At 62.9% G+C, this 55,323-nt stretch overlaps 2 protein-coding genes across 11 annotated transcripts; one reads left to right on the top strand and one right to left on the bottom strand.

Annotated features, from left to right (window-relative positions):
• Positions 1-10,810: 10,810 nt before the first annotated feature.
• STOML1 (stomatin like 1) lies at positions 10,811-16,397 on the bottom strand. 4 transcript variants are annotated; one of them, XM_089309545.1, is made up of 7 exons: positions 15,922-16,397; positions 14,357-14,463; positions 13,976-14,125; positions 13,595-13,798; positions 12,408-12,582; positions 11,843-12,055; positions 10,811-11,456 (listed from the first exon to the last, which is right to left on the bottom strand). In XM_089309545.1, the coding sequence occupies exons 1-7, from the start codon at positions 16,292-16,294 to the stop codon at positions 11,263-11,265; spliced, it is 1,416 nt and encodes a 471-aa protein (XP_089165671.1). In that variant the 5' UTR covers positions 16,295-16,397; the 3' UTR covers positions 10,811-11,262. The 4 variants fall into 4 exon arrangements, with proteins under 4 accessions (XP_089165671.1, XP_089165669.1, XP_069909524.1 ...); XM_089309543.1 differs by having other exon boundaries at positions 11,843-12,052; positions 15,922-16,363; XM_070053423.2 differs by lacking the exon at positions 15,922-16,397 and adding an exon at positions 15,075-15,291 and having other exon boundaries at positions 11,843-12,052.
• Positions 16,398-16,543: 146 nt separating this feature from the next.
• Positions 16,544-51,425, top strand: PML (PML nuclear body scaffold). 7 transcript variants are annotated; one of them, XM_070053415.2, is made up of 9 exons: positions 16,544-16,746; positions 18,085-18,548; positions 36,458-37,038; positions 37,905-37,975; positions 41,839-41,952; positions 42,239-42,494; positions 43,558-43,613; positions 49,199-49,349; positions 49,914-51,425. In XM_070053415.2, exons 1-9 carry the CDS (start codon positions 16,618-16,620, stop codon positions 50,672-50,674), a joined length of 2,583 nt encoding a protein of 860 aa, XP_069909516.2. In that variant the 5' UTR covers positions 16,544-16,617; the 3' UTR covers positions 50,675-51,425. The 7 variants fall into 7 exon arrangements, with proteins under 7 accessions (XP_069909516.2, XP_069909517.2, XP_069909520.2 ...); XM_070053419.2 differs by having other exon boundaries at positions 16,546-16,746; positions 49,919-51,425; XM_070053417.2 differs by lacking the exon at positions 49,914-51,425 and adding an exon at positions 49,793-49,912 and having other exon boundaries at positions 16,546-16,746.
• The last annotated feature ends 3,898 nt before the right edge of the window (positions 51,426-55,323 follow it).

Genomic DNA, 55,323 nt, shown 5'->3' with positions numbered 1-55,323 from the left:
CCCATGCAGCCCCTCCCTCCGCCATCCACCTGCCCCCTTGCTGCTGCGTGAGCTACAGAATGGCACACGCTAGGTGGGCGTTCTGTCCCTGGGGGCCTCCCCTGGTGGGTCCTCCTTCCAGGAGGTGGGGGAACAGCATGGAGCAAAGGCAGGTGGTTGGGGCGGGGGAGCCTGGGCTGCCGCGTTCCCTCTCCTGCACCTGCCTTGGTGTCCCGGGTCCTGGGCGGGGGGGGGGGGAGGATGGGCCCTCACTCGCAAGCCCTCAGGGTGCCTTGGCACCCACCTGCCTCCCACCAGCTCCCTCGCTCCCCACAGGGCAACCCTGGTGGGAGAGGGTAACCGGGGCTCGGGGCGGGGCCGGTTCCACTCAGCGTGCTCCACACTGCCCATTGGAGTGATCCCTGGGCCTCTCGCCAGCCCAGGCCGCAGCCCCTTCACCCAGCACCCAATGGAGGGGGATGGGGGACCTGGGTCAGGTGCTGCCCTTGCTGCTGTCCACCTGGGCCAGGGCCAGATGGGCTGAGTGACAGCTGGAGCTCAAGCCTGGGGCCGGGGGTCCCCATTCTGCCGCTGCCTTGCCCCGAGGTGCCCCAGGAGTGGACAGGGGTCAGACACGTGCTCAGAGCACCCTATGGGGTGGGGTCCAGGACCCAGCTGCTGGGTGGGAAAACCAAGGCCGTAGGTTGAGTTAGAGGTGGCTACAGGGCTGGGCCGGGAAACAGGACAGGGTGACGCCCGTCACAAGCCTGCTCACCTGACGTGCAGGTCCAGGGCCCGCATGCTGGCAGGACCCTCTAGGACGGGATCTCCGGGAAGGGGCCGAGGAGGCTTCCACCCAGAGAGGGGGTGACAGCCACACTGTGGGGGAGCCAGCAGACCCATCTCAGTGCGGCTCGCAGTGTGGCCTGGCCCCGAAGCCCTCTCCAGGAGGAGCAAGGGTGAGGATTGGAGCGGGATGGGATGGGGGCTCTCTCAGACTCTCCCTGCCTGCCCCCTGTCCCTCTGGCTCCAGGCGGGAGAGGGCCAGCCCAGCAGAAAACACCAGGAATGCGGGGCAGCACTGACTCCTGGGTATCTAAGAGGCAGAAACGTGGGGCCAGTGTGTGGTGCAGCGGGTGAAGCTTCCACGGGCAACACCGGCAACACCAGCATACCATATGGGCACCAATTCCAGTCCCGGCTGTCCCACTTCCAATCCAGCTCCCTGCTAATGCACCTGGGAAAGCGACGGAAGATGGCCCAAGTGCTTGGGCCCCTGCACCCATGTGGGAGACCCGAGGAAGCTCCTGGCTCCCGGCTTCAGATCAGCACAGCAATGGCCATCTGCAGAGTGAAGCAGTGGATGGAAGACCTCTCTCTCCCTCTCTCTCTCTCTCTCTCTCTCTCTCTCTCCGTCTCTCTCTGTGTCTCTGTAACCCACATGGGATGCCAGTGCCGCAGGTGGCGGCTTAACCTACTACGCCACAGTGCCGGTCCCCAGAGCTGTTATTTCTAAGAAAGCCGGAGTGTGGGTTCTTCCAGACTGAAGGAAAGTGTCATTTCTGTGTGATTTTAACTTTCCCGGAACAGAGGGGTTGGGGATGGGGGAGAAACACCCTGACAAAGCCTCACCTGGCGTTGCTGGCTGTCCCAGATAGTCACCAGCTCAGGGACCCCCCCGCCCAGTCCCTCATGACAGCCTGGCCCCTGCACCCCAGATCTGATCCAGGGCAAAACTGGAATCCTACAGCCAGGTGCAGCTGTGTGCCCACTTCGTGGGGGTCTCCGTGCCCCTCTGAGGGAGCAGAGAGAGAGGAAGACAGGGACGGGGCACGGGTAGGGGGTGGGAGTGTGCAGTGGCTTGCAAAACACACACACACAAAGGCCAAGGGTCAGGGGCCGGCTGCGTGCCGGGAACTTGCGGTTAGCCGGCTGGTAATTGGCTTTTCCTCTTTGAGAAGCTGTGGAGCCTGCTTCGTTTTGTTTTCGGAGGTCACAGTTCTCTGCTCCCTGCAGGGCTCAGAAACATCTAAGTAAATAAGCAAACCCAGGAAGAGGCAAATCCCACGGTGCACGTCCCCCAGGCTCCCGACCCTGCAGAAGGGAGCTGGCCTCTCTGCCTGTCACTGCACGTGGCGGCCACCAGGGGGAGCAGGAGGGGTGTTGTTCCAGGAGAAGCCCCTGTTCCTGCCTTCGTGGCACCAGCGGCCCCCAGCCCACCCTGGGTTTCAGATTCACAGCCCTAGCCTCCTGGCCTTCCTCTGTGGGCTCTCGGGGGCTGCCTTGCACACAGCAGGATTCGCCCTTTCTGTGTGGATGGTTGGATGCGTTCCTCGGTCAAACTGCACGCAGCCGCAGTACACCCCACCCCCACGCACCTCCCCGGATCTCCCAGAGGGCAGGTTCATCTGCGAGTAGCCCTCTTTCACTTAGTGTTGTGGATTATTTATTTGAAAGGCAGAGTTACAGAGAGAGAGAGAGAGAGGTCTTCCATGCGCTGGTTCACTCCCCAGATGGCAGCAGTGGTCAGGGCTGGGCCAGGCCAAAGCCAGGAGTCAGGAGCTTCTCTGAGTCTCCCACGCGGGTGCAGGGGCCCAAGGACTTGGACCCTCTTCTACTGCTCTCCCAGGCCATAGCAAAGAGCTGGATCAGAAGAGGAGCAAGGCCGGTGCCGCGGCTCACTAGGCTAATCCTCTGCCTAGCGGCGCCGGCACACCAGGTTCTAGTCCCAGTCGGGGCGCCGGATTCTGTCCCGGTTGCCCCTCTTCCAGGCCAGCTCTCTGCTGTGGCCTGGGAGTGCAGTGGAGGATGGCCCAAGTGCTTGGGCCCTGCACCCCATGGGAGACCAGGAGAAGCACCTGGCTCCTGGCTTCGGATCAGCGCGGTGTGCTGGCCGCGGCGGCCATTGGAGGGTGAACCAACGGCAAAGGAAGACCTTTCTCTCTGTCTCTCTCTCTCACTGTCCACTCTGCCTGTCAAAAAAAAAAAAAGTGGAGCAGCTGGGTCTCGAACCGGTGCCCATGTGGGATGCTGGCGCTGCGGGCCGGGGCTTTACCCCGCTGCGCCACAGTGCCGGCCCCGGAGACGTTCTAACTGCCCTGGTTTCTTCCAGGAACCGTAAGGTCCTGAAAAGTGTGCTGTTTGAGTTCCAAAATACTTGGGGATTCTTCCAGACGGGTTTAGGGTTTGATGCTTTTCTGATGAGGACACACTTTGCATGGTTTCAAGGATTCTTCAATTCGTGAGGATTTGATTCGGGGCCCAGAGCGCAGCTTGCTGGGTGAAGCTGCACACACCCTGGACAAGGAAGGAGACTGCTGTTGCTGGGTGGGGCGAGCAGGCCGGCGGGATAGCCCGGACCCGCCTGTCTGAGCCCGGGGCGCTCCCGGCAAAGCCCTGCCCCGTCCCTGGAAGTCTGACCCAGGCCAACGGCCTCCACCCTGGCACCGACTCTGGGATTTCTTTCTTTTTTATTAAAGACTTATTTATGTAAAAAGCTGTTACAGAGACAGGTGGGGAGAGAGACAGAGAGCGATCTTCCATCTGCTGGCTCACTCACAGAGGGCCAGGAGGGGCCAGGAGGCTGAGGGCTGGAGGCTGAGGGCCGGAGGCTGAGGGCTGGAGGCTGAGGACCAGGAGGCTGTGGGGCCGGGAGGCTGAGGGTGGGAGGCTGAGGGGCTGGAGGCTGAGGGCCAGAGGCTAAGGACCAGGAGGCTGAGGGCCGGGAGCTGAGCGCCAGGAGGCTGAGGGACCTGAGACTGAGGGTCAGAGGCTGAGGGCCGGGAGGCTGAGGACAGGGAGGCTGAGGGCTGGAGGCTGAGGACAGGGAGGCTGAGGGCTGGAGGCTGAGGACCAGGAGGCTGTGGGGCCGGGAGGCTGAGGGTGGGAGGCTGAGGGGCTGGAGGCTGAGGGCGGGAGGCTGAGGGAGGCTGAGGGCCAGAGGCTGAGGGCTGGAGGCTGAGGACAGGGAGGCTGACGACAGGGAGGCTGAGGGCTGGAGGCTGAGGGCCAGAGGCTGAGGGCGGGGAGGCTGAGGGCTGGAGGCTGAGGGCTGGGAGGCTGAGGCCTGGAGGCTGAGGGCTGGAGGCTGAGGACTGGGAGGCTGAGGCCTGGAGGCTGAGGGCTGGAGGCTGAGGGCCAGAGGCTGAGGGCGGGGAGGCTGAGGGCCAGAGGCTGAGGACAGGGAGGGCAGGGCTGGGAGGCTGAGGGCTAGAGGCTGAGGGCTGGAGGCTGAGGACTGGGAGGCTGAGGCCTGGAGGCTGAGGGCTGGAGGCTGAGGGCGGGGAGGCTGAGGGCTGGAGGCTGAGGGCGGGGAGGCTGAGGGCTGGAGGCTGAGGACTGGGAGGCTGAGGCCTGGAGGCTGAGGGCTGGAAGCTGAGGGCGGGGAGGCTGAGGGCTGGAGGCTGAGGACTGGGAGGCTGAGGCCTGGAGGCTGAGGGCTGGAGGCTGAGCGCGGGGAGGCTGAGGGCTGGAGGCTGAGGACTGGGAGGCTGAGGACCAGGACGCTGAGGGCTGGAGGCTGAGGGCTGGGAGGCTGAGGGCTGGAGGCTGAGGGCTGGAGGCTGAGGACTGGGAGGCTGAGGACCAGGACGCTGAGGGCTGGAGGCTGAGGACTGGGAGGCTGAGGGCTGGAGGCTGAGGGCCAGAGGCTGAGGGCAGGAGGCTGAGGGCCGGAGGCTGAGGGCGGGGAGGGCTGAGGGCCGGAGGCTGAGAGATTGGAGGCTGAAACTCCAGGCTGGTGGCTCAGGGAGCAGGAGGCTAGGCTGCGGGGGTGGGGGGAGGGGTCCAGATGCATCAGCCCCCCGGGGCTCAGTGTCGCGGCACAGCCAGCAAACCCTCCACATCCCATATCGGTGTGCTCACTAGGGTCGGTCTGCTTCCAGTCCAGCTCCCCACTCGTGTCCTGGGAGCCAGTGGAGGATGGCCCGCAGACAGCCCCCGCCACCCGCCCACGAGGCCTGGATGGAGTTCCCGGCTCAGCCCCGTCTGTTGTGGCCATTGGAAGAGTGAACCCGCTTTCTCCTGATCTGTCACTCTCCCTTTCAATTAAACAAATAAGTGCACCCCTCTCTCCCTCCCTCTCTCTCTCTCCCCCCTCCCTCTCTCTCCCCTCCCTCTCTCTCTCCCTCTCTCTCTCTCTCCCCCCTCCCTGTCTCTCTCCCTCCCTCTCTCTCTCTCCCTCTCTCTCTCTGTCTCTCTCTCTGTCTCTCTCTCTGTCTCTCTCTCTCTCTCTCTTTCTCTATCTGGAATCAGCTTGTTGCTGGCACAAGCAGCGACTGGACCGGGTCCGCATGGCCCGTGCTGAGTGGTCGCTCCGCACTGCGGCGTCTGTCCGAGTCCCGGCCTCACTCCCATTCCAGCCTCTCGCTGACGTGGACCCGGGGGGGCGGGAGGTGCAGACTGAAGAAATGGGTCCTTGCACCCACATGGGAGACCTGCATGGAGCTCCCGGTCCTGGTTTCAGCCTGGCCCGGCCTGGCTGCTGCCGGCTTTTGAGGGGTGAACCAACAGATGGAAGACACCCACCCCCGTAGATTTGCCTTTCAAATAAATAAGCAATTTTTTTTCTAGAAAAAGCAATTTATTGAGAAAAACAGGGGCTTTTGACACCGGGATGCCGACCAAAGCAGCAAATCCGTGTAATCGCTAGCTAGCTCTCCCTCTGCTCTCCCTCCCTCCCTTCCTTCTTCCCTCCCTTTCTGAAAGGCAGAGAGACAGACAGACAGATCTCCCAGCCGCTGGCCCACTTCCCAGATGCCCACAACAGCCAGGGCTGGGCCAGGCCCAGACCAGAAGCCAAGAGCTCCATGCAGGTCTCCCGTGTGGGTAGCAGGGGCCCGGCCACTGAAGCCACCCCCTGCTGTCCCAGGCCACGGAAGCCACCCTCTGCTGCCCCCGAGTGAACACTGGCGGGAAGCTGGGGCTGGGAGTAGAGCCAGGAGCCAGGGGCAAACCCGAGTCCTGGGGTTCGGGACGTGGGACGTGGGCGTCCGTACCCCGACCCTGGACGCCTGTCCTGTGGCTCGCTGCCATCTTGGTCCTGCTAACGCCCAGCCCATCAGCATAAACTCGGGTGGGGATGGGCCCATGGGGGCCTGTTGTGAGGGAGCAAAGACACGCCTTCCACGCAGGAAACCCGTGGAGGCGTCTGGAATTCTGTGCCAGGAGCCAGGAACAAAGAAGGACACAGAGTCCTCCACCTGCGCAGGGTGACAGCCAGCAGACCCACCGTGACTGAGGAACGCTCCCACTCCCAGCTCTGCCCGGGCCACAGCTCTGCCGCCCCCAGCCCCGAGCGCGTGGGCGGCGAGCCCGGGCCGGGAGCCGAGCCATGACCGGGGAATCCTGCAGACAGACGCACCGCGGCCACTCAGACTCGCTGCCCGCTGACCGCCCCTCGCTGTGGCACCATCGTGCAGCCTCGGCTCCCACGCCTGTGGTTTCCCTTAAGCGCACGCGCCGACTCGCTGCCCAGAGCCGCGCAGAGCAGCCCGCGTGTGACCCCTGGCAGCTGAGTGAACGCTGGCGTTTGGCCACAGGCAGCCGCTTGGTTGCAGGTCGCTCTGGGTCTCCGTGGGACGCTGGCTTTCTGCACACCTCTTCACAACGCCCGGTGACCACTGTAACACCAAACACTCCAACCCCACAGCGCAGAAGCCAGCTGGGGGTGGGGGCGGGGCCGCACTGGGGGAGGGGGCGGGGCCGCACTGGGGAGGGGGCGGGGCCTCACTGGGGGTGGGGTGGGGCCTCACTGGGGTGGGGGCGGGGCCGCACTGGGGGAGGGGGAGGGGCGGGGCCTCACTGGGGGTGGGGGCTGGGGCGCACTGGGGGTGGGGTGGGGCCTCACTGGGGAGGGGGCAGGGCCTCACTGGGGGTGGGGGCTGGGCCGCACTGGGGGTGGGGTGGGGCCGCCCTGGGGGTGGGGTGGGGCCTCACTGGGGAGGGGGCGGGGCCGCCCTGGGGGAGGGGGCGGGGCCGCCCTGGGGGTGGGGGCGGGGCCGCACTGGGGAGGGGGCGGGCGGCAGAACTCCTTGATGCCCTCCTCACTGCTCCTTGCGCTCCCGCGGGCGGGCAGCTTCTGGCCACTTCTCCTCCAGGTGAGGTGCCCCAAGGGGTGTGCCCAGGGCCATGGGCGTCTCAGGGGCTCGTCTGTCAATGTGCAAACCCCGGGAGCAGTCTCGGCTCCAAAAGGCAGAAGGCCGCCGGGCAGTTCACTCGGTGATGCTGATGCTTCATCGCGAGTCCGCGCTGCGGGTCGCTCGCCGGCTTTCCGGTCACTCAGGGCTGTGTCCGGGGCACCTCATCGCGCGGATGACGTCGGGATCTGGCTGACGGCGAGGGCTAGGCCGGAAGCAAGTGGCTCGTGGCCCGGTAATGACCATGGCACAGCTCCCACCCCGCGTGCGCTGTCTCTGACGTGGGAATTCCCTGCGCTTTCCTGTTTTGCTGAGACCTGCGGAGGAGGTCCCATCCCGGGCGGTCCTCCCACAGCCTTGGCTGGAGCGCCCGCAGCTGCTTGCCCACACCGGTCAGCTCCCCCTCCCCAGGTTTCCAGCCACTCCCACTTGGGCTTAAACAGGCTACGGGGGGGGGGGGGGGGGGGGCAGCCCAGGCAGCGCCCGCCGGGCAAGGCCTCCCTTCCCTCTCTGCCTCCAGGACAGCCATTCCCTTTGTTACCACTAGGTGGCGCCACAAGTCCAGGCCTGGCTGAGTTCCCTTCGGGTCTGGGAGTCTGAGACCCCTGGGTGCCCTCCCCGGGCTGCTGCCAGACCCATTCCCCGTCAGGAGTGACCTCGGCCCCTGCAGGGTGGCCCATGGCTCTACTGTCCACACCGTGGCAGGCTCCGTGGTGTGGGAGCCCCAGGACTCTCCTGGGCCACTTCTCTCACCCCAGTGCCAAGGATGGGGTGGGTGTGAGAGCCCCTCACACTCGTGAATCAAGGACGCTGCTTCTGGGGCCAGTGCTGTGGCCTAGCGGGTGAAGCCCCTGCCTGCAGCGCCGGCATCCCACATGGGCGCTGCTTCCAGTCCCGGCTGCTCCACTTCCCATCCAGCTCCCTGCTGTGGCCTGGGAAAGCAGTGGAAGATGGCCCAAGTGCTTGGGCCCTGCACCCACGTGGGAGACCCAGAAGAAGCTCCTGGCTCCTGGCCCAGCCCCAGTCATTGCAGCCATTTTTGGGAGTGAAGCAGCGGATGGAAGATCTCTGTCTCTTTCTGTAACCCTGCCTTTCAAATACATCGACATTCTTTTAAAAAATTATTCTTGGGAAACACGCGTGATGCGAGATCCAGGCACAGACTCAAGCACTTTCATTAAAACAAAAGTTGTTCATTCAGTTTTCCATGAACACTTTGAAGTACTCGTGTGTATTTTATTTTCCTGTATTTGGACACTTTAAGGTGGGGGGGGCATCAAGTTTCTGGCTGAGGAGCGACACTGTTCAGCACACTCACATCCCCCACGGGAGTACCCGGGTTCGAGTCCCAGCCCACTGTGGACTCGAGCTTCCTGCCCGTGCACACTCTGGGAGGCAGCAGGTGAGGGCGCAAGTCCTTGGGTCCCCGCCAGCCATGTGAGAGACCAGGATGGAGTTCTGGGCTCTCAGCCTTGACCTGGCCCAGCGTTGGCTGTTGCAGGGATGAGGAGAGTGAATCAACAGACAGCACTGTCTCTCAAAGAAATTAAACAAATGCATCTATTTTATAAAAACTTCCTGAAAAGCAGCCAAGACACTCCCAGCAAGGGACACCTGCTGGGGGAAGGTGTGGGAGCCACAGAAAAGGTCAGGAGAATGAGGGGCAATGTCCATAGTGTGTGTGCCTTTGGGGCCGGTGCTGGGGCACAGGTTAATCCTCCACCTGTGGCGCCGGCATCCCATATGGGCACCAGTTCTAATCCCAGCTGCTCCTCTTCCGATCCAGCTCTCTGCTGTGGCCTGGGAAAGCACTGCAGGATGGCCCAAGAGCTTGGGCCCCTGCACCCATGTGGGAGACCTGGAAGAGGCTCCTGGCTTCAGATGGGCCCAGCTCTGGCCATTGCGCCCATTTGGGGAGGGAACCAGCGGATGGAAGACCTCTCTCCCCTTCTACTGTCTGCATCTCTGTCAAATAAATAAAATCTTTAAAAAAAAAAGTGTGCCTTTCCAATAGTTTTAAATTTTTGAAACATGAAGATATTTGCTACTCAAATGCTTTAAAACCTCAAAATAATGCATTTATATTATTTACCAAATCATTTTTGAAGATGCATTTATTTGAAAGGCAGAGGGACAGAATGAGAGCGAGCGAGAGAGCGATCTTCCATCCGCTGGTTCACTCCCCAAAGAGCTACAATAGCCAGGGCTGGGCCAGGCGGACGCCAGGAGCGGGAACCCCATCCTGGTCTCCCACACGCATGGCAGGGATCCAGGCACCTGGGCCATCACCTCACGCCTCTCAGGCGCATCAGCAGGGAGCTGGAGCACGGGGACTGGAGCCAGGGCTCTCACAGCAGCGGCTTAACCTCCTGTGCCCCAACCCCTGCCCTGAACACGGTTATCTGTAGGGAATCTCCAGTCTAGTACAAGCACACATGTAGCACACAATGATGATGAGTACTTCTTTTTTCTAAGAAAAGTTTTATTATTTGAGAGGCAGAGAGAGACAGAGATGTTCCACCTGCTGGCTCACTCCCCAAGCCAGGAGCCAGGAGCTCCATCCAGGTCTCCTACGTGGGTGGCAGGGACCCAAGTACTTGGGCCACCCTCCGCTCCCTCCTGGGGGGTACACATCAGCAGGGAGCTGGAATTGGGAGCACAGTAACCAGAACGCGAATGGGATGAGGCGTCCCAAGCACGTGTGTGTGTGTGTGTGTGTGTGTGTTCTTGTATTGATGTCTTTTGAGAGTTGGTTTATTGAAAGGCAAGCTGTCCCGTCCCCCCAACATTTCTGGTCCACTCCCCAGCCCAGAGGTGCCTGGCTGCCCACTGCTGGACCTGGCACGGCCTCCTGAGTGCCTTTCCTGCACAGCTGGGGCTCAGGCCCCCCGCCCCTACAGCTGCCTTCTGAGTGACAGGTGCATGGCCCTCCCTCCATGGGACTCAAGGTGGCCACGCTGCTCCATAGTGGGGGCGGCTGGCGGAGGCCTTGCTCTCCACCCACAGCCCCAGCATGCTTTGCTCTTCCCAGCCCCATGCACAAAGTGCCCTCTCCCCCAGGTCGTGACCTCAGCGCCAGCTCTCACTGGGGGCACCTGGGGCTCTCCCAGAGCCGGGTGTGGAGCAGCCTGGAGGGGATCCTGGGCTGAAGCCTGGTGCTCGCGGTGGCCAGCAGCGAGGTCTCTGGGCAGAGGGCACCCAGGAGGGCTGCGGCAGGTGCAGCAGCCCGGGAGCCGGGGGACCTTGATGACGGCAGCAGGGCCTGCGCCGGGCTGGGGAGAGGCACCCGGGCCGCGGCCTGGCCAGGGGCAGGGCCTACAGAAGGGTCAGGGCTTTTCCAGCCCCGCAGGGACAGAGGGGGAGGACCCCGTGGGGAGCCTGGCACCGGCTGCTCCTCAGAGGGGTGACTCTCTTCGTGGCTGTGGAGTTCCCCCCAGGTCTCTCCAGGAGGGAGGCGTCACGTCTCAGACGGCAGCTGTCCCACGTCCCTGTGCTGGCCCGAGCCCGGCCGTGGTGCCGGCCCAGGCACAGCTGCAGGTGACGCTGGCTCCTTGCCCCCGAGTCCTGTCCTAAACGTGAGCCGGGTCCTGTGGGAGCCCAGCTCCGGCCTGATCCTGCCCCGCTGACGCCAGCGGACCCCTGGCCTGCCCCAGGCCCCACGGCCTGCTCTTTCTACCTCCTCCTCCTCTCCCATGCACTGTCAACACCACATTTATTTGTCTGAGGCTTCCAAGAACACAGGGCCCTTCCACATGCTTCCCTGGCCAGCCTGTCCAGCATGCAAGGCTGGGGACAGGGCCAGGAGCCTCAGGGCCAACCCACCGGCCGGGGCCTGACCGCAGGGGCTCTCCCCGGCCCCCAGCACCCCTCAGAGCACAGGGCCTGACCCATGTGTCCGTGCAGCCTGCCTGTCCAGTCCGATGCAGGCTCTCCCCTGGGCCCTGCAGCCAGCTCAGGGCTGGGCACTGGCGAAAGCTGGTCCCAAGAACCACCGTCGGTGAGAAGCAGGGGCTCCACCCAAGGGCCCCACCCTCGGGCTCCCTGATGCTTCTTGGGCCTCGCTTCTCCCGTGCAGAGGCTGCCGCTGCCTCCAAGAGGCCCCCGCTTGCTGCCAGCCCAGCCTGGGCCACGGGTGTCCGCCACGGTGCTACTTCAGGGCCCTGAGCACCGCCTCCAGCTTCATGGCCACGGCCAGGTCGCCTTTCACCTTCAGCCGCCCGCTCATGTAGGCGCCCAGGGGCCTCAGCTCCCTGCACAGCAGGGCCCGCAGGTCGGCCTCCGCCATCTCCACCACCACGTCCGGCGCGCAGTCGGGCACACCACGCCCCACCTTCCCTGGGCCTGCGGGGGAGGACGGGGCCTGAGTAGGGACGGCGCTGGGAGCAGGGGGACCAGCAGTCCCATGGCACCAAGGGACAGCACCGCTCTAACACCCCGGGGCTCGCGTTCTGTTGGCTGCGTGACCGCTTGGTGTCGTGGTCGGCCTATCTGGAAAGTGGGCGGGAAGACAATCCTCCCCACTACAGGTTCCCGGGAAGCAGCGGGTGCGAGGCCGGGCGCGTCGCGGGCTCTCGGTATGGGAGGCCCAGCCTGTGAGCGCCCCACGGACCACAGGGAGACCGAGGCTCGGGAGCGGGGTCTGAGCCCGGCTGCCCTGGATTCACCCCAAACTGCGGGCAGGGGCTGGGTCCCCACGTGGTGGTGGGGGCAGGGGAGGGCAGCTGTACCTGCGCTGAGGTCCAGGAAGTAGGCGCTCTGGGTGCCGCCGGGCAGGCCGATGTTGAACTGGTAGCAGGCACCGACCTGGCTGACCAGGGCCTCGGACAGGAAGGGCTGCAGGGCAGTCAGCAGCCCCTCGGCCACAGGCTCCTTCGGGCTGGGCCCGGCTGCAGCCTGCGGGGCAGGCGGCTCCACCTCGCTCACCATCTCCAGGGTGTCTGCTGGGGAGCCAGGCAGGGAACGCTGGGTCACGCGTGGTCAAGGCCAGCGTCCCTGTGGCCTCTGGACCTTTGGGGGCAGCCTCCTCTTCCACCCCCTTCAGGCCTGTTCGACTTCTTCCTCCTCCGCTGCCCGGCTTTTCTGCCTGAACCCCCAAACCCCACGGCTGGGCTATCCCGGCCCTGGAGATAAGGCTCCTTCCAGCTACGCCGTGGGGACTGTCGCTGCCTCCCACGGGGCCGCCAAAGGCCTCTGTGTGCGGCCTCAGCTCCCGCCGGCTCCTCCCTGCAGAGTGGCCCCTGCTGGACCTCAGGGTGCCAGCAGTGCCTCCCCTCCCCTGCCCCACCTCCTCACCTGGCCCCGGGGGCGGGGCACCTCCCCCCAGGAGGTGCAGGGCCAGCTGCTGCAGGGTGCTGTCCAGGCTGGGCGCGGCCGGGCCGTCCTGGGGCGGCTGCAGCACGGACTCCAGCGCCAGCTCCACACGGTCCACCTCCAGGCCCCAGGCCCTGGTCACGTCATTCATCTCCAGCTGCGGGGTGCGTGGGGAGAAGGGAGCCACTCAGCCGCGCTCTCCTCAGCACCTGGGGCCGCACCTGCCCGTGAGACACTCCCGCCAGGGCCCAGGTGGAGGGCAGCGGCGACCCAGCCGTGGCAGCACTGGGGTGCTGAGCACCCAGCAGAGGGGTAATGCCGGCAGGAGCGGGGACGCTCCAGAGAGCAGGATGGCCCCACGGGAGAGCCCGGATGGCCAGTGAGCCTTGAGCCATGTGGCTGGTGGCCTGGGGAATGCGCTCGGCCGTCTCTGCTCTTCTGAGGCCCCAGGGAGGGGACACGGCCAGCTGGCACCGCAGCGAGGCCTTCCAGGTGGCCGCGCAGCCCTGGGGGCGTGGGGACCAAGGAGGACAAACTGGGGGTGAGGGGCTGTGCAGCTGGGATGCGCTCAGCTCAGCAGGGCTCTAGGAGGCAGGGGGAGCGAGGGCACAGGTGGGAAGAGACCCCGGGCCCCCGCGGGCAGAAGTGCAGCAGGGCCGGGCAGTGACCGCGGGGGAGTCCAATGCTGCCTCCACACACATGGAGAGGAGGCAGAACCTTTGCTCTGCGTGGGGCAGCGGGTTAAGTCCCTGCTCGGGACGCAGAGTGCCTGGGTTCAAGTCCTGGCTCCTCCACTTCCTGCTCATGCACACGCTGGGAGGCAGCAGGTGAGGGTTCAGGTCTTGGGCCCTGCCACCTGCACGGGAGACCTGGACGGAGTTCCTGGCCTCCCGGCTGCAGAGCCCTGGCTGTTGTGGACGTCTGGGGAGTGAGCCGGAGGGTGGATGATGAAACCAAGGAGACGGAACAGAGAGACGCCCGTGCTGGCTGTGAGCACGGGGACCCCAGCGGGACCGGGGCTGGCAGAGGCCCCGCCTGCCCGTGAGAGCCGGGGGCCCTCGGCAGCCAGAGGCAGCGCCTGGGGATTCCCGCCCGGCCAGCCGCCCGCCTCGGCCCCACCCTGACTGCTCACAGGAGCCACGCTCCCGCAACACGCGGGCACGGCCTACCAGGAGCTGGTCGCTGATCTTAAGCTTCTCCGTCTGGATCTCGCGCAGCGGCCGCTTGAGCAGGGCCTTGGTCATGGCGCTCTGGGCCGTCAGCCGCGTGGCCGCGTTCAGGTCCCTCACCGTCATCACCGACAGCACCGGGTCCCAGATGCGGAACTGCACGTCGGCCCCCACGGACAGCACGGCCCCGTCCTGGGAGGCCAGCTGTGGGGGGAGGCCACATGGGAGGTGACACTGGAGGGGACGGGCCGCTGGGACCGCCCTGCGTGACCCCCGCCCCCTCGCCTGGCGGCCCGCTCCTCTGGGGAGCACCCTCCTCCCGCCGCGCCCATGGGCCCCCCACCCAGGACGCATGGCCCACGCCGCCACGGAGCCCCTGACCTTGCAGGGCGGGACGCTGAAGGCGCGGGTCCGCAGGTCCACCCTCTGGAAGGAGTCGATGAACGGCAGGAGCAGGACCATGCCCGGCCCCTGGGGCGTCCGGATGCGGCCCAGCCTGAACACCACCATGCGCTCGTAGGTGGGCACAATCTGCAGGGCGGCCGCGCACGGCGTGGGAGGGGTCAGCCCAGGGCCGGCCAAGGACGCCCTCCCAGCCCTCGCCTCCGTCCGCCAGGCCCTCTCACTCCAGACCCGGGGACCTGGGAGGGTTCGTCTCCTCCTCTGCCTTGCGCCCGGTGCGCCTCCGTGTCCTCACGTGGAGGCGCGGATGGACACCCTGGCCTCGCTGGGGGAGGGGCGGAGGGCGGGGCCGGGCCTCACCTTCAGGGCGAACCAGCCGGAGATGGGGAAGGTGAGCAGCAGCAGCAGGAAGCCCAGGAAACTGACCAGGCCGTGGCAGAGGCAGGAGGGCCAGCTCTGGGGTGCGTCTGGGGCCGAGGGAAGAGGCGGTCACGGAGCGCTCGGCCAAGGGCACCCCAGCCCGGCCCCTCCGCCCAGCCCCAGCCCCAGGCCGGCAGCCCTCGCAAGGCCTCCCCTCGCCCAGTGCGCATCGCTGTCCACCTGCGCACAGCGGGCTCAGAGCCAGGGCGCCTGGCCGCAGCACCGCCTCTTGGACCTACAACCTCGGGGCCGCCTGTCCCTTCCTGGTCCTCGCTCTATTCTAATGCCCTGAGGGCCATTTCAGTTCCATCCCAGAAGCCCAAGCTCGGGGAGTCAGGGGTCTCGGCCCAGCCCTGGCCTCCGGCACGAGGTCACTTCCTGCCCTTTCCCCTCCCAGGCAGCCGCTGTTCTTTGGGGTCTGCACGGCAGCCAGGACAGGCGTCCTCACACGGGGGCCGTGGTCAGCACAGGACGGCCCGGGAGGCGCCGCGCTACCCCCGCCCCAGGGCTGTGGTCAGGCTGAGCGGCGGACACCCGGCCCCTGGGGCCCGGGGAGCCGCAAAGGGCTCTGCAGCAAGACGGGCCCAGGTAAGAGCCGAAGCTCTGGGAGCAGCAGGGGTCGCTCCTTCGGGGGGCTGGGGCGTGGGCGGCCACTCACCAGCCCCCGGCCCCACGCCGCCCCGCTCCGGGGACCAGCAGCCCTTCTGCGAGCCCAGAAAGCCGAAGCTCGACTGCTGGAAGCGGTCAAAGTCCCCGAGCGGCAGCGCCCGGTACCCAGACCTGCCGAGCATGGCTCCTGACAGGGGGGCGCGGCCAGCGCCGCTGACCGCCTGCCCCAACCCTCAGGCCCCGCCCCCGCGGCCGCCGCTTCCGGCTTCCCTTGCGCGGCCCCGGCCGTGGCCGGAGAGGAGGCAGCCCGGGCTGCTCCCGCCGTCGCACGGCGCCACCCAGCGCTGGGAGGACCGCACTGCGGCCGGGCCGTGGGGGTGTGGCCTGCTCCTGCTCCTGCTCCTGGCTGGTACTTGGCCTTAGATGGACGCTCCTCGAGGTGTCCACACAGCCCGGCTGGCTCGGGGTGGGTGGTGGCGTAGACAAGTCCCGGCTGGAGGAGCTGCTATAGAACCCCAGAATTGGCCGGCGCCGCAGCTCACTAGGCTAATCCTCCACCTTGCGGCGCCGGCACACCGGGTTCTAGTCCCGGTCGGGGCGCCGGATTCTGTCCTGGTTGCCCCTCTTCCAGGCCAGCTCTCTGCTGTGGCCCGGGAGTGCAGTGGAGGATGGCCCAAGTGCTTGGGCCCTGCACCCCAAGGGAGACCAGGATAATGCCATCGGATCAGCGCGGTGTTGATCACCTCCTAGGTGGCCCCAGCCTCCCCTCCCCCCTAAGGAAGACACCCTAGGAGAATCCTCTCTCGCCCAGTCTGAAAACTTGGCAGGAATTTCACACTCAGCAGAAGAGGATAGGGGGAGGAAGATCTGGACCCCATGCCCTTCCAAGCACTGACCGCTCAGCGTCTCCCCAGCCGCCCCTGGCCCAGCAGGTGCACTGCCTCCATCAGGCTGTGTGACCTTGCTGTCCCCGGTCCGAGCGGCTAGGAGCCGTCTCTGATTCCGTCTGCAGAGGGGCCTGTCGGTCCCGACCGATGCCTGCCCCCGAGAGCTTGCTGCCTTGCTGCCCGCGCCTCTCTGTCTCACGCCTGAGTCCTTCCTGGCAGAAGAACTCTGTCCCAGCCGCGTCCGCTCCGGGATGTCAGCTACAGGGGCGTGGGATGAATCAACAGGGGGTAGAGATGCATCCCGGACGCCAAAGGCGGGAGAGCTGGGGGCGACAGTGCTGCAACGAGAGGAAATGCAGGCCGGGACCCCATAAACCGACATCAAAGGGCGTTCCGAGCTCTCCAAGCCCTGAGTCTCCAGTGACCAGCCCCCTCTCCAGCCCAGCCGGGGCTGCAGCCTGGGGTCTCCGAGGACATGGTCAGCTCCTGGGTGGCCTGTGTCCCCAATACCCCTGCTGGGGCTGGGCCAGAGCTGCAGGAGCTGTGATCAAAGTGGAAAGTCCCCCAGCCCCATCGCGACCCCTCCCCGCGCCCCAAGTCACTTCCTCCCGAGAGGCGGGCCCTGGCCGGCGCCTCCCCTTTGGCCTGACTCAGCCTCTCGTGCCTTCCCCGATGCGGACGGAGAATCGAAAGTGAACCGGACCCATGCAGCAGGATCCCGCGCCCGCCGGGTCCCCGGGCTCCCAGCGCGACGCCGGCCCGACCCGCACCCCCACCATGGCGTCCCCGGAGTTGCGCTCCGAAGGTGCCCCACGTAGCCCCAGCCCCGCAGAGGTACTGCTCTCACATGGCGGGGGAGGGGGTCGCTGGGAGGTGGGGGAGGAGGGGGGATAGGTAGGAAGAGGGCAGTGCAACGGGAGACTTGGCCAAGTACCTCAAAGAGTGCACCAGGACAAAGGACCAGGCACCAAAAGAGGTGCCCGGCCTCTCGCCTGGGGCCCGCGTGGGAAAGGGAGGGGACGAGCAGCCCCAAGTTCCCAAGTTGGAGGTGGAAGTCGGCGGCCCGGTGGGCGCCCGGAACAGGTGAATGGGCAGGGGCCGCGCGGCCTCTGTGGTCTCTTTCCGGAAGCCTCCAGGTGACCTGCTGGGAACCCCCTTCCCGCCTGCGCCCCACCTCCCCCACACACCCACAGGCACTGTGCGGTTGGCTGGCTCTGGGAACGCTCGGAAGCACGGCCTTGCGTTATTACAGCCAAGAATCTGTGGCTTAGCAGTGCTAGTTAGCACTAAGTTAGCACCGTTAGCACCGACTAGTTAGCACTGCCTAGTGCCAGGTGATAGATGAAGTACTTCCGGGGCTGCACTTTTTTTATATATATATGTTGTGGCAAGAGAGACATCAGGAAGAAGTGACCAGTGACTCCCTCCTAAGTGAGCGCATTTCGCCCTCGGCCACCCTGCCCCCCAAGTCCAGCTTTGTCGTCACCCTGGAAACTGTGCCCTGCACGCGGTAGCGCCTGGCTCCCGGGTCACCTCTAACCCACTTTCCCACTGTGAACGTGCCCGTCTGGGCTGTTTCTGTAAGCGGGCCCGAGTCGGGGTTTCTCTGCGTGTCTGGCGTAGTTTGTTCAGCGTGATGTCTTCAAGCTTCAGGCATCCAGAGTTCGTTCTGTCCCGGGGCTGCGTGAGGGACAGTCCCTTCACGTGCAGAACGCATTGCACTGCCCAGCTCTGGGTCGAGCGAGGCCTGGGTTCGCGCACCCGGCTGCTGGGAACGGTGCTGCTGTGTGCACACCCTGGGGTCCCAGGGGGCTGGTGGGCCTCTGTTTTCAGAGTTTGATAGTTAGGGATGGGAATTAGGGGAGCTAAGGTGGCTCAGTGCTTAGCAGCTTTGGGGGGGAACCCCCTATCTGTGTAGAAGGGGGTACCTGGCTCACCTACCATCCAGACTGAGCTCCGTGGAGGTCGAGGTGTGTCCTGGGTCACCGCTGGGTCTCAATGAGCACATGCTGAATAGATGGGGTACTTGGGTCGTGCGTGGAACAGTGACGGGGTGGCAGGGGATGGTCCGGTCCCCCCCCCCAGCCACAGGGACGGATGGGCGGCTGCAGAGTGGGGACTCCTGGGACTTTTCCAGGCCTTACCTCCTCCCTGTTGTCCTCCCTCCCCCAGCAAGCCGAGGAGGAAGACTTCCAGTTCCTGCAGTGCCAGGGCTGCCACACCCAAGCCAAGTGCCCCAAGCTGCTGCCTTGCCTGCACACGCTGTGCTCGGGGTGCCTGGAGGCGCCGGGCCTGCACTGCCCCATCTGCCAGGGGCCCCGGGCCCTAGACGGGGCGCCCGTCCTGGACAACATCTTCTTCGAGAGTCTGCAGCGGCGCCTGGCCGTGCACCAGCAGGTGGTGGACATGCAGGCCGCCTGCACGCGCTGCAAGGAGCCCGCCGACTTCTGGTGCTTCGAGTGCGAGCAGCTCCTGTGTTCCAGGTGCTTCGAGGCGCACCAGTGGTTCCTGAAGCACGAGGCGCGGCCGCTGGCCGAGCTGCGCAGCCAGTCGGTGCTGGAGTTCCTGGAGAGCACGCGCAAGTCCAACAACATCTTCTGCTCCAACCCCAACCACCGCAGCCCGATGCTGACCAGGTGAGGGGCCCCGGCCGGGCGTGGGTGCTGGGTGGGGGCATGCCGGAGCTGCTGGGGGCCCGGGGTCTGCAGATCGGGGGATCCGTGGTGGTGACCCCAGTGGGAGACACCTGTCACCAGACCGCCAGAGGCGCTGGATTCCAGGAGCAGGTGCAGCGGTCAGAGCCGGAGCACCAGCAGCCAGGGCAGACGCCACAGCAAAGACGACCAAATCAGGTCAGAACTACTGTATTAACCAGCAGGCTCCATTCTGTTTTTACGCATGTAACCATTCCTATGCAGAGTGGACAGTGAGAGAGAGAGACAGAGAGAAAGGTCTTCCTTTGCCGTTGGTTCACCCTCCAATGGCCGCCACGGCCGGCGCACCGCCCTGATCCGATGGCAGGAGCCAGGTGCTTCTCCTGGTCTCCCATGGGGTGCAGGGACCAAGCACTTGGGCCATCCTCCACTGCGCTCCCTGGCCACAGCAGAGAGCTGGCCTGGAAGAGAGGCAACCGGGACAGAATCCGGCGCCCTGACCAGGACTAGAACCCAGTGTACCGGTGCCGCAAGGCGGAGGATTAGCCTAGTGAGCCACGGCGCCGGCCACCAATAAGATTTATTTAAGAGAGCGAGAGAGTGAGAGAGAGGGCACAGAGTCTCCGAGCTTCCGTCATCTGCTGGGGGAACTGTGCTGATGAGTTTGAGTATTTCAGTTTCCGTGGAGACCAGAGATTTGTAACATGTTCACAGAAAATGGGGGCTGTGAGAAGGCTGTGCGAGGACTCCCGAAATGTTTGCGCCAACAGAAGCGTGTCTTTTAACGCCTGTGTCCCAGGCGCGTTCGGAGAGCCCCCTCTCGGATGCAGATGAGAGAAGTCTCTGAGGGGTCTGTGTGTGTGGGAAGGGACTCCTCCTCGCTCGGCAGGGTAGAGCTGTGCACCTGCTGACTGCCAGGGGCTGGGCTCTGCCTCCAGAGAGACTTCTGCACCAGCGGCGGGTCCCCGCTTCTGTCCCCCCTCCCTCACCACCTGCTGTCACTGGTTTCGGTTTTGTTTCTTTTGACGGGCGTGGTGCTTAGTGGCTGGTGTGTCTCCTCCTTGGTGGGTTACTAGGAGCTGCACTTGGGTTTGTTTGTTGTTTTTTTTTTTTTTTCTTTCGAAGAGTGAGTGTAGCGCTTGTCTCCAGGCACCTGTGTGTTCCGATGCTGACCTTTGCCCTCTGCCTGGTGTGTGCAGCCAGGGGTGTGTCTGCGCTGAGCTGCCCACGCCCGCTCCAATCTGTCCCGCTACCTGGGTTTCAGGAGCTGTCCCCCATTCTTCCAAAAAAAAGTTTTGCTTTTCTTTGGCTATTATAGTTGATGAGGTTTTTAAAAACTCGTGTATTCATTGAGATTTTGGTTTGCATTGCATTAAATCTGGGGAGAATTGGTTTCATCTCTTGTTACATCTTTTGGATTTTGTAGCTGTATTCAGATGGGTCTTAGACTCATACTTAAACTCTCAAAATGATTGAGAATGGGATCTTTTTAGTGATAATTTGTGATTATAGTGAGCATTCACTAAAGCTAATTGTGTATGTTCGTGTTATTCACCATCTTGTTGAGATTTTTATTAGTCCTAGCAGTTTTCTCTTAAAAAAAAGAAAAAGAGGGGCTGGAGATATAGTGTAGTGGGTAAAGCCTGCAGTGCCGGCATCCCATACAGGTGCTGGTTCAAGTCCCAGCCGCTGCACTTCCCATCCAGCTCTCTGCTGTGGCCTGGGAAAGCAGTGGAAGATGGCCCAAGTCCTTGGGCCCCTGCACCCTCGTGGGAGACCTGGAAGAAGCTCCTGGCTCCTGGCTCTGGCTTTGGATCGGCGCAGCTCCGGCCGTTGACGTCATTTGGGGAATGAAACAATGGATGGAAGACCTCTCTCTCTCTCTCTCTTTCTCTCTCTCTCTGCCTCTCCTTCTCTCTGTGTAACTCTGACTTTCAAATAAATAAATAAATCTTTAAGAAAAAAAAGAGATTTATTTATTTATTTAGCAGGCAGAGCATCAGACGGAGGAAGAGACGGAGATCTTCCATCCACCGGTTCATCCCCCAAAGGCTACAGCAGCCCGGGCTGGGCCAGGAGCGGGGCCATGGAGCCTGGCATGCCATCCAGGTCTCCCACGAGAGTGGCAGGGGCCCAGGGACTTGGAATATCCACTCCCTTCCCAGGTGTATTAGTAGGGAGCTGATCGGAAGCGGCTCAGCCAGGACTCAAATGGCAAGCAGAGCTTCACGGCCGTGCCACGACACTGTCCCTGGTCCTAGTTAAAGTCGCCCCTAGGTTTGCTTCGATTTTCTAGGTAAGCTGAAACCGGTGCTTATACATGTTGCCACTTTGTATAGCTTTGTTTCGGGATCCAAACCTTCAAGAACAATACTGGGTACTAGTGGTTGGAAAAGTGACTTTAGCGCCTTCTTTCATGAGAGAGGGTCTCAGGTTTCTCAGGCATAACGTCCCTTGATTTCCCCAGGTCAGTTTTCAAAATCTCATTAAGAACGTGCCTCCTGAGGCTGGCATTCGGCTCCTCGCCTGGTCTAAGTCCTGGCTCCATTCAGGTTTCCCGCTTCCTGCTGATGTGCACCCTGGGGGTGGGTGAGGATGGCTCAAGCCCTTGGGCCCCTGCCACGCCCCCTGGGAGACTCCAGTGGAGCGCTGGGATCTTGGCTTTGCCTGGCTGTTGCGGCATTCGGGGGAGTGAACCAGCAGGTGGGCGATCTCTGTCCGTCTCTCTCCTGCTTTCCATCAAACAAGGGAAGCTCTGGGAAGACTTCTTTGTGCGTGACAGATTCGCACTTGCCTCCAGCCCTAAATAATCCACGCCCAAGCGGCATGATTTGGACCCCCCTGCACCGCCACAGCGGGCATGGCTGCTCTAGCCAGCGAGAGAGCAGCATTCCTGTGCCATGGCGGGGTGAGTGGTTTAAAGCCTGACCGTGTCGCTCCAAAGTCAGGCCCACTCACTATGTTGCGCGTTGCATCACTTTACTCATGATTACTAGAAAAACTAGGGTTGCGTCTTCTGCCTAGAACCTCTGTACCATAAATAACCTTCCACTTCCTTCTGGTCACGAGTCAGTAACGATGCACCTACCCTTGGCGCTCTGTAGATTTAGAACTCGCCCATGGGGAGCGGCGGAGGGCAGGCAGCCTGGGGGCGTCTGCCCTGGGGGCTTTGGGGTTCGGGCTCAGCTCACACTGGCGTCCATTCTCTGCTGGTGATTGGTGCAGCTGTGTGTGGGAGGTCCCAACCCGCATTATGGAAGGCTCTGCAGCGCTGGAGGAAGACTGGGTCTCTCTGCTTGCAGCCGCGTGTGTGGTTTTGTTTATTTGATGGTTTGTTATTTGAAAGACAGAGAGAGAGAGCGCGAGAGAGCGCTCCCATCCACTCAGTCATTCCCCGCATGCTAACACAGCTGGGGCTGGGTCAGGCTGCAGCCAAGAGTCAGGAATTCAGTCCAGGTCTCCTATGTGGGTGACAGAAATGCAATGACTTGAGCCATCCCTGCTGCCTCCCAGGGCCTGCACGAGCAGGAGGCTGGAGCCAGGAGCCGGAGTCCAGATGTGGCGTCTTAACCGCTCTGCCAGATACCAGTCCCTGGGTGCGTGGATTTTTGTTTTTCAGTTTTACTTGAAAAGCAGAGAGAAGGAGAGAGAGCCAGCCAGCCAGAGATCTTCCATCTGCTGGTTCACTCCCCAGATGACTGCAACAGCGGGGCTGGGTTGAGATTGAAGCTGGGAGCCTAGAACTCCGAGTGGGTCTCCCACATGGGTGGCGGAGACCCAGGGACTTGAGCTGCTTTCCATGGTGTGCATAAGCAGGGAGCTGGGATTGGGAGTGGCACTGGCACTGGACCTACGCACCATGATATGGGAAGAGGGCATCCCGAGCTGCGTCTTGACCGCCATACCACGGGCCCGGCTCCACGCGCCCTTGGCCCACCATCTTCTGCACTGCACTGCCCGGCACAGGGCAGCTGTGCAGGGGCAGATAGAAGAGGGAGGGTGGGCACACAGGCTGTGGTCTCAGACAGGGCCACCTGTGCAGCCCGGGTTGGTGGAGCAGGCAGGTCCCTAGAGACTGCCACCCTTCCTAGGACAGGGGTTAGAAGAGAGAAAGGCCATGGAGAGGAGGGGCTGTGTGTGCTGGGGAGGGGGCTTGGAGTGATTTCTAGAACATTCCATCACTCAGTTGCTCCTGCGTCCCCCAGTTCCCATACTGCAGAATCCAGTGGGAAAGGGCTCTGCTGGGAACCCAGTGATGGGTGTCACAGCAGGGGTGAGACCGATGAGGGCCCCGTCTCTCCCCTGGGACCCTGACACAGTGGGTGGCTTTGGGAGCAGGGGACCCACCTTTCTGTTGTTACTTTTTGCCTGAGGGCATCTGCCATCAGCCCACAGGAACAGAAGCAGAGAACCTGGGTGGGGAAAAGGGGGCCCCGCAGGGAGGCTGAGACCTACAAGAAGGCGGAGGTGGGGAGGCAGGGAGGAGGCGCAGGCCTCACCCCTCCTGGGCCTGTCCCGCCTGGAGGAGGTCCACCGCGTGGGGGCTTTGCATCCACGAGGGAAGGTGCGGCCTGCAGGGGGGGTCTGGGTGCTGGATCCGGCACGGCAGGCTGGGGAGAGGGGAGTTCGTCCAGGGCCGTCACCAAGCCTGCGACAGAAGGAGCCCGGGTGGTAGCTGCATAGACAGAACGGGAGACTTCCCTGCCACGTTTTCCAAGGGCTGAGGGCACGATCTGGGGGCGGAGTCCCCAAGACCAGAGGCTGCAGCGACTGAGCCACTCGGGCCGTGACACGCAGCATGGACTCCACGGTGTGTGTTGTGGTTGACAGCTGCTGGCAGGTGCGTACGGTTCCCTGGCCTTGAGGTCTGGCCCCACTGGGAGCTTCTGTCTGTGACTGTAGTGCATGTGTGTGCGTGTGCAAGTGTGCGCGAGTGTGCACGTGTGTGCATGCATGTGTGCGTGGGGGGGGTGCTGGCCTCCACGGCAGGGACCCTCAGATCCAGTGCTGTGGCTGTTTGAAGGAGAAGTGTAGGTGGGAGGCGGGGAATTGAGCTCTGCTTAGAAGATGCTGCTCTTGGCTGGCGCCACGGCTCACTAGGCTAATCCTCCGCCTTGCGGCGCCGGCACACTGGGTTCTAGTCCCGGTCGGGGCGCCAGATTCTGTCCCGGTTGCCCCTCTTCCAGGCCAGCTCTCTGCTGTGGCCCGGGAGTGCAGTGGAGGATGGCCCAAGTGCTTGGGCCCTGCACCCCATGGGAGACCAGGAGAAGCACCTGGCTCCTGCCATCGGATCAGCGCGGTGCGCTGGAGGGTGAACCAATGGCAAAAGAAGGCCTTTCTCTCTGTCCCTCTCTCTCTCACTGTCCACTCTGCCTGTCAAAAAAAAAAAAAATGCTGCTCTCTTTCTGTCAGTTTCTACCAAAAAAAATCCAGTGTGTTAGTGACAGGTTTTTAGGTGGCTTCAGGAAAAAACAAACAAACAAACGGTGACTTGCATAAATAAGTAGGAGCAGGGCCGGCCTCTGCCTGACAGACCAGAGCTTCTGCTTGGGTCGCCAGGGGGAGCTTTCTCTGCGACCTGGCTGCTCCCTGCGCGCCAGCGCTTTCCCCTCGCGGTCCCCATGGGATTGGAGCAGCTCCAGCAGCCACTGCTGTCTGGGGTGGGAGGGGGAGTGAGAAGCTCCCGGATCCCAGGCTGAGGCCCGCAGGGGTCACACGCTCCCTAGAGGTCATGGGCCGAGGACCTTTACTGCATCTCAGGAGCAGGTCCCACCCCCACAGCAGGTGCAAGCAAGACAGAGGCCCGGGCGCAGGGCACAAGTTTGCAGGTCAGTGCCCCGGAGGGGCCCTGTCCGGGTTGGATTATCCCACCCTGGGTAGCACGTGCAGTGCTGCTCTGCCTGGGCTCCTGCACCTCCCCCAAAGGCCCTGGGGATCCCAGAACTGTCCCCTGTGCAAATGAGGCAGCGATGGTGGGAGCTGAGCAGGAGCCTGGGCCGCAGAACTGGCAGCCTGCCCCTCCTCACGCCCAGGCATCCGGCTGGCGTTACCAAAGGGCTGCTGCGCATCCTATCTCTTAGCTTTCTCTTATCAAATGCAGGCCTGCTGTGCACGTTCAACTTCATTGCCCTTGACTTTCAGGGAAGAACAGGGAGCCACAGTGAAATGAGATTCGTTAAACCTCAAAGAAACGTTTCCTCCTGGTACAATATCTTGCAGGAGTAGGTATAAAACAAAAATGACTACGACAGGAGGAGGAGGAGGGAGGGGTCGTGGTGCTGCAGGCTAAGCCACTGCTTGTAACACGGGCATCCCGTGTGAGGGTCCCTGCTGTGCCCCTTCCCACCCAGCCCACTGCTAATGTACCTGGGACGCAACAGAAGACGGCCCAAGTGCTTGGGCCCCTGCACCCACGTGGGAGACCCAGAAGAAGCTCCTGGCTCCTGGCTCCTGGCTTCGGCTTGGCCCAGCCCCGGCCGTTGCAGTCATTTGGGGAGTGAAGCAACAGATGGAAGACCTCTCTCTTTCTGTCCCTCTCTCTCTCTCTCACTGCATTTCAAATAAATAAATCCTTACTAGGAAGACATGCAGGGGTGGGCGTCATGGTGGATTGCTTTAATGAAGAGCTCCTGTTTAGAAGAGGGAGGCTGACTCCCACTGTGGACGCTCGGCTCGTGGCCTCCACCCTCCCGGCTTCGGTCCCAGTGCCCAGCACTGCTGCTTTCATTCGGACACCACTTTTGCCAAAGTCTGTGTTTGGGTTGAGTTCTGCTGTCGATAAGAGGGTTTGTTTTCTAGGAAGGACTCGTGTGTTCTCAGTTCTTTGCATCTCTTGGTGCTGCTCCCACGTATTGGCATGACACCCAGGGCAGGGCTATTCCTGGGCCACGCCCCTTCCCTTCAGAACCTTCTAGACTTCAGGCACTATCTTCCAGCACGAGGGACGGACTTGGGCCAGAGCGATCGACATTTTCTGTCTTGATGCCTGAGGAGAGTTCTTATTCTCGAAGTTTACGTGTTACCCACACCGTCTGGGTGTCAGGCACTCGGCATCAGTGCCTCTGGGGCAGGCGTGGTTTCAGCAAGAAATTGCCTCTTCCTCTTCCTCCTCCTCCTCCTCCTCCTCCTCCTCCTCCTCCTCCTTCTCCTCCATCTTCCTCATTTTCCTCTTTTTCTTGCTGTCGCCACTTGCATTGCAATTTATAATTTACTCGTTTTAGATGTTTTTGGTTTAGTAATCTAACAGTATTTCTACAATTGGGGGGTCAATTTATTAAATGCTATTGAATGAGTAACCAAGACTAGAACCATTATATGTGTTCAAAGCTATATGAAAATAATTTTATACACGTTTTTACGGAAGTACTTCAGAATAGGGGTGGGCCTTTGGCCCACTGCCGGCCCCTTAACCATACTGTCAATGGTGGCTACTCTGATGTGATGTCTGCCAAGGAGAATTCTCCCTTCCATATTCACTGACTTTTCAAAGAAACCATTCTCCATTTGATCAGTTTATTCTTTTCTTTTCTTTTTTTTTAGGATTTATTTATTTTATTTGAAAGAGTTACACAGAGAGAGAAGGAGAGGCGGGGGTGGGGGAGGGTCTTCCATCCGCTGGTTCACTATTCAGTTGGCCGCAATGGCTGGAGCTGATCCAAAGCCAGGACCAGGAGCTTCTTCCAGGTCTCCCATGTGGGTGCAGGGGCCCAAGAACATGGGCCATCTTCCACTGCTTTCCCAGGCCACAGCAGGGAGCTGCATTGGAAGTGGAGCAGCTGGGACTTTAACTGGTGTCCATATGGGATGCCGGCGCTGCAGGCGGCAGCTGAACCCACTGCACCACAGCACTGGCCCTGATTAGTTTATTCTTTCGCATGAAAGTTAAAATGACTTGGTTCTATTTCAAAATCTCATTCATGGGGCTGGTGCTGTGGCACAGCGAGTGAAGCAGCTGCCTGGGATGCCAGATCCCATGTGGGTGCCAGTTCAAGTCCCGGCTGCTCCACTTCTGATCCAGCTCCCTGCTGATACACCTGGGAAAGCAGGGAAGATGGCCCAAGTAGTGCTTGGGCCCCTACACCCACGCGGGAGAAATGAATGGAGCGCCTAGCCCCTGGCTTTGGCCTGGCCCAGCCCTGGCCATTGGGGTCATCTGGGGAGTGAACCAGCGGATGAAGATCTCTCTTTCTCTCTGTCCCAAGAATAAAAAAAATTCATAACCGGATGCAAATTGCTTTAAATCCTGGCATTAACCTGAAGGGAGTGAACCTTTTCCTACACTTTTCTGTGTGGCAGGCTTCATCGCTCCCTTCCTGTAAATCATCCGGGTTGCTTGTCGGGGCAGTGCCGGTATTTCGTAAGGTTTCGTGAGTCGCTGTTGTGAATGGAGTGTGCTGCCTCTCCCCCACCCCACAGTCCTCCTCATTTGCTCTGCGGGGAGAGTGGAGCTGTGTTTCACTTCCTCCGTTCTGAGGCAGTCCTGCCCCTTTGTGGAGCAGGTGCCTGGGAAGTCGCCCAGCGGCACGCAGGGGACAACCATTCGGCCCGGCTGGGGGTCAGCGCCTGTGTCTGTGTCACCGGGCTCCTCGTGCCAGGTGCCCAGCTCACCGGCACCTCCCCCAGGTGCCAGGCACACAGCAGGTGCTCAGTGAATGTCCCTGGAGGCCATTCCTGGCCTGGGTGGCGCCCCCTCGAGGGTCACTCCACTCCATTCAGGGTCTGGCCTCAGTCTTAGCAGAGGGCTGGGGACTCTGACAGGGCGCCTGATTCAGGCTGGGCAGCTCCAGGCCTGCTGCCCGTTGTCCATTCCAGATGGAGGGCGCGGGGGCAGGTTCCCCAGGGGACCCCATTCAGGGCCAGGGGTCTTTTTTTTTTTGACAGGCAGAGTTAGACAGTGAGAGAGAGAGAGAGAGAGAAAGGTCTTCCTTCCGTTGGTTCACCCTCCAATGGCCATTGCAGCCAGCGCACCACGCTGATCCGAAGGCAGGAGCCAGGTGCTTCTCCTGGTCTGCCATGGGGTGCAGGGCCCAAGCACTTGGGCCATCCTCCACTGCCTTCCCGGGCCACAGCAGAGAGCTGGACTGGAAGAGGAGCAATCAGGACAGGATCCGGCGCCCCAACCGGGACTAGAACCCGGTGTGCCGGCGCCGCTAGGCAGAGGATTAGCCTAGTGAGCCGCGGCGCCGGCCCAGGGAACTTAAAATTAGGACCCCACTGCAGCTTTGGTCCTGATCTCCTGTCTAGCCAGCCGGCCCTGTGGGCCCTCCCAGGCCTGGCACAGCCTCAGCTGTTGTGGGCATCTGGGGAGTGAGCTGGGGATGGAGGATGCCCAGAGCCCGCCCGCCTGCATGGGTTTTCCTATTTTTCCTGATGGCCACAGAGTTAGGGTCTTAGAGCAAGTGTACCCAGGGGGCCGTCAGAGAGTTTGTGGGAAAATGGAATTAAATGATAAGTTTATTTTGGTGCAAAAATTTGTTTGGGGGGCGGGGATCTGACATCAGGGGCAGTGACTAAGACGCCACTTGGGACTTCTGCATCCCAAACCAGGGTGCCTGGTTCAAGCCCTGCCTCCTCTGCTTCCAATTCCAGCTCCCTGCTGACGCACCCTGCGAGGCAGCAGGTGATGGCTCAGGTGGGCGGGTCCCTGCCACCCCCATGGGAGGCCTGGACTGAATTCTGACCTCCTGGCTTCTCCTGGCTGTTGCGGGCATTTGAGGGAGGCTAGCAGTGGAAAGATCTCTCTGCAACTGTCTATCTCTCAAATAAAATGAAAATAAGTCAATAGCTATGCAATTAAAATAGAAATGCATGTCGTGTGATCTAGCATTTCTATGACCTGTGCTGTATTTCATTGAAACAGAAACATGGTGTCGTGGTGTAGCAGGTAAAGCTGCCGCCTCCGATGCCAGTGTCCCATGTGGGCGCCGGTTCTAGTCTGAGCTGCTCCTCTTCCAATCCAGCTCTCTGCTGATGACCTGGGAAAGCAGCAGAGGATGGCCCAATGGCTGGGCCCTGCTCCCACATGGGAGACCTGGATGGAGTCCCAGGCTCCAAGCCCGGCCCTGGCTGTTGCAGGCATTGGGGAATGAGCAGCACGTCTACTCCCGCTCTTTCTGATGGTCTTCCTCGCAAATAAATAAATAAAAGGGGTGGCACCGGCATCCCACCCGGGTGCCAGTTCAAGTCCTCGCTGCTCCAGTTCTGATCCTGCACCCATTTGGGAGACCTGGAAGAAGCTCTGGCTCTTGGCTATGACCTGGCCCATCTCCGGCTGTTGTGGCCATTTGGGGAGTGAACCAGCAGATGGAAAACCTCTCTCTCTCTGTCTCTGTAACAGCCTTTCAAATAAAAAAAAAAATTTTTTTTTAAATTTTTGACAGGCAGAGTGGACAGTGAGAGAGAGACAGAGAGAAAGGTCTTCCTTTGCCGTTGGTTCACCCTCCAATGGCCGCCGCGGCCGGCACATCGCTCTGATCTGAAGCCAGGAGCCAGGTGCTTCTCCTGGTCTCCCATGGGGTGCAGGGCCCAAGCACTTGGGCCATCCTCCACTGCACTCCCGGGCCACAGCAGAGAGCTGGACTGGAAGAGGGGCAACTGGGACAGAATCTGGCGCCCCAACCAGGACTAGAACCCGGTGTGCCGGCGCCGCAGGTGGAGGATTATCCTATTGAGCTACGGCGCCGGCCTCAAATAAATTTTTAAAAATAAAAATCTTTCAAACAATAATAGCAATGCACGTGGGGTGGGATTTGGTGCAGTAGTTGAGACGCCCATGTCCCACATCAGCGCCTGGGTTCAAACCCCAGCTCTGCTCTGACCCCAGCTTCCTGCTCGTGCAGGCCTGGGAGACAGCCGTGGTGGTCAGGTGCCTGGGTCCTGTCACCCACGGGAGACCTGGACGGAGTGCTGGCTTCCGGCTTCCCACCCATCCAGCCCCAACTGTGAGGCATCTGGGGAGAGCCCAGCAGGTGGGAGAGCTCCCTCTGCTGCTGTTGAAACAAACAAGTAGGCGCCAGTCCCAGCGGGCCGCACGATCGTGGGAACGTTTACCCTGGAAACTACGCTGGCTCCTGCGACCATGAGCTCCTGAGCTGCCCTCTCCGTATCAGCTTTGTGGCAGGCGATGCACGCACTGAGCCAGGACCAAAACGCAAGTCGGCCTCCACCTCCGCCGCAGTCACCCAACTCTGTCACCAAACCCCAGAGTGGACCAACTGCTCTCCTCCCGGCCCTCAGCTTCCGGCCATCAGCCCCCCGGCCCTCAGCCTCCCACCCTCAGCCTCCGGCCCTCAGCCTCCTGCCCCTCAGCCTCCGGCCCCTCAGCTTCCGGCCCTCAGCCTCCGGCCCTCAGCCTCCCTCCCTCAGCCTCCAGCCCCTCAACCTCCGGCCATCGGCCTCCTGCCCCTTGGCCTCCCACCCTCAGCCTCCCACCCTCAGCCTCCGGCCCCTCAACCTCCGGCCATCGGCCTCCTGCCCCTCAGCCTCCCAGCTCCTCCATCCTGGCTTTTCGGCCAAGCGACCCACAGCAGACTGGCTTCAAATTGATTTTATCTTTTTCTCTTAAATTTTTCTTTAAAAATTTTTATGCTACCTTTTATTTAATTTTTAAAAAGATTTATTTATCTATTTTAAAGGCAAAGATCAGAGAGAGATGGATCTCCCGTTTGCCTGTTCACGCCCCAGATGGCCACAGCGGCTGGGGCTGGGCCCTGTGCAACCTTAGTGCATTGGTGTCCTCACTCCTGGTAGCTTGTGGGGCTCCATCCAGCTCCCACACTTGCCTCCCTCACAGGGGACACGCGCACTCCGGTGGGGTCTGACCCCTGCTGTTCTCTGCATGAGTGTGGCTCAGTGGCTTTTATGTCTGAGAGCCACTTGTGTATTTGTTAAGGCAGACATACAGACATAGAGCAGTCTTCCATGCCCTCATTCGCTGCCACCCCAGCTCCCCAGAACTGCTCACAAAGCCAGGGCTGGGCCTGGAAGCCAGGAGCCAGGAGCTCCATCCAGGTCTCTGTCCCAGTCTCCTGGGCCATCATCTGCTGGCTCTACGATTCCTCCGCAGAGAGCTGGAATGAGAGCTAGAGCCAGGATTCGAACTCAGGCACTGTGACGTGGGAAGGGGGCGTCCCAGGTGGAGACCCGACTGTAGCACCAGACACCCGCCTCTATATTTTTAAACTGATCGTGTAAAGTAACTTTTTAAAAAATATTTATTTGAAAAGCAGGGTTAGAGAGAGAGAGAGAAAGAGGGATCTTCCATCTGCCGATGTACTCTCCAAATGGCCACAATGGCTAGGGTTAGGCCAGGCCTAAGCCAGGAGCCAAGAGCTTCATCTGGGTCTCCCACCTGGGTGCAGGGGCCCAAGCACTTGGCCCATCTTCTACTGCTTTCCCAGGCGCATCAGCAGGGAGCTGGATTAGGAGTGGAGCAGCCGGGACGCGAACCTGTGCCCAGATATGGGATGCCGGCCTTGCAGGCGGTGGCTTAATGCTGTGGGCCACCACGCAGACCCCGGTGTGAGAATTTCTGCACCAAAATTAACTCATCTTTCCACTCCGTGTTTCCAGGAACTCTCTGAGGTCCCCCATGTAGTCCCGTGCCGTGCGCTGGGTGGGCCCAGGGACCTCGGCAGTGGTGGGCGGGTGCAGAAGACCCACCTGGGCCTCAGCTTCTAGGCCTGGCTTCCCGCTTGCCTGCTTTCGAGAAAGCAACTTCCAGGTTCCCACTGCCCCGGGGGAGTCCGGGGTGAGGACCCCAGGCCTCAGCTTACTGAATCCCCGGCGCACCAAGCCTGCGATGACGTCACAGCCTCGGTTGGCACAGGGACTACAGCTTGGGATAGAACAGCCCGGATTCCTGACCCATGGCTACTGAGATATGTATGCTGCTGGGTTCTGTTTATAAAAGATTTATTTATTTATTTATTTGAAAGGCAGAGTGACAGGAAGGGAGAGAGACAGAGGGATCCGCCATTCACTGGTTCACTCCGCAGATGGCCACAGAGGCCAGGGCAGGGCCAGGCCGGAGCCAGGAGCCCAGAGCTTCTTCCAGGTCTCTCATGTGGGTGGCAGGGGCCCAAGCCCTTGGGCTGTCTTCCGATGCTCCGCCCAGTCCATGAGCAGGGAGCTGGATGGGGAGTGGAGCAGCCGGGTCTTGAACCAGCATACGTGGGGTGCTGGCACCGTACCCACATGGGGTGCTGGCTCTGCGGGTGGCAGTTAACCCTTCATGCCACCTCGCCAGCCCGACAGCTGCTTTAGACCGTGCAGCCGTGGGGTGATGTGTCCGTCAGCAGTAACCATGCAGCGCTCTCCCTGGCCTTCTGTTGTCCAACGCTATTAGAAGATGGAGAAGCTGTTGACCTCTCTGTTGGTGTTTTACACCCGCCACATCCTTAACGATCTGTTCTCATCGTTGTATTTTCTTAGCCTTTCTGAGAACACAGGCACATTTTCAAATAATTACAGTCCACTCGTTTCTTAAGTTTCTTTCTCTAATTCCATCAGAAAGGATCTTAAACAATGCTGAGTACCAAGATAGTAGAAACCATTGTTCTGGTCTCAGATTTAACGAGAACACTTAGTGCATGTCACCCTCCTGGCCTTGGCTTTGGTTTGAGATGCATCCGTTTTTATCTTTTAGACTCTGATTTCTAGCTTGCTAGCCATGTTTAAATTATTTTCAAAAATTGTAAGAGATTTATTTTTATTTATTTGAGAGAGAGAGAGAGAGAGAGAGATCTACCAGCCCCTGGTTCACTCCCCAGATGGCTGCAACAGCCAGGGCTGGGCCAGGCCAAGGAGGCCAGGAGCTTCTTCTGGGTCTCCCACGCGGGTGCAGGGACCCTTCACGTGGGCCATCCTCGGCTGCTTCCCCAGGCTGTAGCAGGGAGCTGGTCAGAAGAGGAGCAGCCGGGACTTGAACCGGCGCCCCGTGGGATGCTGCTGTGGGGACGGCAGCTTTCCCTGCTGCGCCACAGCGCTGGGCCCTGCCCAGACTCAGGGAAGACACTGAAATGTCCCAGCCCCTGTGCAGGCGTGGAAGCGCCACGTCGCCCTGTGCCCGGTGCTCCACGGGTCAGCTTCCTGCAGCTGTGGTGCAGCGTGGCCTGAGCAGGCGGGACGCTGGCCGAGAGGGGATCCCGCTCACCACTGCGCCTCCTCCGGCTGCGCATGGCTCGGACTTGTAGAGGAGCTGTCTGGGGACTCAGGCCCCCACTCTGTCTTTGTGCCACGTGCCAGCCTCTGTATGCGGTTCCTGTGGGCTGTGTTGGGGTCAGGGTCCAGGCTACAGCTGGGACCGCAGAGGGTACCGTGAGGGCACAGGGCAGGCGGGATGCCCCGGCCTCCCTCAGCCCCGCTCCGTCCCTGCCTGCGCCGGCCGCAGCGGCCATTGGAGGGTGACCCAACGGCAAAAGGAAGACCTTTCTCTCTCTCTCTCTCACTATCCACTCTGCCTGTCAAAAAAAAAAAAAAAAAGAGTGCATCTCTGAGCATTTATTCCCGTGTGGAAGGTGGAACCACACATGGCCTGCATCCTGCATTCTGGAATGTTCTGGGGTCTTCATGCAGGGACGAGCCTGGCCCATGGTCACAACTCCAAGTCACAGCTGCGGCCGTCTCTCCCTCTTTCTCCCGTGGACTCAGGGTCCATCCTCGTGTCCACCCTCACAGGGGACAGGGTGCCCATCATGGGGGAGATGGATTCAGGGAGGAGACCCCTCCCCAGCCCACCCTACCCTGGGCAGAGCCAGCTCAGGCACCTCTCCAGGCCTCCACCCAGCACCAGGCGTCTGCAGGGTGCACTCCTCCTGTGCGTGCCCCACCCCCTCCCCACTGGGGCTGTGGGTGCTGCAGGACCTCTGCTGCTCGCTGCCCTGGGCTCCCCGGGGTCCCCCTGCCTGCTTGGCCGTGTGCCTCCTACAGAGACCCCAGCCGTCCTGGCTTCAGGCTGAGTCTCTCTCTCTCTCCATGTCTCTCTCCCTCTCTCTCTCCATCTCTCTCCATCTCTCCCCCTCCCTCTTCCTCTCTCTCCCTCCCTCTGCCTCTCCCTGTCCCTCTCTATCTCTCTTCCTTTCTCCCCTTTTCCATCTCTGTCTCTCTGTATCTGTCTTTCTCTCTCTCCATCTCTCTCTCTCTCTCTCTCTCTCTCTCTCTCTCTCTCTCTCTCCCCCTCTCACTCTCAGCACTTGGGGTCTGGGATGAGGCAGGATCTGTGGGGTCTGTGTGGGGATTTTCCACCCAAGTGCTGTGAGGACCCAGAGCTGAGTGACAGTGACAGTGACCGTCACCCGGGACCCTGCCCCTGCAGTCCTGGAGGCGCCTGCGTGGTCTGCACCGCCCACCCTTCCCCACTCCTGCAGCAGCTGGGGGCGCTGGACACATGGGGGGCAGTGTGTCCATGCCCCGGGCTCCCCGGAGACACTCAGGGCAGGGGGGTGCTGTATCCCCAACCCACAGGCAGGATTTCTCCTGAGAGAAGCAGAGGTGGCCCTGAGCCGCCTGAGAAGGGACAGGGAATGGGGATGGGGTGAGCGCTGTGTCCCAGCCCCCAGGGAGCTCCTGGGGACCTCCTGCTGCTTCCCCCTGGCTCCCAGCCCCGCAGGCCGAGAGCCCCCAGGAGAGGAGGGAGGAGGGCTCCAGGCCAGATGCCCCCTCCCTCTGGGGCGTGCAGCAAGGAGGGCGGGGCCCCGGCTCTGCTGAGGGGGGAGCAGGCTGTTCTGGTGGATGATGGACGTCAGTCAGGGAGGGTCTGGCTGCCCCGGGGTCCCTGCACCTCACCAGTGGGGGACGGGGGGCATTAGGCTGCCCCCAGGGTCCCTGCATCTCACCATCGGGGGGCGGGGGGCGTCAGGCTACCCCTGGGGTCCCTGCATCTCACCATCGGGCGGCAGGGGGCGGCAGGCTGCCCCTGGGGTCCCTGTACCTCACCAGCGGGGGGCAGGGGGCGTCAGGCTGCCCCTGGGGTCCCTGTACCTCACCAGTGGGGGGCAGGGGGCGTCAGGCTGCCCCTGGGTCCCTGCACCTCACCAGCGGGGGCAGGGGGTGTCAGGCTGCCCCTGGAGTCCCTGTACCTCACCAGTGGAGGGCAGGGGTCGTCAGGCTGCCCCTGGGGTCCCTGCACCTCACCAGTGGGGGGCAGGGGGCGTCAGGCTGCCCCTGGGGTCCCTGTACCTCACCATTGGGGGGCAGGGGTCGTCAGGCTGCCCCGGGGTCCCTGCACCTCACCAGCGGGGGGCAGGGGGCGTCAGGCTGCCCCTGGGATCCCTGCACCTCACCAGAGAGGGGCTGGGGGACGTCAGGCTGCCCCTGGGGTCCCTGTACCTCACCATTGGGGGGCAGGGGGCGTCAGGCTGCCCCGGGGTCCCTGCACCTCACCAGCGGGGGGCAGGGGGCGTCAGGCTGCCCCTGGGGTCCCTGTACCTCACCATCGGGGGGTGGGGGGCGGGGGGCGTCAGGCTGCCCCTGGGGTCCCTGCACCTCAACAGCGGGGGGTGGGGGGCGGGGGGCGTCAGGCTGCCCCTGGGGTCCCTGCACCTCACCAGCAGGGGGCAGGGGGCGTCAGGCTGCCCCGGGGTCCCTGTACCTCACCATCGGGGGGTGGGGGGCGGGGGGCGTCAGGCTGCCCCTGGGGTCCCTGTACCTCACCAGTGGGGGGCAGGGGTCGTCAGGCTGCCCCTGGGGTCCCTGTACCTCACCATCGGGGGGTGGGGGGCGTCAGGCTGCCCTGGGGTCCCTGTACCTCACCAGTGGGGGGCAGGGGTCGTCAGGCTGCCCCTGGGGTCCCTGTACCTCACCAGTGGGGGGCAGGGGGCATCAGGCTGCCCCGGGGTCCCTGCACCTCACCATCGGGGGGTGGGGGGCGTCAGGCTGCCCTGGGGTCCCTGCACCTCACCGGGGGGCAGGGGGCATCAGGCTGCCCAGGGGTCCCTGCACCTCACTGGGGGGCAGGGGGCGTCAGGCTGCCCCTGGGGTCCCTGCACCTCACCAGCGGGGGGCAGGGGGCGTCAGGCTGCCCCGGGTCCCTGCACCTCACCAGGGGGCGGGGTTGGCGTGTTGGTTCACGTGGAGACTCCCCGCCTATTGAGACGTCAGTGACCCTGGTAGTTTGAAAACACTTTGTTCTTGAGAACAAATGATTTTTGGAGGTTTTTCAGCGGGGAGTGGGGGTAGGGGGAGAGTGAAGATGGGGGAGGGGCCCTGGGGGGCTGGGAAGCACAGGGGAAGCTCCTGGCTCCCGGCTTCGGCCTGCCCAGCCCTGGGCATTGCGGCCATCTGGGAAGTGAACCAGCAGATGGAAGACCTCTCTCTCTCCCTCTACTGCTCTGCCTTTCAGATAAATAAACCCTTAAAAATAAGTTTATTTTATAAAGGAAACATCAATTCCGCGAATTCCTTTTGTACGCATTCTCCGCGTCCTGCAGCTGGAGGCACAGGCCGCCGCAGCTTTACTCTCGTGTGCTGCTCTGGGCCCTGGCACCAGCGCCATGAACGCTGCGTCGGGAAAGCGTGAACCTGCACACCTACTATGACTCAAACTCTGGCACTTTTATCTAGGGGATTTTTTTTTTCATCTGAATGGCAGAGAGACAGGCAGACGGGGGGAGGATCTTCCGTCTGCTTCCAAAAGCCCTTAAACAGCCAGGGCTGCAAACTGCCCGGATACCCCCGTGGGGGGCAGGGACCCGATGACCTGAGCCTGCCCCTGCGACCTCCAAGGGTGCGCCTCAGCAGGAAGCTGGATGGGAGCGGAGTTGGGACTGGGACTCGGGCACTCGGATATGGGATGTAGGGGGTGAGGTGGGTCCCAACAGGTGCGCCAAACGCCAGTGGGGTCTGGCAGTTTGGGAAGAAGCCGGCGAGCCCTAACCCAGACGGTTCTCCCGCAGCATCTACTGCCGGGGCTGCCACAAGCCCCTGTGCTGCTCGTGTGCGCTCCTGGACAGCGGCCACAGCGACCTCAAGTGCGACCTGAGCGCCGAGGTGCTGCAGCGCCAGGACGAGCTGGACGCCACGGCGCGCGCGCTGCGGGAGCGCGGCGGCGCCTTCGGGGCTGCGCTCGCGCAGGTGCGCGCGGCCATCGGGCAGCTGGGCCGCGCGCGCGCCGACGCCGAGGACCTGATCCGCGAGCGCGTGCGCCAGGTGGTGGCACACGTGCAGGCGCAGGAGCGCGAGCTGCTGCAGCAGGTGCACGCGTGCTACCAGCGCGACTATGAGGAGCTGGCGGCCCGGCTGAGCCGCCTGGAAGCCGTGCTGCAGCGCATGCGCACGGGCGGCGCGCTCGTGCGGAGGATGAAGCACTACGCGTCGGACCAGGAGGTGCTGGACATGCATGGCTTCCTGCACGAGGCTCTCTGCCGCTTGCGCCAGGAGGAGCCCCAGGGCCCGCAGGCCGCCGTGCGCGCTGAGGGCTTTGACGAGTTCAAGGTGCGCCTGCAGGACCTCGTGGCGCGCGTCACCCAGGCCACAGGTGAGCACCAGGGCCACCCTCGCCGCAGCCCCCTGGGGTTTGGTCAGGGCACGGCTCATGTTAGCCCTTGAGGGGCCAGCCCCCCTGTGTGCAAGAGCAGAGAGGACCCCTGTGGTTGGGGTCAGGGCAGAAGGGAGCAGAGCGAACCTCCCTGGGCGGCTGGGTGCCGTGGCTTTGGGGAGGAATTGTCACCGCAGCAGCTCCATGAGCCTGAGACTCCCGTGGGGAGGAAGGCGGGGGGCAGGGGGACTGCACGAGGGGTCCCAGGGCTCTTTGACTGAGTCCTGAGCTGGACGTGAGCCCGAGCAGCTGGGGGAGGGGAAGAGAAGAGAGGCTGCGGGCTCTGGAGGCACCCAGGCAGGTGCCAGGGCACGAGGGCTCGCTCTCTTCTGCCGGAGCCGACGGGAGGACATGGGCTTGTGCCCCCACCACCCAGGCAAGGAGCGGACAGCCCCATGTCCAGGAAGTGACCCCACAGGGTTTGGACAGCTGCCTGGCATTGTGGCTGGGCGGTGGCGGGGAGCAGGCTTCACTCTTCGAAGCCCAAGGGATCGTGGTTGGGTTTTGTCCACCGGCTGCTGGGCAGTGCAGAGCCGTGAGTACCAGCGGCTTCAGGGCCGCCCACCCTCTGCCCTGCTGACGGCCCGGAGACGGGCAGGGGTGCCCTTGGGGTTCCAAGCCACAGGCAGGTGCACTGTGACGCCGGCTCCCTGGGCCTGCGCTCGTGCCCACTGCGGTCGGGAGGGTTGCCTCCGTGGAGGTGCCGGGGAGACGGATAAGTGTCTGGAAAGAGCACCAGACACGTCCTCTGTCTGCCCCAGCCCGAGGTGCCCCTCACCTGCCCATGATCTTCTCTGTGTCCCCAGACGCAATTCTGTCCAGGAGAACCAGCCCGCAGTCTGCCAGTACCCCCGGCGACCTGCCGCACGTGGACCTGGTGAGGGGCCCGCGGTCTGGCGGGCGGGAGGCCGCTGGCCCCGTGTCTGCGGAGGGAGGGGCTGTGTGTGGGAGGGGTGGTGCTTCCCGGGAAGCCCTTACACAGGGGTCTGCTGCTCAGGGGCCCTCGGGGCTGCCGTGGGTCCCACCTGGTGGCCGGGGGTGCACCCCGACGAACTGAGAGCTGTGTGTGTAGAACAGGTGGAGCAGGAAGTGGCCAGGGCCACACCCCGACACAGGGGGCAGGTGCCCCCCCACCCCACCTCCACATGGGAGCCTTCTCCTGGGGTCCCCTACGCAGACTCAGACCCTCCTCCTCCTCTTCCCCCACACGTGGCTCTTGGGGACATTCAGAGTGGGGCAGGTGTCCTGTCTCTGTCCCAGCAGCTGGAGTCTCCCGGCTGATTCCGGGGCCTCTGGGGGCTGGCCGGCCCCCTGCTCCTCCCTCTGCGGAGTCTGGAGGTACCCCCCTGCCCTGCACACCTGCACCTCCGGGCACGGGAAGCCTCTACATCTCAGTTGCCCCCACACAAACGCCCCTACCTGATGGGAAGGCCCCAGCGGCCCTGGGACTCGTCCCCTGTGCAGGAAATGGCCTTCGGTCCTCCCAGCCTGGCACTCAGGTTTGCTGAAGGCCTGCAGGGAGGCACAGCAGGTGGCTGGACCGGAGCTAGCCGTGCCAGCCTGGGGCTGGCCAGTCCTCCGAGGAGGGCAGGTCTTCTGGTCGGCAGGCAGGGTCAGGGCTATCGGCTGAGGCAATCTGGAGAGGCTTCCTGGAGGAGGAGGAAGCGCCTGGCATCTGAAAGTTTTAGAGCGAGCAGAGAGGGTAGACTCTTAACTGCCCCCTTCACAGAGGCTGAAGGAAGGCCCAGAGAGGGCTGTGGTGGACCCTGGCCCCACCTGGTTACTTGGGGATGGGGCAAAAGGCAAACCCTTGAGCACCTTGGTCCTGCAGCCCTGTGTGCACCATTTCAAAAGTAGGGAAAGAGGGCATTTTATTTATTCTTTAAGGTATTTATTTTAAAGATTTATTTATTTGAAAGGCAGAGCAACAGAGAGAGAGAGAGAAAGAGAGGGAGAGACAGAGAAATCTTCCATCCACTGGTTCACTCCCCAAATGGCCACAACAGCCAGGGCTGGGCCAGGCTGATGCCAGGAGCTTCTTCCTGGTCTCCCATGGGGTGCAGGGCCCAAGCACTTGGGCCATCCTCCACTGCCTTCCCGGGCCACAGCAGAGAGCTGCATCAGGAAGTGGAGCAGCCGGGACTTGAACCAGCGCCCATACGGGATGCCGGGTGTTCAGCCATCTGTGCCGTGACGCCAGCTCCCTGTTTTGTTTTTGATACGATCGCGTGGTCAGCAATGAGACCGTGGACCCCGGGTGTCACCCACCCGGCCCCCACTTGTGCCCGTGCCCCTCTTCCTCTCTTTAGTCGTTTTATCTGTACCCTCTGGCAGCTCCTCAGGTCCCTGCGAGCAAGCAGACAGCAGAGACTGGTTCTCCCTCCCTGTTTCCGCACCCACTCTCATGGTCCCATACACACATGCAGTGCCCTGGGCCCTCCTCCAGCCTTGTGTCCGGTCGGGGCCGCAGTGTTGGGATCGCTCTTGGCCAGTGCGTGGTGTGCGTCACGTGCCGGCTCCCTGCCCCTGCAGGCTCAGGTGGACAGATCTGCCAGGAAGCGCCATCGAGCAGTAACGGGAAGGGCGGGCCTGGGTGCCCCTGCTCGGCTGTCTTTCTCCCTTGCTGCTGCTGGGCGAGCGGCCGTCTCGGGGGCAGGCGCGGGCTGAGATGGCCTCTGGCCTCTGGCGGGAGCTGATGCAGGCTGAGCTGGCAGCCGCAGGCGGGGCTGTCTTTGCAAGGCCTCTTGCTTTGCCTGCAGGTGGCTGCGGGTGACTGAGCGCGCGCAAGGGCGGGCAAGGCAGGCACCGGCGGGCGGCCCCAGGCGGCAGGAGCTGCGTGCCTGCCTTAGGAGGCGGAAGTTGGGTTCTGGCTCCACCCGCTAGAACGGGCTGGCTTGGTTGCTTGTGTTGGGACTGTGGGCCCAAGGTGGAAGACAGACCCCCGGGAGGACCCCGAGAGTCCCCCGACCAGGAGAGCAGGGGCAAGCAGCGGCTCGTGGTCTCCTTCCTCTGCCTCCCTCTGCCTGTTGTGACGGCACAGAAGTGGAACAGAGAAACAGACATTAAGACAGACTGTTTAAAGCTCAGAGCAGCCTGGTGTTGTGGCTGGTGTTGTGGCACAGCCGGTAAAGCCGCCACCTGCGGCGCTGGCATCCCGTATGGGCGCTGTTTCCTGTCCCGGCTGCTCCACTTCCCATCCAGCTCTCTGCTGTGGCCTGGGAAGGCAGTGGAGGGTGGCCCAAGTCCTGGTGCCCCTGAGTCCATGTGGGAGACCTGACGGGGCTCCTGACTCCTGGCTTTGGCCTGGCCCGGTGCTGGCTGTGGCGACTTCTGGGGAGTGAAGCAGCAGATGGAAGACCTCTGCCCGCTGCCAGTAACTTTGACTTTCAAAGAAACAAAAAATATCTTAAAAAAAAAAAAAAACAGCCGTGAGCTAGCGACCACCACCCCAGGCAGCTGGCAGGGGGCACTGGCCCGGGAGCACCCCCACGTACCAGCCCTCCACGCTCAGCAGTTTCCTGCAGAGGCCGGGGGTCAGGCGGACAGGCTCGGGGGCCCAGGAAAGCTGACAGGGACGGGAGTTTCCGTTAGGAGACCCTGGCTCCTCACCTGGCCGGGGCCCCCAGCCCCATCCCATGTGTCGCCTCCACGGCGCCCCCTTTCCGTGAGCCTCAGATGGCAATAATGAGAGCAGGTTGCCTGCGTTTTCCGCCATAATTTGAAAAGTGTGGTGTGGGGCCAGTGCCTGCAGCGCCGGCATCCCCTGTGGGCGCCGGTTCTAGTCCTGGCTGCCCCTGTCTCTCCCTCTGTCTGTAACTCTACCTCTCAGATACATAAATAAAATCTCGAAAAAAAAAAATGGTGGTGGAATCCATGTAGCCTGGAACTTACCACTGCGTGCACTCACAAGCCTGTAGAGCCATGCCATCTGTGTGCTTCTGGAATGTTTCCACCCCCCCCCCAGGGAAACCCCCACCCGAGAAGCGGCCAGGCCCCACGCACCCCTCACGCAGCTCGGCTTCCTGCCTGCTTCTGTGTCTGCAGCGCCTTGCTCTCTGTGCGCGGGCCGAGCAGTAATGAACACCGTGTGTGCCTCCACTCCTCGCCGCCTGCGTCGACGGCACGGATTCGGGCCGTGTGCATGTGCCTTTGCATAATTATTTTTTTAATTTATTCATGAGAGAGGGAGAGAGAGATCTTCCATCTCCTAATTCTCTCCCCAAATGCTTGCAACAGCTGGGCCAGGCCAAAGCCAGGAGCCGAGCACTCCATGCAGGTCCCCCGCGTGAGTGGCAGGGCCCAGGCACTTGAGCCATGGCTGCTGCCTCCCAGGGTGCCCGTGGGCAGGAAGCTGGAGGTGGGGGCCAGAGGCAGGAACTGAATCCAGGCTCTCTGTTGGGGGACGCAGGCGTCTTGACCGTGTGAGGTGCCTGAGCCACTCCCCCTCTATAGAGGCCGACTGAGGCTCCAAGTGGCTAACGGCTGGCCAGGGGCAGGGTGAAATTCCCAGGGGGCCAGGTCTGACCGGGGTGGGGGGCGCTGGGGGCTTCCTCCTGGTCAGGACTCAGCTGTGAGTGCAGCATCGCTGGTGGGCCCAGAGCCGTCCCAGGACACAAAAAGCCCAAGTCAGGGCCAAGGTGGAGGGGTGGCCACGGTGAGTTCGGGGAGGGCGCAGGGAGCCTGCCCTGTGCTGGGGCCGAGGGCAGCTCATTTCTGACTCGGCGTCTCCCAACTCTGCAGCCCGAGCAGGCACAGAAGATGCAGGCGCCGCCCATGGCCGTGGTGCAGTCGGTGCCCGGGGCCCACCCTGTGCCCCTGTACGCCTTCTCCATCAGAGACACCTCCAGTGCAGAGGTGAGGCCTCCCCTGCCCCGCCCCCACCCCAAGGCCCAGGGCGCCCCCCCCCCCGACAAGGCAGCAAGGCGGGGCAGGGGGCGGGATCAAAACCCAGGCCCTGGCCAGCTACACACCTGCCTGGGCCTGTACCCTTTGAGTGGGAGCTGCTCCCAGACCATGACAGACCAGCTGGCGGTGGCCGCAGCCAGAGCTCGTGTCTAGAGAGCCGGGGGGAGGGCAAGAGATGGCGGGGGACCAGCAAAAGCAGAGGTGACTGCAGCCCCTGACCCTGGCCCCTGTGCAGGAGGACTCCGGCACCCTCGTGGGCCGGAAGAGGAAGTCCTGTTACACCCAGTGCCCGCAAAAGATGATCAAGCTGGAGTCGGAGGAGAAGGAGAGGCCGGCCCAGAGCTCCCCGGAGCAGCCCAGACCCAGCACCTCCAAGGCAGTGTCACCGCCCCAACTGGACGGGACTCCCAGCCCCGGGAGCCCCAACGTCGGAGAAGAGGTCGACCCGGCCAACAGCAACCACGTGGCTGGCGATGACCCGGAGGAGGCAGGTGAGTGGGGGGGGAGGGCGCGGGGGAGGTCCTCATGGGACCAGACCGCTCTGAGCTACACAGAGCTGTGCGGGGAGGGCCCACAGCTGGCCAGGCCATCACACTTGGCACAGTTGGTGGCGATTCCAGTACGGGGAGGTGAGGAGCTGAAACACACAGCTTGGCCCGGGGACCCGCAGGAGACATTGGTCAGTGCCTGGACCCCTGCCCCCGGGGAGGACTTCGATGAAGTCCCTACCCATTATCTCCTCCCCACCCCCGGTTTTCTGCAAAGCCGCCCACCTGGGCATCTCCTTGGTCTGAGCTGTCTTTGATGGACACCAGTGGATACAGGGAGATGGAGTCCCTGGGCAGGAGTTGAGGTCATGCCCACCAGTTCCGGGTCCTCCGCTCTCCGCCCTGGCCCGAGCCCGTGGCAGCCTTCCTTTTAACTCTACATACCCAGTACACAGGGCTGGGGGTGGGGACGGAGCACTGACTGCTTCATTCTTTTTTAAGATTTATGTATTTATTTGAAAGGCAGAGTTACAGGGAGAGAAGCAAAGAGAGAGAGAGGGAGAGAGAGAGAGAGAGATCTTCCATCCGCTAGTTCACGCCAAATGGCCGCAAGGATCTGAAGCCAGGAGCCAGGAGCTTCTTCCGGGTCTCCCATGTGGGTGCAGGGGCCCAAAGACTTGGGCCATCCTCCACTGCTTTTCCAGGCCACAGCAGAGAGCTGGGTTGGAAAGGGAGCAGCCAGGACTTGAACTGGCGCCCATGTGGGAGGCTGGCACTGCAGGCCCCTGTGGTGCTTAGTTCTTTAGGATTGCAGAAGGTTCCAGAGTGGGCTTGGGGGCGTGGTCAGGCGTCCCTCGCAGGGAGCCAGTTGTGAACTCAGGGCCAACGGCTCCGTAGACCAAGCTCAGTGAGAAGCCACACGAGGCGCTGTGTGCACAGGCAGATGTGACCCAGTGGTCTTCACGGGCACGCACACACATGGGGCTCACTCTCGCCCCCCTGGCCTGGCCCGGGAGGGTGCCGCCAGCCCTGGCAGAACCTAATGCCGGCTCCTTGCCCCCTTCAGAGGAGCGCGTGGTGGTGATCAGCAGCTCAGAGGACTCCGATGACACCGAGATCGCGGTGAGTGGCCTGGGGCTCCTGCCTTCCCCTGGTCCCGGTCCCAGGGGGCACAGCCATGGCAGGTGACCCCCAGACTCGCTTAGTGCATGGGGAGTTCTCCGACCACCCAGGGCTGCCCGGCAGCCTCTGTTCCTCCCGAATTGCTGGCAGGTGCCGCCTTGCAAGCCCTCGCTGGGGAGGCTGTGCCCGCTCTGTGCCACCTCCTTGTGCAGCGTCTCACATCCACTACGAGGCAGGCTGGACAAGACCCCCCTCCCTGGTAAATGGCAGCCAGGGGGGGCCCCTGAAGGGATGTGAGGCCCCCGCGGCAGCCCTGCCCAGGGCCCAGACCAGCCATCGCAGAGGAGCCTGTGGCCGGCAGCCGGTGACCCTGCTGTCCCTGGGACTGTGAGGCCAGAGCCTGGGCTGCCACCATGTCCGGCACAGAGTGGGACTCTGAGGGGCGTGGGTGGCCCTGGGCCAGTCCTCAGGCTGGGGTTCTTTGTTGGAAAGGGCCTGGAGCCCCCGGGGACCTCCACGCCACACCCTCTGCCGGCCCTGGCCACGCACCATCCCCCGGTGGGGGCTCCCCCTTGCAGCGCTGCCCTCCAGGAAGCTGAGCCTCCCCGCCCGCCCGCCGCCAGCCTCCGCGGGATCAGCTTCCTATCACGCCTCCGCCTCCCCCTTGGCCCTGGCATTGGCCTCCACGTGTCCCCCAGTCGTATCCACCCACTTGAACGGCGCTTCATCAGGCCACCACCCCCGGCGCTGCCGGGGACCCCCGCCTGCCCACCTGAGCCCAGGAGCCTGCTGTCGGCCTGGAAAGGGCTGTCGGTCCGCACCCCTGTGTACACAAGGCCTGGTGATCCCACAGCCGCTCCCTCCCCGGGCTCCTCCCGCTCAGCCAAGGGCTTCAGGAAATGGTCTGCCCACTTCCCTTGGCTGCTCAGGGAGAAGCCTGCTCCATGGGGGAGCGTCCCAGCCTCTTGTCAGAATTCCCCTGATTCCAGCCCCCATTCTGGGGGGTTACCCACGTCCAGGTCTCCCCGGAAGTCTCCCCAGTTGCGTTCCCATCTCCCCACAACCCCCCAGCAGCCCGGGCCCTAGTCCCCGTCTCAAATGGGCCTCTGAGCGCCCCAAGTGCTGCCCCCTGCTGGAACCTTCCAGTCAAACGCTCCTGTCCCTGTCTCCTGTTGGTCAAGGACTGATGGCCGCGTGGACCCCTGGGCTGGGTGGGGACACTGAGGGCCCTGCTCCCTAGGCCTCTTGGTCCAAGAAGCAAGCGCCCCGCCCTTGGTACAGTACTGTGCCCGAGCCCCCACCAGCAGCCTGGCTGCCCCCTGCCCCACGTCCCTGCCCTGGCACAAGGCCCGTGACTCCCACACCACCTGGCAGCCCACAGCTCATCAATAAATACTTGTTGAATGGTCACCCTGGAGAACCCTCATTCTGAGCCCTCCCTGCACTGACACCTGCTTCTCTCTGGGGGCGCTGCGTCCCCTCCTCCTCCCGTGCCAGGGGTGCCCTCTGTACCCGCTGTGCTGCCGCTGGGTCACACCCTGGTGCTTTGAGGGGCTGGCTCTCGGGTGTGCCCCAGGCTCACCCGTGCTCCTTCCTGGACTGCTTCTCCCACCCAGGTCCTGCCTTCCTGGGTGACCTCAACACCCTCCGTCCCGACCAGGCCCGCTGCCAGCCCTGTGGCCACGCCCTGCGCCTCACCCTTGCCGGGAAGTACCCGCCTCAGAGCCACGCCCTGAGACTGACCACAGCCCCTCCCGAGCTCAGCCCTCCCCCTGTGCCTCCCTCCAGGGGCACCACCCCGGCCCTGCCCACCTGTCTCCAGGTGAGGCCCTGGGAGGCACAGGGAATCCGTGGCCGGCTGCTCTGTGCTGCCACCTGCAGGTGGAGCTGTGCTCACTCCCCCGCCCTGGTCCCACCCTTGCCATCAGCTGGGGCCACGGGTGGCCTGGGAGTGGCTGACACCTGACTGCAGACCTCCCTGCCCACTGCTTTTGGGAGGGCAGAGGGGGCATCTGCCTGCTTCTAAGACCCAGCCCTGTGTCCAGCCCCACTCCTCATCCCGCAGGAAGCCCGCGCGCAGAGTCCTTCCTGTGTGCTGGGCTGCACGTTCCCTGCACGCCAGCAGCGCGGGCAGGCACCCCGGGTCCCGACCAGCGCTTCAGCTCGGGTCGCCTCCTCGCGCTCGGTCTCTCTGCCCCCTCGAATGCTGCCGATCTTCCTGCTTTGGGCCTGGGCCCTCTGCTCTTTATCCATGTATCCCCCCTGCCAGTGGCCTCCCAGCAGCCCCCCTGGGGGCCCCAGACCCGCCGTCTCTTCCTCTTCCCCCAACTGTCGCCATCGGCATAAAGCCCAGGCCCAGCCCCAGGTGGAGCGCCCCCCTGTTTTAGCCAGCGGAGACGCCCGTGGTCCAGCCCCCTCTGAATCTTGGGAGCTGGGAAGCAGGGGTGGAGAGAGAGGCTGGGATGACCGCAGTCGCGGGGCAGCGCCAGGCGGGCCCCAGGCCGGCAGTATCCAGGGAGCTGCACACACACATGTCAGGTGATGGAGAATTAAACAAGCCAGAGAGTGCGGGCCTGGGGTGGGGCGGGGTGGGGCCCATGGCTTTGGTCTGTGTGGTCTTTGGGTGTATATATTTGATAAATTAACCATGACAGCAGCCCCAGTGTTTTAAGAAAAAGCATTAAAAGACAAAAACAAAATGAGATCCCCCTCGTACATTTTTTTTAAAGATTCGGCTGCTTACTTAAAAGGCAGCATTACAGAGAGACAGACAGATCTTCCATCCACTGGTTTACTCTCTAAGTGGCCACAATGGCCAGGGCTGGGCCAGGCTGAGACCAGGAGCCAGGAGCTTCTTCCAGGCCTCCCACACGGGTGCAGGGGCCCAAGCACTCGGGCCGTCGTCCACTGCTTTCCCAGGCGCATTATCAGGAGCTGGGTAGGAAGTGGAGCCGCCGGGACTTGAACCAGTGCCCATAGGGGATGTCGGAGTCCGCAGCTGTGGCTCCCACCTGCAGAGACTACATGAGCTGGGCTGAGAGTTTCTGAGGTTGCCTGTGCCTTGCGTTTGGACCACCGAACCAGAGTGGGGGTGCAGGGGTGTCCCTGTGCCATTTGTCGGTGACTCAGCCTGGACTGGAGCTGACTTGTACATCCGGGCCACAATGCCAGGAGAGAGGGGTACGGGGACTCCCCAGACAAGCCTTCTTGGCTTCTGGAAGGTGACAGGAGCGGCACGGGGGCATGGGCGGCCTGCCGAGGCTGTGAGACCGCGGGAGGTGGGTGATGGATGCACGAGGGGAGTGCAGGGAGCGCGTGGGAAACGTGCGCTGAAACACTGGGCGTGAGGCCAGCAGCGTCGGCCCCGAACTCGTGTCTCTGGACTCCATTTCCCACGAGGTTTTGGAGGTCCCCTCACAGCTGACTCGAAGGCACCCGGGGGCCGTGGCTGAGCTGTTTTTCCTACCCACAGCATCCCCAGGCCATAGAGTGGGAGAAATTCCTGCACCTGCTCACGTCTTACAGCTCATGACCCCACTGGCCTCTCTCTCTGAACCCTCAGCCTCTCCCCCTGCACAGCCTACAGAGCCTTCCCCTGCCCACACTGGGCTGGCCCCTCTGCACCCCCACTCTGCTGCCCTTTCAGGCAAACCTCAGCTCCTTATGCCCACTGGGCTCTGTGCCCCGCCCACACCCGGTGACCTTGATCTGTAGAGCGGGAGGTGCCAGATGGCCCAAGCGCCTACTGTCCTTGGGTGAAGTCTTTTTTTTTTTTTTAAGATTTATTTGTTTATTTGAAAGTAAGAGTTACACACAGAGAGGACACACACACACACACACACACACACAGAGAGAGAGAGAGAGAGACAGAACGGGGTCTTACATCTACTGGTTCACTCCCCAAACTGGCTGCAATGGCCAGAGCTGCGCCGATCCGAAGCCAGGATCCAGGAGCTTCTTCCAGGTCTCCCACATGGGTACAGGGGCCCAAGGACTTGGACCATCTTCCACTGTTTTCCCAGGCCACAGCAGAGAGCGGGATCAGAAGTGGAGCAGCCAGGTCTCGAACCGGCACCCATTTGGGATGCCGGCACTGCAGGCAGCGGTTTTACCTGCTATGCCACAGTGCCGGCCCTTGGGTGAAGTCTTGTGTCCTTGCTCCAGGGCTCCCCTGGGGCCTTGCTGGGAGTAGGGGATGGGGGCGGGGTGCTGTGAGGGTGCCGCTGGCTGTGTTCACAGAAGGGGTGGCCCACACGGAGAGGGTCTGAAGGGAGAGGAGTCAGGGCAGGGAGGGCCCCAGCCCCTCCGGCGTGAGCTCCACGGAAAGGGGGCGCCCACCCCGCCCCAAGAAGGGGCCCATCAGAGGCACGGCTCCAGGACCAAGGTCACTTCTAGGCGGGACGACCGCAGGCTCCGAAAATGAGGCTCTCGTGGCTGCCATCAAGAGCCGTGGCGCAAAGATGAGAAGAGCACGTGGCAGGGGCAGATCTGCGCGTGAGACCCGCACAGGGCCCCCGAAGGGACAAGGCCTGCAGGAGCGGCTCCGCTTGGCGCAAGCGTGAGGACGGAGACAAGGAAGGATGGACAGGCGGAGGAGGCCACTCCGGGGCTGTTGGCAGGAGGGACCCCAGCCCGAGCCGAGAGCACTGGGCCTGGCGACTGGGACAGGCATTGGGAGCCGCAGGATAGAAGCAGAGGAGTCTGCCGCCCCAGCCAGCCACGGTGCCCGAGCCTCCTGGGAGAAGGCCCCTTCTGGGTAGGACACAAGCCGGGAAGGTGAGGCAGCCACGCCGGCCTGGGGAGCGAGACGTATGCAGGCCGCCTCTGCCGGCACGGCCCAGCCAAGCACAAGGACACACAAGGCCTGGGCAGACTCCTCGCTAGCTCCACGTGTATAGAGGCAGGGGCAGCTCTGCAGAGACCTGAAGCGTCTGTCCATCCGTCCGTCCGTGACCGTGAACGGCTCCCGCGAGGCCCCCTCCCCACTTTGTGCTCACTGGGGGCGGTCATGACTTCACTGATGTTTTGTGGGAAAGAAATGTCACACTGGACTGGTGAGGGTGCGACCATACGACCGTCTCCGAGACCTGTGTGCCCACCTGGGTGTGGCATGGGGGGTGTGGGAAGTCCTCCCCCAGCCTCTGCTTCCGCAGGGCACTGGGCCTGAGCTGGCTTTGGGGACCAGGAAAGCTGCTGGCTGGGGCTCCATGGGAGGCTGCTGCCCTCGGTCCCCACTCAGCATAGCAGTCCCCAAGCCTCGCCCTTGCACCTGCTCACTACGCAGGTCCACTCACGCGTCCGCCCGCGGGTGTCCACACAGGTTCACGCCTCATTGCACAGGCACACCCACACCTGCGCCGACCTGCACCGTCTTCCCCCTCACCCCTACTCTGAGGCGTGCGTGCCTGGCTTACACGCGAGTCCTCACACGCAACACACCGGCTCATGCACCCAGGGACGTGCCCTCTTTCCCATGCACACAGAGGCCCCTGCTGTGCCAGCCGGCTCCTGACGCCCCACACGCACATGCGTGCGCTGTGTGCGCTAGGCACGCCCCCTGACCCGTTGGTTGTTCTGTGTTGCAGCCCCGCCAAGAGCTGGACACCAGCAGCAGCGAGTCCAGTGACCTCCAGCTGGAGGGCCTCAGCTCCCCGCGGGCCCCGGACGTGAACCTCGCTGATCCCCACGCAGAAGACAGGCCCCTGGTCTTCTTTGACCTCAAGATCGACAGTGAAAGTGCGTTCTCTGGGGACTGCCCCCTCCTAGCTTAGCCTCTGAGCCACGTGCCACGGTCAGGATGGCCGGGAGCTCTGGCTGAGGGGGCGGGACACCCCCTCGCCTGGGGTCCCCTCTGTGACCTGCACCTGGGTGTGGGAGGACCCCACGACACCCCTCCCCGGGCTTGCTCTGGCCTCACCGCGCCCCTCCCTGAGCCGCAAGCCCTGCAGGTCCAACATGTCGCTGGACTGACAGAAGGGGCAGGCGCTTCCGCGGACCTCAGCGCTGGCTCTGTGGGTGGCGCGGTCAGGGCAGGTCTGGCATTCCCGTTCCCGGCAGGGTTGGCGGCCTGAGCTTAGTGACTCTGGGACCGGAGGCCAGGGTGCAGAGGGCCATGCAGAAGCAGTCTGGGGTCTCCCGCATGGCTGGGTGGCAGCTGACGGGTCTGCTGGGTTGGGCAGCCTGCCCCTGCCCTCTTCCTACCCCAGGGCCGTCAGAGCCGGCGTCCAGGCCGCATTTGGTCCCTCCCAGCAGGCGCCGCCCCTGAGCTGGGGCCTCACCCTGCCCTTCTCTCCTGCCCAGCCCAGAAGATTAGCCAGCTGGCGGCCGTGAACCGCGAGACCAAGTTCCGGGTGCTCATCCAGCCTGGAGCCTTCAGCGTCTGCTCCAAGGCGGTGTCCCTGGAGACGGGGCTGCAGCACTTCCTTGGCTTCCTGGGCGCCATGCGCCGCCCCGTCCTGGCCTGCTACTCGCTGTGGGGCCCCAGCCTCTCCGTCTTCCTCCGGGCCCTGGAAGACATGAACAAGCTGGGGGCCTTCCAGGAGGCCGTGTCGGGCTTCCTGGCCCTCCTGCCCCTCGTGCGCGAACTCGTGCCCGGAGCCAGCAGCTTCAAGCTCAAGAGCCTGGCCGAGACCTACCTGGCGAGAAGCATGAGCGAGGGCAGCGCCCTGGCAGCCGTGCTGGCCATGCGTGACCTGTGCCTCCTGCTGGAGGTCTCTCCCGGCCGGCAGCTGGCCCGGCACGTGCACTCCTTCCACAGCATGCAGTGCTTTTCCTCCCTGCAGCCGCTGGTGCAGGCGGCCATCCTGTCCCGGGCCGAGGCCCGCCTGCTGGCCCTGCACAAGGCCAGCTTCCAGGAGCTTCTGAGTGCGCACCGCGGCGACCCGCAGCAGGGCTTGGAGAAGTACTGCCGCTCCCTGGGTCTGCGAGCCACGGCGCCGGCCCCGGCCCTGCCCACTCCCAGGCTGCAGGCTCTGAGCGCCTACTTCCAGCGCCTGTCCGAGGGCACATCTGCCTCTGTCGATGGCCACAGCCTGGAACAAGGCGCCGCCCAGCAGAGCTGAGAGGAGGCGGTGGGCGATGGGGACAGAGGTGGCCAGAGAAGGGGAGACTCCCTTGGCCAGGCCCCACCCATCTCACATTCCCAGCGCCCTGCTCCCAGGGCTCAGGTGTCGTTAGGTCCAAAAATTGGGACCTGACAATGCAGGGTCCAAGGCCACCCCCACCCCCCCCAGGGGGGCTCTGAGTGGCCCCAGCTGCCCCACCTGCCACCCCCACAGGCGTCCTTGCACTCCTCTCCCATCCCCACGCCATCGCCCCAGGGGACTGCTCGCTGCTCCCACGGGCACCACCTGCAGTCCCACGCGTACCCAAAGTGCCTTTCACAGCCATCTGCCCCCGGAGCCTGGGTTCCCCCAGCCTTGGCTGGGCTGCGGCCACATCTCCTGGCCCCCCGAGCATCCATCCAGCAGACAGGAGCCGCTGCCCCCACCACCACCACTGTGAGCCCCTGGGAGAAGCTTGCTCACCTTGTCCCAGCCACACAAATGCCTCCCCACCCCACACACACCCAGGCTTCGTCCTCGGTCTTGGGCCCCCAGAGCCTTCCACTCTCTTTCCCAGCCCGGGAACGTCCCCCACTGCCCACACTGCCCAGTGCCGCAGGCCCGTGACCTCTGCTCCCACACCGCAGGTGCCCTGGGGACCCTCTGGGGGCTCCTAAGGAATTGTTCCCATTCCGGCTGTCCCAAGGCAAGGCTGGTGTTGGGTTTTATGCTGAACCCGGCGTTAATAAAGCTGTGGGTTTTAGCCGAATTTCTGAGGCTCCAATCATAGACTCTGCTCGGGCCACCCCACAGGAGCCAACGAGAGGCCTCTTGCCTGGTGAGGGGAGGGGGCTCTCCTCTTCTGCGTCCCACGTTCGGCAGACAGGGAGGCCAGGGACGCTGGTGATGGGGCGTGATGCGCGTGTGGGACGTCACAGAGGCAGCCTCCCAGGTAGGTACCTGCAGGGACTCCTGTGGCACCAGTGCGGGGGACTGCGCGCCCCGGCCTGTGTGGGCAGCCAGCTAATGCAACTGCCCGGCGCCACCACCCTTAACCCCGCTGGCCTGCCCAGGGCACCTGCACGTCTCAGCTCGACCCTTTGACCAAAGGCTCAAAGTCCTCCTGTGCCACCTGTGCCTCGTCTCCAGGAGTTTTTGTTTGTTTTAAAGATTTGCTTGCATAGTTGGAAGGTCAGAGTTACAGAGAGAGAGAGAGCTCCTCCATCCACTGATTCACTCCCCAGATGGCCACAATGGCCAGTGTGGAGCCAGGCTGAAGCCAGGAGCCCAGAGCTTCATCCGGGTGTCCCATGTGGGTGCAGGGGCCCGGGCACTTGGGCCATCTGCTGCTGCTTTCCCAGGCCCTGAGCAGGGAGTCGGATTGGAAGTGGAGCAGCTGGGACGCGAACTGGCGCCCATATGGGATCCTGGCATCACAGGTGGGGGCTTTACCCGCTGTGCCACAGCGTGGGCCCCTCATCTGCAGGTTCCACGCTCCCTAACCAGGAGGTCTCAGGGCTGGGCTGGAAGCCAGGGGCCTGCGGTTCAGCCCCCACTCAGCAGCCTGTGGTCCTGATCTGGCACATTGGGCTCTGTGAAACGGGCTTGTACGGGTCACAAGTACTGCACAGGACCCCTGCAAACCAGGGAGACGATGTGGGAAGATCGCTTAAAAAAAAAAAAAAAAAAAAAAAAAACACAGGATCTCATGTCCAGGGAGGCAAAGGATGAGCTCAGGAAACCCCCCTAGGGGTCCTGGGGGAGCCCAGAGCGGAGCCAGGAGCCCACCTGCAGAGGCCAGTCTGATGGCGCAGTGCGGGCCAGGCCGGCGGCTAGGGGAAGGGCTGGGAGCCGCAATGCACCCAGCAGGACGGGCCGGTGTCTCGGGACGAGCTGAGCGTGCAGTCTGCATTCAGACCGGGGCTTATAGGGAACGGGGTCTGGGTCTCCCCGCCGCTTCTCCTTCCCCACCCTCTTCTCCTGGACACAGGGTGTGCTGGGGGTGCAACAGCTGAGATTCCTCCCGAGGTCTCACTGCCCACTGCCGTCCGGCGGGGTAGCCCACCGGGTGCTGGGCAGAGAGGGTTCTCCTGGGAGCTTCCCGTGGGGGGAGGCTGGGACCCCGTAAGGTTATGGGGTGTGGGCAGGACTTGCAGTGTGGGACACTGGGCTGCCTCCGCGGCTGCTGTGTTCCCTCCCAGGGGTGCGTTTTCACTGGGCCCCTGCGACCTTCTGACTTCCTAACACGGGCAGGTGTGGCTCGGCCTGCGTTTTCTTCCCCGCCCGCCTGCTCTCACACGTAAGTCCAGCCTGGCTCTGAGCCCCACAGGCCCCACTCCCGCATCCGCCCCACAGCCCAGCTGCTCCCAGCCCCTCCCACACCTCACCTGAGGGGCTCCTTTCCCCCTCTGCCTACCTCGAGGGCCACTCCAGACATGGCCAGCAGGGGGCGCTGTAGCCACACTGGGCCTGGCCAGCTGCTCAGCATGATGTTTTAGTGGGATTTTTTTTTTTTTTTTTAGTTTTGTTTGAGAATCAGAGACACAGACAGTGAGGCCCCATTTGCTGGTTCAGTCCCCAAATGTCCACATCAGCCAGGGCCGAGCCAGGCTGCATCCAGGAGCCTGGGGCTCCACCGTGGGGCTCCCCCGTGGGTGGCAGGAACCCGTGTACTTGAGCCATCACCTGCTGCCTCCCAGGGTGCTCGTCAGCAAGAAGCTGGAGCAGACGCAGAGCTGGGACTCGAACCCACGGACTCCAATATGGGATGCGGGAGTCCCACATGACATTTTAACCGCCAGGCCAAATGCCCACCCTGTAAGTGGAGTCTATTTTTTTTTAAGGTTTATTTATTTATTTATTTGAAAGGCAGAGGCAGAGAGGGAGAGGGAGAGGTCTTCCATCCGCTGGTTCACTCCCCAGATGGCCACGATGGCCAGCTCTGTGTCGATCCAAAGCCAGGAGCTTCTTCCAGGTCTTCCACGCAGGAGCAGGGGCCCAAGGACTTGGGCCATCTTCCACTGCTTTCCCAGGCCACAGCAAAGAGCAGCCGGGACTAGAACCGGTGCCGGCACTGCAGGCAGTGGCTTTACCCGCTATACCATGGTGCTAGCCCCATAAGTGGAATCTTTTAAGATCCACTTAGGACAAGCATGAGCTCGAGAGAGACACTCGTGACTGGAGTGGGTGAGGGTCACAGGTGGGGGAGCCGAGGCGAGGGCCCAGGTCAGAGTCGGGGTACCGATGGGGTGGGGTTAGGAGTCCGGGTAAAGTCAGGGTGAGGCTCGAGGTTCAGGGTCCCCTTGGCAACGGAGACTGTTAATGCAGTCGGGACCGACGGGGGCGGGCGTCCAGCAGGAGCAGAGAGAGCCGAGCTGCAGCAGCCGCAGGGAAGCCAGGCTGGCGGCCTGGAGGAGTCGGCGAGGCGCTGCAAGAGCAACAGCCGCCAGCTCCGGTGCGCAGGCTGCCAGCCAGCACGGCAGAACCGGCTCCGTGCTGGGCGCTGGCCAACCGTGGGGCGCAGGTGCCCTGGCTGAGCCTCCTGAGCTGCCCGAGTGGTTAGCGCCCGAGCCCTCGCTCCCCAGGCGACCACAGGGCAGGACGGCCGAGCGCGGGGCGGGGCCAGGTCAGGGGCAGAGTCACGGCTGCCCGCGGGGCGCCAGCTCCGACGGCACCCACGCCTCTCGGGGTGCGCAGGTCTCCTGCTCTCCCTCTCCTGTCTGCCACCCTCGGGTGATGCACTCCCCGGGAGTGACCCCACACCCATGCTTAAAGTGACCCTCATTCTTTCTTGCAGGGCGAGCTTTCTCAACCTCTTTTTTCATGATTGCTATGCCCCACGAAGCAGCTTTTTATTTATTTATTTATTTTTGACAGAGTGGACAGTGAGAGAGAGAGAGACAGAGAGAAAAGTCTTCCTTCCATTGGTTCACCCCCCAAATGCCTGCTACGGCCAGCGCTGCACCAATCTGAAGCCAGGAGCCAGGTGCTTTTCCTGGTCTCCCATGTGGGTGCAGGGCCCAAGCACTTGGGCCATCCCCCACTGCACTCCCGGGCCACAGCAGAGAGCTGGACTGGAAGAGCAGCAACCAGGACAGAATCTGGCATCCCAACCGGGACTAGAACCCGGTGTGCCAGCGCCGCAGGTGGAGGATTAGCCTAGTGAGCCGCGGCGCCAGCCACGAAGGAGCGTTTTGAGACCCCATGTCTCCTGATGGCACTGCACCCCTAAGTCCCATTGGCCTGCAATGACGCAGTGACTGTGGGGCGCCACCCCCGCCGTGGGGAGGAAGACCAGCGCATGCCCGTGGCGACGGTCGAGAGAAGGGTCTAGAATCTCTCCCCGACCCCCACCCCATCCTGGAGCCAGGACAACCACAGGAAGCTGAGCGGTCTCCACCCACCCTCCCGAGCTGTGCTGTCGGAGGAGGGGGAGACGCCGGCCTCCTCGGCTCAGATCAATTCCTGCAACTCAGCCCAAAGGAATTCTGTCAAGGACCAGCTGCCTGGAGCTTGCGCGCCGGCAGATAAACACGCTAAGCACCCCGCGCTCCAGGGCCAAGCGGATTACAAAAGCAAGTGGGGTAACCGCAGAAATTTTCCGAAAAGCCGGCCAGGCGGATGAGCGTGACAGGAAGGGTTGTGAAATCGCACGCGGGGCCGGCTCA

The sequence above is a fragment of the Oryctolagus cuniculus genome, chromosome 12 (genome assembly GCF_051225735.1).
Source record: "Oryctolagus cuniculus isolate XC-2025 breed Fujian yellow rabbit chromosome 12, ASM5122573v1, whole genome shotgun sequence".
Classification (NCBI taxonomy): Eukaryota; Metazoa; Chordata; class Mammalia; order Lagomorpha; family Leporidae; genus Oryctolagus; species Oryctolagus cuniculus.
Note: the sequence above shows the minus strand (reverse complement) of the source record. Positions and strands in the feature narration are given on the sequence as shown.

Bases quoted from the DNA above. Each gene is read 5' to 3' on its own strand.
- PML (XM_070053415.2), top strand. From the start codon at position 16,618: ATGCAGCAGGATCCCGCGCCCGCCGGGTCCCCGGGCTCCCAGCGCGAC. The intron at 18,549-36,457 runs GTGAGGGGCCCC...GTTCTCCCGCAG, and splicing joins CGCAGCCCGATGCTGACCAG to CATCTACTGCCGGGGCTGCC. The intron at 37,976-41,838 runs GTGAGGGGCCCG...CCAACTCTGCAG, and splicing joins ACCTGCCGCACGTGGACCTG to CCCGAGCAGGCACAGAAGAT.
- STOML1 (XM_089309545.1), bottom strand. From the start codon at position 16,294: ATGTCGGTTTATGGGGTCCCGGCCTGCATTTCCTCTCGTTGCAGCACT. The intron at 13,799-13,975 runs GTCAGGGGCTCC...CTCCCCCCACAG, and splicing joins TCAGCGTCCCGCCCTGCAAG to CTGGCCTCCCAGGACGGGGC. The intron at 11,457-11,842 runs GTACAGCTGCCC...CCTCCCCCGCAG, and splicing joins CTTCCTGGACCTCAGCGCAG to GCCCAGGGAAGGTGGGGCGT.